Source organism: Patiria miniata, unplaced genomic scaffold (genome assembly GCF_015706575.1).
Source record: "Patiria miniata isolate m_02_andy unplaced genomic scaffold, ASM1570657v1 HiC_scaffold_9, whole genome shotgun sequence".
Lineage (NCBI taxonomy): Eukaryota > Metazoa > Echinodermata > Asteroidea > Valvatida > Asterinidae > Patiria > Patiria miniata.
Genome location: NW_024037076.1, coordinates 16,931,021 through 17,003,109, shown reverse-complemented (window position 1 = coordinate 17,003,109; position 72,089 = coordinate 16,931,021). Strand labels below are relative to the sequence as shown.

The following is a 72,089-nucleotide window of genomic DNA, read 5'->3' as shown; positions in this document are numbered from 1 at the left end:
TCTTAATTTGTGTACGTCAATTTTATTTGTTTTTAAGAAAGAAAAAAACCTGTTAATCCAGGTCCTTTTCTTTATTGACTCACCCTGTACAGTTTCCCCTATAACCTGGAGGAGCGCGCAACTTAAGAAATCTAGACCAACGTACCGCTAGTTGGTTTATACTGTAGGCTTGGTAGGACTAGTTAAAACTGTAAAAGGGAAAAACTTCTGCTCTACTTTGTGCATATAAGGCAACTGACCGAGATCCAACAGTTTCCCCACAAGCCTCATCGAATTGGAGCAACTGTGAACTCGATCCGTCAACTGGAACTCAAATGAAGTTTCAGCGGAATCATTAAATTTACTTGCCAACTTCTGGGAAGTTTGTAATTGACAACACATCCAGGTCACAGTTCTTTCTCTGCGTGTGGTTTGTGGAGTTTTCTGTACACTGACTGTTACGTGTGAGTGATTGAGACAGGTGTGTGTACAGGTCTACCGGTGTGGGTGGGTGGGGCAATTCACGCCCTGAACTGATTTTTTACTCATATCTGCTTCTCCCAGTGATTGTTTTGGGAAGTGTTTTTTATTGAAGGCTTTCCCCAGTGGTGCTGTAGGGACCAGTACATCTACACGTATGTTACCCATCGATCATGCTTGTTGCTGACAGGCAAAACAGCTAGCGTTTTTTTTTCTTTTTCAGCATACATGTACATCGTATTTTAACCAATCACATCACGCACCTAACATGAATATTATAGGGTGCACTTAATATGGGGGTGCACCAATTTTCAAGGGGTGGGGCACTGAGGGCAAGGTATGTATTTTTTGTGTGCAATTAAAGATTTCAAATCCTTCCCCCCCCCCCCTCCCCAGTGAAGGTCTGTTGCCAAGTGAAGGGGCACCGGTGGAGGGGGGGGGGGGATGTGACTCTACAGCGTATTGGGACCTTTTGTGAAATGCGCTTTATAATCATAGTTTATTATTAAGACGACTAAGGAATGCCTATTGTCACATGTCATTTGACTTGAGACTTGAGACCCAAAGCTGGAGACTACAATTTTTGCCTACTCTGTTCCTTGCTCTATCTTATAATGATGAGGGGATATTCTTAGACTAAATTTTGAACATCCCCACCCCCACATCTGAAAACAAATTCTACTAGTACTACAATGTTTAGTACTACTAGTATCATTGAGGCTGACTTTATTATGATGCATTAGGGCTTTAAATCTAGCCTACCACCAGTTTGGCAAGAAGACCAATTCACCACTAAGCCATCTGGTCAGTACAGCCCTCATACTGCATTCCTTCAGAAACCTCCCATGCTAACTGCCTGTGAGTTGACAAATTTAGCTGGTGTGAAATTTCACAGTGTCCAGCTGTAAGTGTCCACCCCTCCATGTCTCATTTCACATTGTCCTTAAACAAATTGATTTGTCATTCCACACTCTAGCTCTGATCCTGCCCTTGAAGTGTTAAAAGGAGTTATGTTTTTAATTTGAGATGTCATTTGAAAAGCTGACAGTGATATTTCTCACTTGTGCTTGCAACAATCTAATTTTTATCCGCTCCGTTCACAAGTACCCCCTCACCGGCAAAGATAGTACAGTTGGGGGTGACCGACTGACGCTATCTTGCCTGACTGCAATTCATTTGCCGCGAAAGCGCGTCCACTGCGTGTACAGTACAAATCCCCTAGTGTACGTGCGTCACACAAAAGGAACGGTGCGCGTCAACCAGAGAAATGTCCCGCCCATGGGACGTCGTTGCTAGGTAAAAGGGCGCCCTCTTTCGTCGGTGCATGGAGCCCATAGCGCCATGCTCTATCTATCTATCCGGTGCCGTCCTCAGCAAGAGGGTGGGTGGCAGCCAACTTTAAGCTGTTCATCTCCAGGATTGGCGATCTTTGGCACGTCGCATAGCTGTGTGGATGCTGAGTCCGGTCCAGTCTTACATATGTATGTACAATTAATCAGGTGTGCAGCTTTTCCTCGGATCCGCTGATTTCCTCGTTTTTCACTGCCATTACAAATTGAAAAACACTGTACAGAGTCTGGTGTGGTTTGGAGTTTCCTTGTTTTTTCCAAATTCCCAGTTGCATGCCTGAATTAATGCATGTGCCTTGTGAGGGCCCTGCAGCTTTTACACAGTAGATATTGACCACCAAATTTCAGATTGCAATTTGATTAAGAAATGTTCGCTTTTTGTAGGTACTTAACTGAGAGTTTGTTACACATTTACGGTTTTGAGCTACAAATATCTACGGTTTACCAAGAGTCAATCGATCACCATGAACTGTCGAGATTCGTGGAGAAATCGATTCTCTAAGAATACACTACGGTTTCAGGATGGATGGCAACGACTGTCCTATGGTTTCTCTACGAATACACCACGGTTTGCCAAGAATATGGACGGATTGGTGAAAAATATCGATGGTATTACTAAGAAAAATGGCGCTAATGCCACGGTTGTCTGCGATTGGGCCACGGATGAGAAAGGTTCTCTAACGAATAGTCAAGAATACAACCTTAGCAGAACCCTAGCACATCTGGGCATATCCGTAGGACATTCGTAGAGAATTCCTAGAGATTTCTACCACAAATGAGCTACGAATCTCCAAGAATATGTGCGAAGAGCCACAAATAACACTACGAATCAGTACAGTTGTCCTACGGATGTCCCACGGTTGCACTACGGAATGATTTTCATAACATTTCACCACGGAAGTTTTGTACAGTTTAAATCTTCCGTAGCCCCTCCATGAATACCCAAGGAAGATGACGGATAACCACGGATGTACTAAGGATGAATACGGCACTCCCACGGTTTATCGCGAATTTCAAACCGTGGAGATCCGTAGCTCCAAACCGTAAATGTGTGACCGGGGCTTTAGAAACAATACGTACATTGTGTATCAAGTGAGCTACATGTAGCTTGCTTGGGTGAGCTCACTGAGCTGTGAACCCATAGCCACCTGCTGCCGGGTGCAGATGTCCCAACTACTCAAGAACGGAACTTGGTCAACTGGCTTGCGAGAACAGAGCAGCCTTGTGAGAACAGTGCAACCTCATGATTTTTCTTTTTCCCACAAGTTCTCGGACAGTACAGACTATACCGGTACATACATGTACATGTACATGTAAGGTGTAAATTATGTCAGTGAAGGGCAGAACTCAATATTAACCCATGATAGTCTAATTAATACATCAATTAATTAATTCAATAAAATATTTTTTAAAATAAACCAGTCAGTTCATTTTGAGGTTTCTTTGAATATATTTTTAATTTTTTTAATTTTTTTTTATTTGATTTGATCTGTTCAATTTCATTTCATTTAATTAATTTTGTGTGTGAACCTTTTTAGTCAGGAGAGCCCCACGACAGAGACTCGGTCTTTTTTGTGCAATTCTTAGGTTCTTTTTGTTTTCTGTTGTTGTCCTTTAATTTGTATGTGTTGGTTTTTGCTGTTTTCCCAAGAAATAAAGTACCGGTAAATGTAAATGTAAGTGATAGTCACTGTGAATGAAACATTGTAGTTTTCAATGTTCTAATGTCTAAAAATGTACATCCCTATTACACAAAATTCCATCAAATTTCAAGAAAATGCATTGTCATGACTAATAAATCAGTTCAGAGGTCTGTTTTGCATTTCCGGGGTTATTGCACTTAAACTGTGACTTCCACCGGCCCCAACCCCCTCCCCATACAGTACCAATATGTACGATCTAACAGTTGAATGCACTTTTCATGAGATGATTATATCTCTATTATTTAATGGAAGTCACAATGGCCTGAGGCAGGTGCATACCCTTAAGCTGTCTGACTTCCTGGTTTACCGTGGCAACTCTTGGTTGCCATGGAGACACTCACAGACTCATCCCCAAAGGAAACTCATCTTAATCCATCCCAATTGGTTACTGTCTAGTTTTATTTTATTTTCATGATGCAACATACCTATGCTAGGCCCACCTTGCCTGCCCACTACAAGTATTTGTTTAAAGGTAGAGTCTATCCACAAAGTACACATAACTGACAAAATTATTGTTAAAAGCATACTTTGTTTAAAGATAGTAATGGCACTAAACTCGCTGTGAAATTGTTCTCTCTGGCATGCTGTCATTGTGAAGAAAACAACAAAAGAAGGTCATTTCCAAAGATGTGTCTAAAGATGTATTTTTGGAAATTTCCATTAACAGTTTGTTTTTAATTTGGCAAAGGGGTGAATGGGTAAGCACAAGTAAGTGTTGACGCGATGCGCACGCGCGCGGTTACTATAATTCGTTGGTTAGTACATGACATCGCGTAGCTGCAATCGCCTGAATGAGAGTGTGTCCTGGACGCTGATTTTAGGCGCAATTCAAAACATAACTCGGCAACTTTTGAATTGAAATGGAGATCATAGAATATTGTTTACTCAGAATATACTTATACAGTATTCACTGAGCTAAAACTTAATCAGGTTAGTAATTAAGTGCCCTGTTCTTTAGATTTTAAGCACTTTTGTTGCTTCAAACGAAAAACAATGCACAAATGATAAATGATATATGTACCGGTACATGTACTCCCTTCATGTAAACATACACAGTATTTTCTGATTTTGTTTTCTTAAAGGAAACTCGTCTTAGTGATTGTTGAAGGTTTGTTACTTAAGGGTCAGATGTTCCTATCCACCTGTTTGCCATGCATTGTGTCCTTGGGCAAAGCACATGTTCTATTTTTATTCAGGATCACAGCCTGCATGTTGTATTTGGTTGCATTGCTGGTTATCAGTGGTTGTGCATACCGGTACGCCTGTTGCTAGTGTACATGTACAGCGGGGAGCCTGGACTGGGAAGTTTTGTTTTTACCTGTATAAAGAGATGGCTTTGGATGACGTTCTCGCATCGCATCATCATCATCATTAGTGTGTAGGTAAAGAGCACATCACAACTCAACCACACGTTAACCAATGGTAACATTGAACTACAAAGGTAGCTTAAAGGTGGTTAATTCCATCCACATAGTTTTCTTGAAGTGGGTGTTTAAGACTCGGCCAAACCTTGGTAACTCAGAAAAACAAGCACAGACCTACATTTTGTCGATAAATTAACCCTTACCGGCACTTCCTAGTCACGTACCAAACTTTAGTTTGTCTCCTCCCCTCCCCCCCTGTACCCCTCTCCTCAACAACAACCGCCACAGTTTCCCTTTCACAAGCCAATTTATTTTTGATGTTCAAACCCCTCTCTGACAGACGGTCCCTTCCTGACCATCCTCGCGACTACAATTCACCCACACACTTCTGCTTCCTTTCCCCAAAGATAGACTAGACCCGCTAACCCAAACCAAATGTGAATTTTCATCTATGTAGCAGGGTGTTCACAACCATCGATTGTGTGGGAAAACTTTACTACTGTCAAGCCAACTTCCCCACCCCAAAAGTTTCTTCCTTCTTTCTCCACCGGCACTTACTAATTCCTTCGGTGTGGAGAATTGGAACAGCGCAGCTATTTTTACCCCCCAGGTGAAGCACCACACAGGTGATCTTGTTATCTGCAATTCCCGTGGCAGGTGAAACTGGCAGTCATCCCTGATTTGATTTTCCCCTTCCCCTGATAAAAAAACCCTTCTTCAAGGAGCACAAACCGATGACACCCCTGGAGACTGCAGGTGTTTACTTTCAACCTGTCAAATCCAAAGATGATCCTTGTTGAGTATGGCCTGACACATGTTTTCTCCACATGTTGTTTGTAACAGTTCTTCACTTGTCTGGGCAGATCATGGTTAGATCAATCATACCGTAGATGGATCAATGTTTCATCAAACACTCTGGTTTGTTGCAACTTTGATTTACGCAGACAAGTCAAGTATGCGGTAGATGAGCTCCCAGGCATCTGACATGTAAACCAATCAGTATGCGGGCCTCAAACTTCAAAACACTGCCTTTTCACACATTGTAGGGCACTATAATGACATGAAATCTATCGGTTCTCCAAGGGATTTGTAAAATATGTGTACCCATAATTCCATGCATCTTCCCATCATCCCCTGGTCTAGCTTTGAAACAACACCCTTTTTAACTGTACACCACGTTCACTTTTATGAACCAAACTCACTTTTGGAGTTGGCTGGCTTTAACTCCCTCCCTCCAATTTTGCGTCAGGGGGCATGTGTGGTTAAAATCAGCTAACACCTCTGCAGGACCTGTAATTTTGCGCCAAGTATTCTCCCTCAAACCATATATTATCAGACAAGCGTGAAGGTATAGGAAATCCTCCACGCCCTTTTGGTGCCTTTGAAAAGTTTCCCAAAATATGGACGGGCACACCCCATTGCCATAATGCCAGTCAACCGCGCTCCTGCCCAGTTCGCTCGGCGTTGAAGCATGGGCCAGACAATCTGTTGTTGATGAGTGTGTGTCTGTGTAGTCAGGTGTTACTATCCATCCACAACAGGTTGGGCCAGCTGTAAATCAATGGCCCGCCAGTTGTCACTTCCTTCCTGAACTTGCTCATCGGCCCTTTCTAGCTGTCCCTCTTCTGTCTACCCCATCTCTCTTCTCCTCCCCTCCCCCCCCCCCCCCTCAGTCCCCAAGTCCCCACATACATGTAGGTGCCCTGTTTCTTAGGACACTTTATAAAGGGGTATTTCTTGAAGAGGGGGTGGGTAGATTTGACTTGCAGTTGGTTACATTTTGTCATTGTCGGCTGTATTGAAGGAGTTAAAGTGGCACACTTGCAAACTTCCTTGTGTGCTAGTGGCCTGACTAGGATCCACTGGGCAGAAGGGGCACTTCATAATAATGGGTGGGGCATACATAGCGCTCGGCTATTACCCCTGTTCAACAGGCCATGAGACTGCTGTTCTGCAGCTGACTTCAGGGCCCAATTTCATGGAGCTGCTAAGCACAAAATTTGCTAAGCACAAAAGAAGTCTGACTTGTAAAAGCAGGTTACCAGCCAAAACTCCATGTGATGTATATTGCTTGTGATTAGTATTCAGCTGTTTGCTTAGCATGAAAATAGCTTGGAGTTTTGGCTGGTAACCTGACTTTTTTTGTGCTAAGCAAATTGTTGTGCTTAGCAGCGCCTTGAAATTGGGCCCATTGCACTTCCCAGTTACCTTACCCACATTGTACTTCTGGGTGGAGAGAGACAATTGTACGATAGTAAAGTGTCTTGCCCAAGGAAACAAATACATGTAACATGTTCTCGTCAGGCTCAAACTACCGGTATTAGGAAAGTTGTTTTTGCGCTATTCAAAGTTTCTGCAAGTAGATGGGTATACATGTAAGGGGGGGGGGGACACATGCATTAAGAGCTTGTGATGCCTCCAATCCATCCCACATGATGCTGATTTGGGCTTTTACATGTACACTGTAGCAATGGTTCATATTAGACAATTAGTTACCTTTTGCTCAACATTTGTAGCCCTTCCCAGTGTTTTTTCCTTCAAATTAGTCTGTGTTTTGAGAGGAAACTTTCAAAGTTCGTAGTTATACTAGTTTGTTTAATTTTTCAACAAATCCCTGATTCTTCAGTTCCTTTTCTGTCTAAATTGCCTTCAAAGTGATTTTGGCAGACGCAGTAAAAGACAAGGATTTGGTGAAATAGACGGTCCTTTGTCAGTCTGTTTTTTAAGACCCTTTTAGCGGAAATGCCTTAGACTAGAACAAAAAAAGGGGAAAAACAGGACAAGATACAGTTCTGTGCTCGTATATTTTAAAAGGATAATCATTGTTTAGGCCTTGAGGTGCTTGTTGCTAGGCAACAGCTTCAATTATGGATTTCCGAAATGTTGATCCTCATCAAAAACATTCCTGCTTATTTATCTTTTCTTTTTCTTTGGCATCAACTGCGCTGATATGGACTTCCTGTAGGGAAAAAATTCTTTAACATCAAACAGATGTTTCTTTAGAATAACTTTATCATCATATTGCATCTTGACTTTGGCTTCATTTAGAAAGTTCTCATGTATGTCGAGTGAAATAATTTTGGTTCTTGGAGGAAGGGGGGGGGGATGAATAAGTCCCACTGGCAGGTTTGCTGTACTATTCATTTCCTCAATAGAGTAAGTATGAATTTAATGATGAGTTAGTGTGAGGAATTTTTAAAAAAAAAAGTCGGTGAAGGGCAAAACCTAATTTGATTTTCATCACCCCGACGCAAAATCCCACCTTATGAATAGATAATGCGGTACCCGCTGCTATGTACATCTGATTTGAACCAGCCAACCGATCCCGTTAGCTCGGTGGTGGAGTGGTAAGACATCTGCACTAGAAAGCAGGAGGTCGTGGGTTCGAGTCCCACCCAAGTGATTTTTTTCCAACTTTCACTCGGGAGGTAACACACTGAGTATACAGTGTTTATGATACATCAGTGAAGGGCAAAACCTAATTTGAAGAAAAGAAAAAAATTTAGACGGACAATTATGCATCCTGAAGTTCATAATTATCCATTAAAAAATTGAAGTTAAGAATATTGAAGAATGCTCATAAGTTCTTACCTTTGGAACAATATGAAACAAATGATTTAGGCAACGATATATAACTTCATGTTCTTTTATTGCTACCCAGAATTGTTACCCAATGAAACTCATTATCCTCAGACATTAGGGGTTCACAAAGCTTAAGGAATCTTTGTACCTATAATGAGCAATCTATTACGTATCCCAGTGGGATTGTAAAGTTTAGAAAGAGCTTGTATAAAATTTTATTACACTGAATAAATAATGTACACACGTCTCTATTTGGATGTTTGGCTTACATTATTTTCGGAAGTTGCAGGTCGCACGGCGCTCAAACTTGGTGGATTGGTGAGGCTTGGTCCAACTTAAATTTGTTCAACCTTTGTTCAACCTTTGTTAAGCGATTGCGACCCATGGGCCCCTCCCAGAGGGTCCTCTCTCTTACGTACAGTGCACGTCTATACATTCACGCACGTACATGAATGCCAATATGACTATAGAGGTCACTATTCATATGGGTCTGTGTGATACTGTGTGACAAAAAGAGCACAGATTTCAGTGCGGTTTCAGGCGCAAAAGGATGGCATTAGGGGGACAACTTCTCATGGTAATCGGTCGCTACATCCGGCAACTCTATGTGTCCTACAAACCACCAAAGCCGGGTTACCGCCCAAGGGCGGATCCAGGGGGGGGGCCAAAGGGGGCCATGGCCCCCCCCCCAAAACGAAATCATTTTTTTTTTTTTTTATGTGACATCGCAATAACGGCAGGCAATGAGTACACCACCATCTTTTCCTCAAAACAAACATTGGTTAAAGTGGTCAGAAATTGCCTCAGATCGCACCACAGAGCATCTAAAATCCAAAAAATTTCCAGGCCCTTAAGCGGGCCCCGAACCCCACGCCGTAATTTTTTTACCCACTTTTTGACATCGCAATAAAGGCAGGCAATGAGTACACCACCATCTTTTCCTCAAAAAAAACATTGGTTAAAGTGGTCAGAAATTGCCTCAGATCGCACCACAGAGCATCTAGAATCCAAAAAAATTTCGGGGCCCTTAAGTGGGCCCCGAACCCCACGCCGTAATTTTTTTGACCCACTTTTTGGGGGGACCAAAAATGTTTTTGGCCCCCCCCAAAATTGTGTTCTGGATCCGCCCTTGTTACCGCCTAGTTGTACATGAATTTACAAAAAATGTACTGGTATACCCTGGTGAATCTTATTATGAAGCAATACAGTGCTGGGGTGGTTTTGGGCAGTATATTCAGGGACGGTAGAGAAACGCAGCTAACCTATAGACGCATATAGGCACATGATCACTATACATGCACGAGGGCCACTTTCAATGGAGAAACCATAGTGTACTAGTACAAAACAACTGCCCTAGCTGTGACGGATTATCTGAGCAATAGCTGGCACAATGCTTTCGCCACTGAAGGGTGCCTCTGTGATAGAATTGATATCGTGCCCGGAATCGTGCATCAAAATGTAGGATATCTGTACTCTACAGAGTCCTACAAAAGCGGACATTTGAATGCACCACGGCAGAGATACTCGGATGCCCAAGCTGATGATAAACACACAGATTTTCCAAATTGGCCAGTCAGTCTTGAAGATCCCTAGAGCTGATAAGAGGACTGGGGAGGCCTTGCTCCAAATTACAGTTCCTGTCTGAGGGATAAAAATACCTCCCCCACATGTGCCCCGTTCACTGATAATAAAAAACGACCAGCGTTGAGGATGATTTATGGGTTTTTGTAACCTGGGCTTTATTAAGTGGCAAAAGTTACTCACAAGGAGGAAAAAAAGGACGACATCTGAGGGAAGGAGAGACAGGGTACCGGATTTGGCCAGGTGTTGAGACAGACAGCTGGACTGGCGAAATTTCCTCACGGTTTTGTGAGAAGTCTTAAGTTATGGCAGAGATTGCGTGAAGTAGTGGCGAGGTGGACTCCCGCTGCTGAAATGAAAGTTTCTTTAAGTTGCATTCTGACTTTAGAAAATAACAAATGACATCCTTTTGGTTGGTGGGTGGGTTGGTTGGTTGGTGGAAAATTTACTCAGCGATATATTGTATTCATGCTACTCAATTAATAAAGCTTTGCTTAAAGGGAATATACATCATTTGCTTTTGCTGTAATTTTCAGAAATGGTTGGAATTGGGGGGTTGGAAATATAAAGCAAATATAGTTACACTGACTTTTTGGAGGTTTTGGGTTCGAAAATGCTATAAAAACCAAGAAAAACGATCATTTTCCTTTAGTCTGGTTCCCTGACTCCATATAAGAAGAAACAGAGCAGTTTACATACATTGGGGAATTGTAAGGTTAGGGAACCAGTCTAGCTGGCTCGTACCCGTTCATAGGTTTGTAATCGATTGTAAACAAGTGCGATGGTCAATTGGGGCCAGTATTTGAAAAAAAAGCCAGTTGTTTCCAACGCTGATCGGCCGATCAGCGTTGGAAATTGATACAAAAATACCACTTTTCTTGAAAATGACAGTATACCAGGTGCCATAATTTTACAGGATGCTTTAGACTGTCATTTACCAACATCCTATTAAGGTATTTCGCAAAAACTTGGTAGTTTTATTTTTCGATGTTTGCAAATGTTGTATATTCCCTTTAACACTGATGCGCATGCGTCTAATTTGCATATTTTTGCGCCCCATCACGCCCCATTCGTTTTCGTTTTCTGTACCCTCGAGGTACGGATACAGTCCGGGTCCACGTGCGGATGGTGCCGTAAGCCGTCTTCACACGTTACCCGGCCGCGGCCGTTGGTTGTACCACTTGGTACTTGTTCAATTTAAAAGTAGCCTACTTTGTATCGTTGTTTCATTTTCTGGGGCTGCTTAACAAATCATGTGCTGAGCCTAGTGTCCAAATGCATTGTACTTATTCCTTGTGTCACAAAATTTACGAGCCAGGAAATGTTTTACAAAGTACGTGTAGGAGGGGGAGGAGAAAATGGGGTGGCAAAAATCAAATGAACATGGTAAACACATTGCATGTCAAGCTATCCCATTGGTAAATTTTATACACATTGCTTGTCAAGCTATCCCATTGGTAAATTTTGTCATATGGGCTCCTTGCACAAGTGCCCCCTCATTAGGGAGACCACTGGGCGAGACATTGGAACGCGCTGCTGAAGACGCCTGATGCTTTCGCGAAGACACTGTTGCTTTGTGCACATGCGTTGCACCGGTATGTGTCCCGTCCAAAGGGGCTTTCAAAAACGGTTAAAAAAGCCCTCTCTTGTTCGCGCAGAGAGCGGATATATAGGGATTATAAGTTTGGGAGGGGGGGGGGGGGGGTTGGGCCTAGAAAATGCTTCCGGTATTGCACGCCGCTGTTTCCAGACCACTTAATTTTTATGCCCCGCGGCGAAGCCGAAGGGGCATACTGTTTCCGCCTTGTCCTTCCGTGGGTGGGTGGGTGTGTGGGTGGGTGGGTGTGTGGGTGGGTGGGTGTGTGGGTGGGTGGGTGTGTGGGTGGGTGGGTGTGTGGGTGGGTGGGTGTGTGGGTGGGTGGGTGTGTGGGTGGGTGGGTGTGTGTGTCCGGATAAATCGTGTCAGCGCGATAACTTGAGAAATACTTAACATATGAACTTCAAATTTGGTTTGTGGATTGTTCTTGGTAATCCTAAGAAGCCTATTGCATTTGGGGCCAAAAGGTCAAGGGTCAAGTTCAGAGTGGCTAAAACAATAGAAATCTTGTCAGCGCGATAACTTGAGAAATACTTAACATATGAACTTCAAATTTGGTTTGTGGATTGTTCTTGGTAATCCTAAGAAGCCTATTGCATTTGGGGCCAAAAGGTCAAGGGTCAAGTTCACAGTGGCTAAAACAATAGAAATCTTGTCAGCGCGATAACTTGAGAAATACTTAACATATGAACTTCAAATTTGGTTTGTGGATTGTTCTTGGCAATCCTAAGAAGCCTATTGCATTTGGGGCCAAAAGGTCAAGGGTCAAGTTCACAGTGGCTAAAACAATGGAAATCTTGTCAGCGCGATTACTTGAGATATACTTTACATATGAACTTCAAATTTGGTTTGTGGATTGTCCTTGGCAATCCTAAGAAGCCTTTTGAATTTGGGGCCAAAAGGTCAAGGGTCAAGGTCACAGTGGCAAAAACAAAAGAAATTTTGTCAGCGTGATAACTTGAGATATACTTTACATATGAACTTCAAATTTGGTTTGTGGATTGTCCTTGGCAATCCTAAGGAGCCTATCGCATTGGGGGTCAAAAGGTCAAGGGTCAAGGTCACAGTGGCTAAAACAATAGAAATCTTGTATTTATTCTGAGATCATAGGGATTAGGGATTTATTCATATAAAACCTACAGAAGACACTAATGCTGTCAATGAACGTTCCATTTGACCAAGGTACATGTAAGTTGATGTTAGAGTGGTGTTATGTCATGGAAACAGTCACGGTTGCGGGGCATTTGTGTTTGTAAACACACCTGACTTGTTTCTAGACATTTTAACTTTTATGAAGGGTTATCGACGCATCATGCTGCTCCCTGCTGCTTTTCACTTTGACACATTTCTTGCTCCTATTAAACTTTGAGAGTTTTAGCTCAATATCGGTCCGTTTCAGCAATCAGGAATATATGCTCGATCAAAAGACACAAGGCCGACGTTTAGATGGACCTGGGTGTCTTGCTTTTGAGTCAAAACCCAGAGGTGTAGCCAAAGTCTGGATTCACCTCAATCTTTGGGCTAAAGATTGAGGTGAATGTATGGTTTCAGCAACCATGGTTTTGGAAACACTTTGACTCCAAAGGCCCATGAACCACTAACCACCTAAGACTGGATTTAAAAAAAAATACGTTGTCTCATACACAATTTGCGGTTTGCCATTTTGACTTTTATCATTTCCTGATGTGGCATACAGAACATCTTGGGTGTTAACCGCAGGCCTTGCCCAAAATACAAGCCTAGACACGGTTTGTGAGTACCGGTACTCCTGCCCACTAACATCAAAGTGATAAATTCCTCTTGACGCACCGCACAACCTGGAAGGAAGAATGCGCTTAGTCGCAAATTAACGCAGGGTAGACCATCTGTCAGAAGCCCTTAGTGCAGAGTTGAGTCTCACGAGCAGGGCCTTATGCAACTTTGTAACCGACGCTACATTAAAGCTATAGTCCATCATTTGCAGCCATCCAAAAAGTAACCGGCGTAATTATTGTTGAAAAACATACTTGGTTGAAAGATAGTAAGTGGACTAAACTCTCTGCGAAATTATTCTTTCTGGCAAGCTGTCATTTTGAAGTAATCAACGAAAGAAGGCATTTCCAACGGTGATTCTTAAGAAGCACCGTAGGAAAATTTAAATTAGTAGTTCGTTTTGTTATTCAGCGCAGCGCGCACAAGTATTGGAACGACGCACACGCGCGCGCGGTTGTTATAATTCGTCGGATCAGTGCGCGACGTCGCGTATAGCTGCAATTCAAAACAATTCAAAACATGATTCAGTAACTTTTGATTTGAAATTGAGATCATAGAATGCTGTTTTTCTCGGAATGTACAGCTGAAGCTTAGCTGAAACTTCATCAGGTTAGTTGCTCAGTATCCTTCATTAGATTTTGAACTCTTTTGTTGCTTCAAACGAACAAAATGCACAAATTACAAATGATGGACTGTAGCTTTAAGCCGAGAGGAGGGGGGGGGGGGGAGAAGGCATTTTGCAGGGGTTTTGGGGCTCGCTGCTGTGAGCGCCTTTTCAGCAGGGGTTAGGAGATTTAGATCTTTGGATGTGGATTTAAACACATTCTTTTTTAGGAAATGCGGTGATACTTTATTTCAGATTGGATAGAGATTGAGCATAATTGATTAGAGCTTTAGGCAGACAGGATTAATTAAAAGATCATCAACAGTTCAAACTTGTCAATAACTCATTATTTCACGTCACTAGTGGAAACAAGCATTAACCCTTAAATCATGGGCTTTCCTGTATCCTCCTAAACCCACTACACATATAATGAAGAAATCCAATGGCACTTTCTATGTACTTCTTCTTTCGGGGGCATAATTATAAAAGCCCTTTATGTGAAAAATAGTAGGCTGGGCTCTTTTTACTTCCCTTACCTTGCAAAATCCGTCTACATTTTGTGAATTTGAAGGAACTGCATGGGAGTGTTAGTCCCATACGTAACGCCATATTTTCTTTAGTTCAGGCATTTAGCTTATCCCCGGATCCGCTGATTTCCTCGTTTTTCGTTTTCTTCTCATGAATGCCATTATAAATATCTTGTGTGGTTTGGGATTTCCTCATTTTTTCTAAATTCCCAGCATGCCTGTTACCGGTAGTTACATAATCATCGCAAAGACTAATAACATAACAACTCTTGTGGGTATTCTCCTTGCAGATGCCCAACAGTAGAATATAAAAAAACACTGAAATCCATGAACTTGTGTCTTGTTAAGCGTTTGTTTTTACACTTGTTGCACTTGCCCAGTTGAATTATATTGCTTTTTTTCTCAATAATAAATATGTTTGTACATATGTTCATGTACATGTATGATTCTACAAGAAAAGTATGCTTCATGCCATGCTGTGTAATGTGTACATGTGTATTGTGCATATGTACCTATATTATATTATCACCCCCATTGTCTGATACTTGGACTCTCCCACTGATAAAACCTTGCCTAAACCTGCAGCCTATTGGTGATAAGTTGCAGTGGCCTGGTCCATTGTTGTATTAGGGGGTGAACATCACAGCTGAGTGATCTGCATGTAATTTTGAAAGCCATGTGTACACCTAAGCATTAACTGGTTATTGTTCTAACCTTTATATTTTAGAAATGTATGCAAGCTGTAGTAAACAATCAATTCTTGAGTTGTTGTGTCTTGGTCTCTGGATAATTCTTATACCATACACTAAGCATTGGTGTGAAATTTGTGCATGAAAATATATCAGTTCTTTTAAAACAATTGAGTGTATTTAAGTTATCAAGGGAGTATATGGCTGTACTTCATTTCTGTTGAATTTGATCTAAACGTGGAAAATGAAACATATATTGTTATAACAAGCATTATCGTGTAATGGTACATTAAGGAGACACATTATCGTAATTTCTTCGCATGATGGGAGACATCGGCCATTAGGAAGACATTTTCATGTCTTCCTTATGTCATGGCCCCCCTTTAGAGGCAAAATTTTGGTGTCGCAATTAGATTATGTATTTGTTGCTCGTGGTCTAATTAGTAAGCATACCGAAATTCGTGGAAAAAGTACAAGGGAATATTGGGTTAGGATTGGACATTTGGGAGACATGCCCATAGACTTGTGCATAACATTTTTCAAACTTAAATGTGCCCTAACCCAATATTGCCTTGTCCTTTTCCCACCAATTTCAGTACGTTTACTTATTAGACCACAAGCAACAAATATAATCTAATTGCGACAGCAACATTTTGCCTCTAAAGGGACGCTGAGACATTAGAAAGACATGAACATGTCTCCCTAAGGGTCGATGTCTCCCATCGTGCGAAGAAATTACAATAACGTGTCTCCTTTAGTGGTACCATTACACGTATATTGTATTAACGAATGACAAAATTCCAACATGTACAGTGGTACTAATTGGAGCAAACGATGCGCTCATTCAGTGTGTTTGATGTTATTTTTTACTTCAACAGGTGTGGTTTTCTAATGATGGGGGGAACGATTTCCATCAAGTTCTTTTTCTTGAAAACAATGAAACCATCAATGGCTGCTATCTGAATCCCCACGGAGGCAGTGTGGTCTTTACTAGCAACCTTCACAAGCTGTACTACGGTAGCACAGGTATGGAGCACTGTTTCAGGCTGGTATTTCAGAGTCCTGCCAAACTAAAATGTGATAAGAGCAAAAGTAGGAATTGATTTCGGGGCACTTTATGTACAAGAGTGTGTAGTAATTTTTCGTTTAATTGACTCAGGTCATTTCAAACAATTGCAATGGACTTGGTGCACGAACAGTAGCAAGTTTGGTACCACTTTCGAAAAGCTCTGGGGGGGGGGGGAGGGGGGAGGGGTTTTAATCGTAATTCCAACCTTTCCAAATTTCAAATTCCGATTTTTCGGACAACCTTTTCTTTGCAAAGTCTGATTGTTTAATTAAGTTTCAACGAAAACAATGTCGCGACATATATTGCAAGCACAATTTTAATGTTTATTCTACCAGCGTACAGTGCCTGTCGTCAGCGCAAAGCTTGTATGGTAGACAGACATTGGGAATAAATTAGTTTAGTGCCACTGTTGAATACCAGTCTGAAATGACTGTTTTATTCTCTACTGTTAGATTCTCTACTCCATTATATTTTCATCATGATGTCCACGCTTGAGTATATTGTACTGTACAGGGTGAGTCAACAGTCACATAGGGATGTGTGTGAATTGTTTTCGTTTTGCCGAAAGAACGCACACCTTTTTTGTGATCCGTGGACAGAACTTTAAAGCGGTGGTTGTGTTTAAAATTCCATAACTTGAAAAGTACATGAGTGATTTGAATAATTCTTGTATTAAAAGAAAGCTTATGGATTGGGCTTTCATATCATAGATTTTCAAAGTGAAGAATTTCTTTGAAACAATAGTCCCGACATTTGGGTTTCGGTTTTTTTTACTCACCCTGTGTGTACCTTCAGTACATACATGTATTGTCTCATGTACAAATGGCAAACTTGGTTGGTTTTGAATAGTCAGTTGAAACTTGAAGTTAGATATTTACTGTTGCAAAGACTACCAAGATAACATTTTAATGCAACATTTCAAGGTGAACACTCACACACTTTTTTTTTTCAAGGAAATGGAACACATCCCTGTCAGGTACTAACATGTACTGCAGCAGCCTTCGTCTGAGGGTGTAAATTTTCATAGTCCTGTTGTTGTTTCGCAGTGAAGTGACCGTTCGCAGCAAAAATATCTGCCCACTTCCGTCTTGAATATCCCTGTGTTTAATTAATATGTCCAGTGTTAAGCCTTGAGGCACAAAAACACAGTCTGGATAATTGGCAAATATAGTTTACTACTGAGGCTCAGCAAAGTACAGTCAGTGTACTCTGTGTGTAATGTCAAGCCACTTTTAAAGCTATAGTCCATCATTTGCAGCCATCCGAAAAGTAACTGGCGTAATTATTGTTGAAAAACAAACTTGGTTGAAAGATAGTGAGGGAACTAAACTCCCTGTGAAATTATTCTTTCTGGGAAGCTGTCATTTTGAAGTAATCAACGAAAGAAGGCATTTCCAACGGTGATTCTTAAGAAGCACCGTAGGAAAATTTAAATTAGTAGTTCGTTTGTTATTCAGCGCAGCGCGCACAAGTATTGGAACGACGCACACCCCCGCGCGGTTGTTATAATTCGTCGGATCAGTGCGCTACGTCGCGTATAGCTGCAATTCAAAACATGATTCAGTAACTTTTGATTTGAAATTGAGATCTTAGAATGCTGTTTTTCTCGGAATGTACAGCTGAAACTTAGCTGAAACTTCATCAGGTTAGTTGTTCAGTATCCTTCATTAGATTTTGAACTCTTTTGTTGCTTCAAACGAACAAAATGCACAAATTACAAATGATGGACTATAGCTTTAATAATATTTTGCATGGTTCTTTGTTTTAAACAATTGAAGTTTTTGTTTTCATATGAAAAAGGGAATAAACATGTGCTTGGTTGCTAGGGGCTTGGTCGCCGATAATGGCCCTTGCCAATACCTTTCAGTCCAAAAGTCAAAACAAGTCAAAAAAGTATAAATTTTTCAACGATTTTGTTAAACAATTTAAATTCACGATTTGTGAAACACCCCTCTAGCTATGCCATATGGTATGTGCCTCTTCAGTCCCCATAGTACCATGGGACAACTCGGTACGTAGTCCCCACATCTACCAAACAAGTACATACATGCATGCACATGTTTATGGTGTAAATCGAGGACAGACACATGCAACATCATCGATGAATTGAGGACAGAAACCGAATTGAGGACACCTCGGTTGGAAAATGTGAACAAAACCAATGAGAGCTGTTGCGAAAAAGTTAAGAGTATAACAGAGATGCCATATTTCCGGTTTTAACCGGAATTTATTATTATTTTTTTTTAATCTCTCAAAATTGCGGTTTTTCCGGCCATCAAAATTAACCGGAAAATGAGAAGAAAAACTGTGGAAATGCGTTGATTTTTAACTTGTTAGCGCTCTCGATTTAGTACATGTAGGCGCACGCACAGCACAACGTTGTTCGTTGAAGTAGTCTTAAAAACAGTCTTTGTTGTTGCCGCGCCTGCATGCGATCCAGGCGGCCAACGTACTTCACGCAGTATACACCGGCGCCTCGCGTGCTGCATACACCGCTTGCGGGCGTGTTGTGTGCCAAGCACACGTAGCATTCAGCCTGGAAATAAAGTCTGTCATTTCAGTTATCGGTGGTTTCCGATCACAGTGAAATTTGTGAATACAAAAAACGCCGGGTACCAACCATGTTTTTGTCGTGCACATCACATAGTGCAAAGGTCATGTACACCGACAGCAGTGGTACAGTGTTGTGGAATCATGCATGTTTCGTTTCAAATATTTACACGTTGGAAATTCGGGTAGGCAGAATTAGGAATACCAGTACGTATGAAAAAAGTCAAAGTGATTGAACGAACCAACAGCTTAAAGGCCATAGAAGCAAAATAAAAAAATTAACGGAATTGGGCTTGGCTACAAGTTAAAGATGACAACGGGGACTTTGTGTCGGACTCGGAGTGGCTTTTTCACACACACAAAAATTCCATTTTTTTCAAGCAGCTGTTCCGGTTTTTTCAAGCAGACCCAGTTCCGGTTTTTTCAAGTAGACCCTGTGGCATCTCTGGTATAAACAAAGGAAAAGGGAAGAGGAACAAAAGAAAATCCTCGATTATACCATAAACAAATGTGCCTGTACTTGTGCATGTTTATGGTGTAAATCAAGGATACACATGTGAAGCATCATTGAGTAATGGAGGACACTCAGGGAGTCAAATGGAGGACGACCTCGATTAGAGGAACATTAGAAAATCCTTCATTTACACCATAAACAAACCTGCTGTTTTGTGTGAAAAGTTGTCACTGTCAAATCTACAACATGTTTTTTTCCCTTTATTTCAATTGCTTTTTGAGCTCCATTGATACAATGTATAACTTTATACACAGCACCATGCACCCCAAAAGTGCACTAGACAGGAACCCGTGGGTTCAATTCCACCAAAAGACATTTTGAAGGAGCATCATCTGCTTCTTGGAAAATCGGATTCCTGAAATTGTGGTTAGTCTCTGTAAAGGAATCAAAGATTACAATCTTGTATATGAAGGGCTTGTCTCATGTCAACAGCTGCATGACATGTTATGGCACATTTACCACCCTGCATTACCACAAGGAAAACCCCCTCAGGGGGAATCCATAGGCTCAAGGCAGGAATTAGGGATTTCTTTAGGCTGGTTCCGGTTGGCCAAAATATTTACCCAGTGTTGGCACAACAGGGTCAGGGCCGTGGGCAAACCCAACCTGCAGCAGTATGGGTTCTAGCTGGAGGAACGTGCCAGGGCGTAATTAGCTGGGATTTAAAGTCAGCTCCCCTGAGTGGGCTGGATGTGTGGGCTTATGATATCAAGCTGCTTGATTGCTGATTTATTTTCAAGTTCAATTGGAGCTTGTCCGTCCAAGGTTGATTGATTCTGAGCTTCTTGGCTTATTGACTCTGCTATGTGCACTTTGGACTCTGTGCACCAACTGTAGAGGACGCTTTTTGTGTCCACTTTTGTGGGCACCAGTAAGGGGGGGGGGCGGGGAAACATGGCCTGCTTGTACTTTCTCACATGTATGGCATGAAGATGTATATGACGGGACTGCTCATTTTATTCTGAATGATGTGCACAAAGCTGTGGTTACTTCATGTGAGCGCCACGCACCGTCAGCCATGGGCGTTGCGAGGGGGGAGGGGGTAGCACTCCCCCCCCCCCCCCCCCGAAAACGGGGGAAAAAAGAAGAAAAAAGAGGAAGAAGAAAGAAAAAAAAAGGAAAAAGAGGTGCGAAGCCATATTGCTGTTAATTTGATGGTGGGGGAGGGGGTAGGGCAAATGCTCACGCTCGGAAAAATGATAAATTGAGAATAAAGTGAAAAAGTTAAGAAACTTTGGGGGAAAATTTGCTTCCCCCCCCCCCCCCTGGAAAAAATTCTGGCGACGCCCATGCCGTCAGCAATATGTTCGCATGTCCCTCCCAGCGGTCTTCCTCAGCTCTCTATTTGTACTCGGCTCTCTATTTGTACTGTTGAGGGGTCCATGTGCACAGAGTCCAATAAACTGAAGAAGGGGAGAGATGCGGGCCGGAGGAATATTGCCATTGCTAGCTACGGTCTTGCACCCTTGTCAGGTGCATTATGCAGCACACTATGGGCCAGTGTTATACATTTTTGTAAATGTAGTTGAGTCAATCACTACCGGTAGTCTATCACAATCCTGCATGGTCAATTAAGTAAATCAAGTCATTTGTGGCTGTAGTGGTAACGTAATGGAAATGAAAAATTCACTTTCACCTTTCTTGTGGAGATCTACTGCCTTTATTTACAGGTGTACGATATTGCAGTAAAAGTACATGAAACAAGTGACAACATCAGACTAATTTAATGTGGTTGAGACCCTACATGACAAACTTGTGTCCTTAAGCAAGACACTTAACCATAATTGCTTCGTCCTTCGGATGGGACGTAAAGTCGTAGGTCCTGTGCGTTGTAAAATGCATGTAAAAGAATCCAGTAACACTTATCGCTAAGAGAAGGGATTCACCCCTGTGTTTCCGGTTGTGTGTTTATCCTCATACATTTGAGGCTTCACTTTCAAGGAAGGAAGGAAGGAAGGAGGAATACATAAGCCTATGTAAAGCCGGTGCCAGATCGGTGTACTTCTGAGTGACTGCCATTCGGTGAAATAAGTAAGCAGTCTTATTCACAAGTGACCGTCGGGGAGTCAGTCAGTCAGTCTGTATCTGTTAGCTTCTGTACAAATGCCTGGTGTGGCTATCGCGTACAGCCTCATGGTGTATGTATGAGGATAATTGCCAGAAACACCGGGGCGAACCCCTTCTCTTAGCGATAAGTGTTTGCTGGGTTCTTTTACGTGCGTTAGGCCGTATACAACACACGGGACCTACGGCTTTGCGTCCCATCCGAAGGACGAAGCAATAAGGGTTTAAGTGCCTTGCTCAAGGGCACAAGTGTCCAGGCCTGGGCTTGAACCCACGCCACTGTTGCCTCTGAAACACCAGAGCATGAGTCCAATGTTCTTAACCGCTAGGCCATCTCACCCCACTCGGGGAGTCAGTCAGTCGGGGAGTCAGTCAGTCAATCAGTCAGTCGGGTACAATGAGGACACTAGGCTAGCCCTCGGGGACCAGCAAACCCAAGCAACCAATTCCTCCATCATCAGTCAATCACACGGCTAGTCAGTCAATCAGCATCCAATTACTCACTCCATCCCTTCACTCACTCTCTCACTCAATCAAATTCTAGTCAAGAACCCACACCACAAATCCCACCGCCCATCTGTTTTTCCTATTCCATCCCCACTCCAGATGGTTCTGTCATCTGACAAAGTTCAAGCTCAGTTCAACGTTTACAACATGTTGCTTCCCCTTCCACACTGAGCAAACCGTGGGAGGCAAAAATATTCTTGTCAGAAAACAAATTACGTTACAACTGACACTTGTCAACTTGTCAGAATGACACCTGCTTGTCAAAATATTCTACATTTGTAGTAAATGTCAATAAACAAGAAAGCAAGCCTGAGGGGTAGTATCTGGGGGCGGGGCTTGAGAAAAGAAAAGGGGGACAGAGTGCACTGCATCAAACCATGATAAATTTTAAGAAGAAAAAAATAACTAACATGTACAAACCAAAAAGGTTTTTTTGTATATTGGTAATGGACAAAAGTTTGCAAGTACATGTAGTGTGTGTATTAAGTTTATTTAATAACAAATTAAAATTCAAGAAACAAGACAAATCATGAATACATGTATATGCATACAAGTTAATTTATTTGGTTACATGTATGTGTAGATTGAGGAGCCAGAAGAGACCATCAATTTATTTATTTCCCCCCCCCCCTCCTCCCCCCCCCCCCATTTTTGCACACACTTCATATGTCTAGGTACAGAATTTTTAATTTTTTTAAAGATTTAAAAATGGAAAAACTGTGTGCAAGCATGTGTACATGCATCATTGAAATATGTGCGTGAATTGTCAGCGGAAAGTGCGTGGAAAAAGTAACATGTACAATGCACCAAAAAGCACAAAGACTACATAACGACGGTGTTTTCACGAAGTGACAAAAACCTCTATAGCCTACAAGTCCTACAAAAAGGTCATCCCGAAATAACCGCATTTCAAATTAATCCTTTTCTCAAAATACATTTTTGACCAGTTTGTAATTGTTCTTTTCCAATTCAAAGCTGTTTGTTAAAAGTCTCTCTTAATTAAACAGTAACTCATTAATAAAACTCTTTTACTCTTCGTGAAAACAGCAATACGCAGAGGCCTTTATTTTTTTTTCCTGTTACTTTTTACGCAGTCTTTGTCACTTCGTGAAAACATTAAAACATTGTGAAAAACTGTTACTTTTACGCATCATACGACAGTGGAGCGCACGCGCCTGTCCATTTTCAACATTGTTCGCGCGCGCGCGTCCTCTTCCATGCTCATGCATGTACATGTAGAGCTGATGCATGTACATGTAGAGCAATGCATATCCCTCTGGCCCTGCTAACGAGGTGACTTTTTGTCACTTCGTGAAAAAAAAATCATGGAGTTCAGGCTTTTTGTCAAATATTTGTATATAATTATAAAGAAGGTAAACAATATTTTGTTTTGAAATTTGTTCAAATTGTTCTTTGTGTCAAATATAATAAAATATAACTCAAAATTGAAAAATTATTGATTTTCCAGGTTTTTGTCACTTCGTGAAAACACAAACGATAACATGGGATACATGTACATGTAAATATAAACAGAACTTCTTTAGCTCAATAAATATGACCATATGATCAGTTTTTGACTTAATGTTTCACATGCTCAGCATTCCCTTCCCTAGCTTCTGTGTTGTAAACAAACAAACAATCTGATGAAATTTGATTTCCAGAAATGTTTACGTACATGTACCTTAAAAAAAACTATCCCCAGTGAGAAATAATTGCTGTCATGTTTTCTGCATACCATCCCCAACACGCAAATTAAATCTCACTATTTATACACGGGTAAACACATATTTTGGATTCTTGTTTTGGCCACTGACAAGCCAAAAAAATAATGAAAATGAAACATCACAAAAATGTGTTTACAGTTTGTTTCAAAAAAAAAGACCAGATTTAATTTGTTAACAATGTCTGTCAGTTTGTTGCTACTGTGTACCGACAGTAGCTGTGGCATGCGGGAAAATTGGTTACCCATTGTGAGGCTGTCTCCCCAAGGGACAAAATCTGCCCAGGACGATCCCCAGGGGATCGTACAAACAGAGCAACACTCCTGGACACATGGGGACATAATACAGATCTCCCAGAGGGAAATATTTGGCCTGACAAATTTTGTGGTGACAGGATTCTTGGGAGAGGGTGGATGTTTTTGATTTGGTAATGGGTGTTGTGTGCATACCACGGCGCAGGGAGTCCAGGTGAAGGGAATACAAACTTGTGTATTGCTGAGTTGATTCAGAGTTCCCCAAGTTAAAGAGGCAGTTTTGTCATGAAACAATGTAACGGTACGGACCTGGCCCGCTATGTGCAGCTGCAATATCATGGTTTTGTGGTTTATATACATACATATGTACAAGTGGTTCATCACTGAGTAATACTCGTTCATTGGCAAAATAAAAAATGCACATTTTCTGATTTCAAAACATTGATTTGAAGAAAAATGTGATGCTAAACCTCTCCTAGACCATTATCATGTTGCGGCCATCTTGATTTGTCCCCATTCAAATCAACGTAACCAAAGCGAGGCTGGAAGGAAAAGTGGGCTGGTTCCTTTTTGCACAAAAATATTATCATTCAGTACTGTTATTGGATACAGGGAACATGACTGAAATGGTGGCAACAATGATAAAGGTCTCTTGCATAGATGAAAAATATTAAGGCATGAAGATAAAACAGTTCACAATGTAGGTCATTTTGTATATATAATTACTCTCTCATTGCATAGATGGAAAATATAAAGGCATGGAGATAAACAATTTCTAGGTCATATAAAGAGGAACATCAAAAAGGATTTCAGATGGTGCAAGTTTGTTATTGTTACATGCAATAATGATTCGATTGTTTTCATCAAAAGTCAGGTTAATCACAAGTCTGACATCAATTCAAATAAAGTTATCCATGTAAATTGTGACTGCAAATAAAAAGCACTCCTTTTTTTGTTGTTCATCCTACTGATTCTTCTGATGGACTTGTGACTGAATATATGATTATCTGACATACATGTACAGATCCTTGTCATTTGATTGGTGGAACTCACATCACGTGACATTCATTATTGCTCCCATTCACGTCGGGGCTCAAAAAGTCCCATTCGCCCATGGGGAGTGGGATTTAACATCATCCTTGTTCCACGGTGCGGTATTTGTGTGCAAATGCATGCTGGTGTGCGCGTTGCACGTAGCGCGTATTGTTCCCAAGAGCCAGCGCTACAGAGTTGGGTTCAAACATTTCGTGAAGGGGTGGTTTGGAAGAGAGCATACATTTCCCACCAATTTTGTATTGAAATATTAGTTCATTTTAACTGTATTTAGATTTAAATAGTTTTAAAGGGAAGATACAACATTTGCAAACATCACAAAACAAAATGATCAAATAATCACGAAAAACCTCACTAGATTGTTAGGGAATGACAGTGTAAAAAGCATCTTGTAAAATTGTGACTCCTGGTGTGCTGTCATTTGGTGGGCCGACCAGCGTTGGAGAAAACTGGCTTTTTTTCAAAAACTGTTCCTAATTTTTCATAATTAGTTATCTCGCGTTTTCTTTGCAATTGTTTACACACCTGTGAAGGGGTACAAGCCTGCTAGACTGATTCTCTGACCTTACAATTTCCCAAAGTCATGATTGCTCCGTTTCATCAAAAGTGGGTCAGGGAACCAGACTACAAGAATACGATTGGTTTTCATGGTTTTCCAAGCATCTACAAGCCCAAAACGTGAAACAAGTCATTTCAACATTATTTGCTATAACATATTAATCCTCCAAATCCATCTTTTTCCAAAAATTGCAGCAAAAGCAAATGTTGTACATTCCCTTTAAAATAAAACCAAGCAGAATCTGCGGGTGAGGTGTTTTAAAACAATTATTAAATGCTTTACCTCGTGGTGTAGTAAATGATTTGAAATCGTTTACAATTTATTTTAAAATCAATCAAATGACAAGGATATACATGTACATGTATATGTCAGTTATATGAAACAAATATTGAGTGGCTTTAAATTGTGAAATGGGAGGAATATTATCGCTCGGTAGAATCTGGCTTTTCCATTTCACGAGGCGAATGAAAAGTCAAGATTTTACCTTGCGATAATATTCCTCCCATTCCACTCTGAGCCACTCAATATTTGTATACTGTACACCACTGGTGGAGTTCAGCTGCAGAAAGCAACAGATCGATGACTTCATCACAGACTCGTTCCAGTGCGTATTTCAAGTCCAGATCGTCAACAGAGGGCAGGCTTTGCAGCAGCCTGCGTTCTGTTTCTCATATATTTGAATGGTCATCATGTGTCCTCCAGTCCTCCCCAAGCCCTTGACCTATACCACGAGGGAGATGCATGGTCTGCTAAATTTCACCCGTAATAACTATTTTCTTTCCCCTGAGAAGTATTACAAATTATGATGAATTTTACAGTTTCCATTAGAAATTTGCTGTTATCTTCTCTGGCCACAAGGCGAGAATGACCGCTCGGGTTGTAAGCAGTAGCAGAGGATGGAAGGTCAAGTTTGCATGTACAGTACAATTCACAAGATAAATAAAAATTCGTGTCATACTGGTACATAAATGTACAAAAAAATGTGAATACTGGCCCTACATGTACATTTAGTTTTAAAACTAGATTAGTACAAAATGTGACACAAAGTACAAGGATGATACACGTGTACATTTATTTTTCTTAACAAAGTCAATTTGGCGGACCAGGAGTGAGGTTTTTCAGGATTGTTCTAATTTCAGGATTTTTTGGTCAGGAATTTTCCTGCTTTCAGGATTTTTTGGTCAGGAATTTTCCTGCTTTCAGCATTTTTTGGTCAGGAATTTTCCTGCTTTCAGCATTTTTGGGTCAGGAATTTGCCCGATTTCGGCATTTTTGGGTCAGGAATTTCCCTGCTTTCAGCATTTTGTGGTCAGGAATTTCCCGAATTCAGGATTATACTACAGAATCCCTGTTGAAAACGATCTTGATCTAATGATCTTTTTCCCATCAACCTACAAATGTTTCCGCCCAGTGCATCTTTAAAGGGAATATACATCATTTGCAAACATCGAAAAATAAAACTACCAAGTTTTTACGAAATACTTTACTAGGATGTTGATAAATGACAGTGGAAAGCATCCTGTAAAATTATGACACCTGGTGTGAAGTCATTTTCAAGAAAATAGTTTTTTTGTATACATTTCCAACAGTGGTCGGCCGACCACCGTTGGAAAAACCTGACTATTTTTCAACTACTGATCCAAATTTACCATATTTTCAGTCCAAATTTTGTTTGCTATTGGTTACATGTTTATGAACGGGTGCAGGTGGGCTAGACTGGTTCCCTTACCATACAATTTTCCGGCATCTATAAATATTGATCTATTTCATCTTGAGTGGAGTCAGGGAACCAGACTGCTTAAACATTTTTGTTTTTCTTGGTTTTTCCAGCATTTTCGAACACGAAACTTCAAACAAGTTAGTGTAACAATATTTGATCTATTATACTAACCCCTCAAATAGATCATTTCTAAAAATTACAGCAAAAGCGAATGATGTACATTCCCTTTAAGCTGTTTTGTCTCAAAAATGAATTAAGACACGACGTCACCCAGAAATAGCTCCAGCATTTACGTGTACGCAGGGCCAGCGTGGGGCACGGTCCTCCCGATTCACCCACGCTTCAGAGCGGGGCGCCCCACGCACTGAAAACAAACAAGCGTGCATTCCCTGCACTCGTCAAACTGAAAATCAGCGCGGGGAAACGGTTTTGGCACGGCTTGCTGGGCGACAGCCTGCAGGCCGTATCAGCTGTCGCATGTCAATGTCTGCTTATGTGCAGTGACAAGCTCCATGCGACATCCAAATGCCCTCTGTTGGTAAAAATTAGAAAGTGTCTCGCAAAAATGTTGAAAATTATACTGTAGATGAATTTCCTAGTAACTAATGCTAAGGCACTGCAGGACATATGAAGACGTTTTCTTTTTTCACTCCTTACCTTAAAAAGTGTAATCGAAAAACGTTGTCAGTTTTATTACTTTATCACAACTAAATTTGTTGCCTTTTAACTCATGTCCAACTCTTCTCCACTCCAAATAGCAGACAGAGAAGTTAACTTTCTCATCCATTTGAATTTACAATATGGAAATGCCCATCGCAGCTACTTCCGTATGGAAGAGACTCCAATATTGTGATAAAAACATGAATAACCGTGCAGAATTTCTTTGAAATATTTTTACATCACAATTTTTTTTCATGATAGTGTGAAATTGAAAGGTAATATACAACATTTGCAAACTTAAAAAAACTACCAAATTATTGTGAATTATCTTACATGACTGTACATGTAAGTGAATAATACTCTCAAGCATCATGTGAAATCATGGCACCTAATAAGGGTGCTCATTTGCAAGCAAAGTGGGAGTTTTGTATCAATTTCCAACAATGTTCGGCCGACCATTGTTGGGAAAAAAACTGACCTTTTTTGCAAATACTGCCCCAATTTAAGTTCACATTTTGTTTGCAATCGGTTACACATTCGTGAACAAGTATATGTAGGTGCAAGCTAGCTAGTCTGATTCCCTCACCTGACGTCTATAAATTCCTCTGTTTCATCTGAAGTAGGGTCAGGTACTCAGAATACAAGAACACCAATTTTGTTTTCTTTGTTTTCCAGCATATAGGAACGCAAAACTTTAAACAGGTCAGTGTGAGAATATTTGCTGTGAAATACTAACCCCCAAACCCATCCATATTTGAAAATTGCATCAAAAGCAAATGTTGTACAAAATATTACCTTTTTTTAGAAGTGAAATGTGTCACTTTGATTTCCTTTCAAAACGACCATGCTTAAAGGGAAGATACAACATTTGCAAACATCAAAACACGAAATGACCAAATTATCAAGAAATATCTTACTTGATTGTTAGGGAATGCAGTCTAAAGCATCCTGTAAAGTTGTGGCTCCCGATGTGCTGACATTTTCAAGAATAACTGTATTTTCCCAACGCTTTAGTTCATCTGCATTTTCTTTGCAATTGATTACACACCTGTGAAGACTACAAGCCTGCTAGACTGATTCTCTGATTGTACAATTTCCCAAAGTCTATAAATTGCTCTGTTTCATCTTAAGTGGGGTCTGGGAACCAGACTACAAAAATATGATTGGTTTTCTTGGTTTTTCCAGCATCTACGAACCCAAAACGTGAAACAAGTCAGTGTAACAATATTTGCTATAACATACTAATCCTCCAAATCCATTTATTTCTGAAAATTGCAGCAAAAGCAAATGTTGTACATTCCCTTTAACAGCATGACAATTAACATACCTTGTTTCACTTTGTTATTGTTACACAGGTGTGCAAAGGTTGGTTGAGTTGGTTGTAGCCCCGCCCCTACCCAATTTACAGTCCCTGGCCATTCATATCACTCAGACTGGCTCTGTGATCGCAGTGGGGATTACGAAGATCAGTAATCAATGGTGGACGCAGGAGATAGAGATGTCAAGTGCTATACAGGTGAGTGAATTGGACTGCCTCACAATAAGCCATTTCGGAGTTACAAAAATGTACTACTGCACGTGCGCTCATCAGATTCAACGATTTAGTGTCGGAAGATAAACAAAGCAGATAAATGCACTCAAGTCTATGGGGGACGTGGTAATCGAATCCACATTTTGCAATTTTGTTCTAGTAAAACAGAAGATAGAAATTTTTGTTCGCACAAAAGTTGGAGCACACGAAACAACGTAAACCATGGTGCCGTTGAAAACAATCAACATTTTGCATCTACTTCAAAATAAGAACTTTTCTTTAATTTCGTTGGTACCCCGCTATGAATTTGCACGCGTGTGGCGAACTGTTTATCCCCCGACCCTAATCGTTGTCATGGGATGTGCGCATGTACAGTAGTACATTTTTGTAACTCCGAAATGGCTTATTACTCTGGCTTCGGCTAGGTAGTGACACAGGTGTCTATGAGAAGTGGATTCAGCCGCTTCCATAGGCGCATGTTATTGCCAGCCGCAGCCATATAATTCAGATTACTTAAGAATCCAGCTTAATTCACCGGAGACATCAGTCAGGCTCAAACATTGGTGTCTGTTCACACAATGGTATTGGTGTAAGATTTCTCAAGCATTAGAACATTTCTCAAGCCTTGTGAGTTCTTGGCATCGCATGAAAGTTCTGTTGGGAGGAAGAAGTTATTTTGATACTGACTCTGTACACAAACAATAGTTGGCACTTTTTGACCGAATTCATACAAATGTGTGTTCACCGTCGATCGTGGACGTCCTATTGTCCCTCTTTTGTTTGTACTTTAACTTTTTAGGAAGACTCCCATAGGTTTTGTTCACGACCCCAATCGCGGACGTATGCTGGAAAACGTGGATGATATTGTTCTCTTTTGTTCTCTGGTATTTTTCGTCCACGGTTTGAAATGTACAACGGGTCTAGTGGGAGGGACATGTGTGCCCGCTCTTAATCATGTTTATATTGGGTGAAGTATGCACAACTTTTTTTATTCTGGAATGTGCACAAGCCAGTAGGATCTGTAGTGTCTTTGTGTGGGTGTTATAGGCATAGTCAGCAGTGCTTTCCCAGCTACAGATAAGGAACTGGATGTTAAAGGGAAACTACAACATTTGCAAACATAGAAAAATAAAACTACCAAGTTTTTATGAGATACACAACAGGATGTTGGTAAATGACAGTCTAAAGCATCCTGTAAAATTATGGTACCTGGTGTGAAGTCACTTTCAAGAAAATGGTAATTTTGTATACATTTCCAACGGTGGTCGGCCGACCACCGTTGGAAAAACCTAACTATTTTTCAACTACTGCTCCAAATGTACCATTTTTTTTTCAGTCCAAATTTTGTTTGCTATTGGTTGCATGTTCTGAATGGGTGCAGGCCAGCTAGACTGGTTCCCTTATCGTACAATTTTCCGGCATCTATAGATTAATCCATTAATCTTCAGTGGAGTCAAGGAACCAGACTACTCGAACATTTTTGTTTTTCTTAGTTTTTCCAGCATTTTCCAACACAAAACTTCACACATGTCAGTGTAACAATAATTTGATATATTATACCGGTACTAACCCCACAAATAGTTCATTTCTGAAAATTAAAGCAAATGCCAATGATGTACATTCCCTTTAATTCATTGTGGTCTCAATTCAAAATTTTGAATGAGAGAGTTTTCCAGTATCCTTTTACACTGAAGAAATGTTCATATGAAGCATGAGACTAGGCTGAAAAAGGTCCCTTTATTTCTTCAATCCTCACTCAAATTGAATTGAATTACATTGTATTTACTTTCAAAAGTGACTGTCACAAAATTCTTGTCTGAAATTGCACAAGCCCATAGCATCTTCAGGGAGCTTCAGACATTGTCGGCAAGGCATTCATATGTCCCTCCCAGCGGTCTCCCCCAACTCTCCCTTTGTACCCATTGAGGGGGTACTTGGGCAAAAAAAAAATTGCACTGGCACCTTGACCGATCTACATGTGTACATGTACCGTACATTAGGCTTGGACGGTATTTCGGTATTACCGGATAGTCAAGGTTTTTTTTAATAACCGACTAACACCGACTAATGATTCATGAATACCGAAACACCGGTGAACTCGGTATGGAATTTCAATACCGCGGTATTCTTCCTTAGTGTTCAGAATCTTCGCAAAAGCCTTTCAAACAGAAAGACAAGCAACCTCTTTGACATGTTTGATTCCATTCTTTGTGGTTTCAGGCATCCAGTTTCATGTCTGCATTGTCAATTACCGTTGACAGATTGAACACAATTGTCAAGCTCCACTAGAAAACCTGATACTTCGGCAGCTGCAATACCACAAAGGCCTTTGAAGTTCTGCTAACGCCGCCGTGTTTGCGGTTTTCTTTGTGTGTAAAGTGTCTTCACTGAAAGTTCAAACAATGTTTTACACATGGGAATGTTTTGACGGTCGTGACAAAAACTGGTCGTCTTAATTGTTTCTCCGTGGTTGTTTCAGAGAAATCTTACATCATCATGCGTAATTTTTGCCACAACATAGTTCCCAAGAATATCAGCAACAAGAAAAAAAACGTGTCAAACTTGGTTATATGACCGCCAAAACTTGCAGGCTTCAGTCTAGTGCTATATGCGTGCGAGATGCACGTGCAAAGGGAAAAAAATTTCAAGGAAAGCGCAATATCAAAGCCATCATGATGTCTCATCATGGGCCTTGGGAATAAATGTACAATCAAGCAGTGTCGGCACCGACGCGCAAAAGGGAAAAAAATCTTGACTCGCCTGAATATATGATGCAGCGAGTGTGAACCGTCCGGAAAAATTAAGAAAAGAAAATATTCCAATGAATGATTTCTCATCGTGGGTAAAAACTCTTGTACGATCTGGAAGCGTACACTTTAGTGTTTACGAAATTACCCGAATACTCCTACGTCATGTGCGTCATGTGCGTGGCCGTACATGCCAGTGCATGATACTCATACACGTGGTCCCACACTGGTTCCGCACAGAGAGAGTCGGAACACGTGCTTTTCCCCACCCACTGCATTTATCGATCTAAAGCCGTGTCCGCACTCGCCTTTTTTTGGAAGGTTTTACCGAGACGCGACGATGGTGAGATGAAAAATGGTCAAACACCCTTTTAAAAGAATCTGATTGGCCATCTAAATCCACGCTCGGAACAATTTTTTCATTCATGTTTTGGTTCGATTGGTCCGTTAGTTATTCATCGGTACCGACGTTCAAAGGGAAGGGACTCGCCTGAATATGCCTAGTCGTCCAGATAAAAATCCAGAAAAGAAAATACTCCAAAAGAAAGCGTAATATACAAGAGCCATGATTTCTCACCGTGGGAAAACCCCCCGTAATGCCCGCACGATCACACGTAAAGCTACACCCGTCATGCTGGGCCGTGCCCCCACAAGCACAATTGCACGTGCTTTTTCCCACGCACTGTGTAGATCAAGCTGATTGGCCATCTAAAACGGCGCTCGAAACGGCGCTCGAAACATTTTCCATTCATGTTTTGGAATGATTGGTCCGTTCGTTATGAAGGTCGCGGCACCGACAACTTCATATTTCAGCGTCCACAATTGCGCATGCGTAACATTGTGATGTTTACTATTATCAATCACGGACCGATCACGTGAGAAGGAGTACGATATTTTTTATAGGAGTCCGTTTTTCACATGACACCGGCAAAGCACGTAAGGAGTCACTGGTGGCCGGCATAAATTGCATGAGCCTTTTGAATCACTCACAGTGGATACCAACTGAAAAGCATACGTTCGCTAGGATTTTGGGATCGTTGCGTGGTCGGCCTCTGGCATCGGTCGACGATCTGCATTATTTTTTAGTGGACCTTGTCAAGTCAATGACCTACAAATTCGAAAATGCAATACCACAAAAAGTAAGCTTCCCGTGTTTAATAATCTGTTAGTTACAATGATATTTTGTTTTTACAAACAAATGGACTGATGATGAAACCAAGACACTTTTAGTGCAGGAGATTTGCGGCGTGAAGCATTTGCGTGATTTATGCTGCGCCGGCGGCTTATCAACTCGGCACGTGGTACCTGGTGGTTAGTTATTTTTTCTTCTGATAATGACGTAACTAATACCCCACTTAACATAATACCGCGGTTTTAGTGAATACCGCGTTTTTTTTGTCACGGTATACCACGGTATAGTACAAGGCAATACCGTACAAGCCTACCGTACATGTGTATGTACAGTATACTACATCTCATCTGTTACATGTACGTGTAGTGGGGTGCTGTGGTCCAATGGTTACGGTGTTCGACTCGTGTGCCGTGGTACATGGGTTTGAATCCTGACTGTGGGAACATGGTGTGCTCTTGGGCAAGACACTTTACCATTATTGCTTCGTCCTTCGGATGGGACGCAAAGCCGTAGGTCCCGTGTGTTGTGTAATGCACGTTAAAGAACCGAGTAACGCTTATCGCTAAGAGAAGGGGTTTGCCCCGGTGTTTCTGGCAGTGGCTGCAATGTGCCGTAGCACCTTGTAAACCCTTATAAGGTGCTACATAATGGGTCTCATATTTCTCATAAACTTCATTTACCTGTCTTTAATAATAGACATAATTTCCAGCGCCTTGAGTACCTAATTGTTGGTAGATACGTGCGCTATATAAGACTCTGGTGTATACTAAGCATACCAAGTTTCAAGAATCAATCCAAAATCTTATTCCTCCATGAGTCAGACTCAAAACACCTCACATTCCACTGAGCTCCATCTCATATCCTGTTTTTAATCCAGTTGTAATTATCCCCAATTAAAATTGTTAATCCTTTTTCCTTTGTATATTCATTGAAAGTTTGACTTCCTCCGTTTTGGCTGTTCAACTAATAAATTAGTGGTAACAACAATAAACACCCCCTTGTACTTTTTTCCCCATTTTGTTTTTTTTATGCCAAGCCTGGCATGTATGAATCGTTGGATGTATCCCAACTTTTGGATTCATATCTCGCTTTGGGTTCATATTTTGGCTCGAAAATCTTTGCAAAGCCTTTTGATGTTCAATCTGAATGGAAAATTAGGTATGCACTTTAAACCTACCAGTATCCATGTTCCGGTACATACCCTACGGTATGTACCGTAGACCCCTTTTTGTAGGATTTGATGTTTTCTTGGTTGCCAAAATTGTGCCAGTGTTAAGCCAGAATCTTCCAAGGTATAGAGGCCAAAACTCGTGGGCCCTGAGTTGAAACATGACATACAAATTTTGAGGTTTGTCAAACTCCCCTTTACCACCTACACGTAATTTCTGCAATGTAAGTGGAAGCATATGGATGTAATAACCCATCAAGTACTTGTGTAAAAATGTACAAGACTGTGATTGATCGGAAAATGAAAAAAAAATCAGCATCACGGGAAAACCTCAAACTTTTTTTTCCCCGCACTGTTGGCACACATGTGGCAAGTGTGGCATTGCAAGGACAAGTCACCAGTCGTGATTTATGCCTCCCCCGTGGGCCAGTCTGCTTGAAAGCTCTAATGATTCGTTTCCTAATTGGCTTTCCTGTTAGCTGTCGGAGACGGTACCCAACAGCGCCCTCGCTGTCCAGTTTGTGACGGAAGCCAAGGCAATCCTGTATGAAGTCATCCCGGCCGATGAGGTCGGTGGTGGCGCCCTCACGCTGAGTCTCATGACGGCAGGCAAGCAGTTGAATCAAAGGTATGTAGGGTAAAAGGGGTGTGTCTCTGCCTGGTGTAAATGACTGGTGAACAGATGGTAAAGGGGCAGAATTTGACCGGATAATAGGAAAACCAGCATTAGTGTAATTGAGAGAGTGAGATCTCAACTGTTATATCTTATAACAAGACCATGCAGTTACTTTGTTGGCATTATATTATCAACCCTAGTCAGACCCAAAGTTTGTGCAGTAATCATGGTCGGATCCTTCAGTGAATAAACACAATGTATTTACAAAGTAATACAAATACTAAGTGGTTAATATACAGAGTGGTCCCAAAATACTACCACTACCACTGAGACTCAAACCACATATACTTGTACCAATGCATGGAAAGTCTTTTTAGAGGAAAATGAAACCAAGATCGCCTGATTTTGTTTTAGAGCCTATTTTGTGGAAGCAAGGTGGGGGTCATTTTTGTCCCGATGAATTACTAAACCATGCCCGGGAATTTGACTTGCACTGTAATTGATAGAGGGATTGTAGATAATACCCACATGAAAGAAGTATCCTTCACAAAATAGGCTCTGCAGCAAAAACTACTGGAACGAATCGGGATATTTTGGTATCATAACTCTTCTAAAAAAGATTTTCCATCAATTGGTACAGGTGGTTTAAGTCTCAAGGTAGCTGAAGTATGAGGTTCCGTTTTTTTTTTACCATCCTGTATAGCTTTCGGTTGCCAAATACTAAAAACACCAATTCAGCACAATTTATTGCGCAGTCATTTATGAATCCAAGCTAAATAAATGGCTACTTAAAGTCAAGGGCGGATCGGGGGGGGGGGGGGGGGGGGGGGGACAACGGGGGCCATTTCCCCCCCCCCCCCCCCCCACGAACCCACTTTTTAAATTTTTGTTAAGTGACGTCGTAATAAAGGAAGGCACTGCGTACACCACCAACTTTTCCTCAAACACAATTGGTTAAAGTGGTCAGAAATTGCCTCAGATCGCACCACAGAGCATCTAGAATCCAAACATTTTTGGGGGACAAAAATTTTGTTTGGCCCCTCCGCCAAAATTGTTTTCTGGATCCGCCCTTGCTTAAAGTAGGAATAAGTGGTTTGGGGGAAACATTTGCCTGCTATTGAATCATTTCTGATCTTGACTCATTTGTCCCCACTCAGAGGTCATTACAGCGGTAGACTTAAAGAGCCATGCAATGTAATTTGTTTTAACGCAATCCTTGAAAATGCTCCTTTGTGTCCCATTTAACCAAGCTTATTTTCATTTGCCATTTTCAAGGGTGTTTTGGTGCCTTTTGATTTTTATGCTAATGTGAATTTCCATATTCTTGCGTAAAAGTGTGATGTCATTGCAGGCATAAACCTCAATAATACATTTATTTCAGCACCAAAAGTTGCCACAATTTTTGATATTTTGCTGTCGTAACTTTCTTTGTTCTTTGGTGTTCGCTGTTGTGTAAGTAGATGGCAGTAAGCCAGTGGGCAAACTTATCTCACAGATGTTTTCAATGAGCAAATTTTTGGGTTCACAGTTTGAACAGAAAACCCCTAAACTGAACAATGTCTTCCTGAAATGACATCGCAGCAAAAGTGCTCAGTTGTCCGGAAAAGCATGGAAAATCTTAAATGTTTAAATAAGTGCACTTTTCAATGCAATTAACCAAAAAGGGATGTCAAATAGTTTCATGCATTTAAGAGGAGTAGGGAGAAGTACAAACATGTTCCTAAGAATTTCGTGGACCCTTTAAACTGATCAGTTATTAGTACATTCTGCTTGTCACTTATCTCTCACAAATCCCAAGAGAAGACAATTAAAAGAGAAACGTTATCAGGTATTCTACCCTAAAAATCCAGCATATCATAAAAAATTAGGGAAATTAAATCATTTCCACAAATAAATAAGACTTCACTTGGGGATTGTCGCATCGGTGATGGGGACCCACTTGCTATCTTTTCGGAAGACCCCGAATTGCCTGGAGGGGATTTCAAAAGTGGTGGCGTCCAAGTCCAAAAATAGAACATGATGTCATACCTAAATATACACCAGTACACTGACCTGAGAAGCAGCGTAGTGGGGGTACTGGTATATTTCTTATTCTTTGGTTTGTCAAAATGTGCTTTGTAATTGTTTGTGATAATGGTCTTGTTTACGTCAAGACTTTTTTTCGCGGCTGGCAAATTACTGAAGTATGTCTTTCTAATTAGTTGTGGCCTTCAAAGAGTCAGTGCATTAGGAAGAAACATATTAGAATTTCCTTACAATGAATACTTGTCGCTTTGCAGTTGTTTGATTCTTTATTTATTTATTTGCTCTATTCTTTTGATACGTCAAACAAGATGGTCGAAAAAACCACAAATCCATGAATGGAATTGTGTAGTTTATCAGAATACAGAACAACACGTATTCTGGAATAGTATTGATCAAGTCATTTACAAGTCAATCCCAAGCCATTTCCCCCCCCCCCCCCCCCCCCCCCCCCCCACGAACCCACTTTTTAATTTTTGTTAAGTGACGTCGTAATAAAGGAAGGCACTGCGTACACCACCAACTTTTCCTCAAACACAATTGGTTAAAGTGGTCAGAAATTGCCTCAGATCGCACCACAGAGCATCTAGAATCCAAACATTTTTGGGGGACAAAAATTTTGTTTGGCCCCTCCGCCAAAATTGTTTTCTGGATCCGCCCTTGCTTAAAGTAGGAATAAGTGGTTTGGGGGAAACATTTGCCTGCTATTGAATCATTTCTGATCTTGACTCATTTGTCCCCACTCAGAGGTCATTACAGCGGTAGACTTAAAGAGCCATGCAATGTAATTTGTTTTAACGCAATCCTTGAAAATGCACCTTTGTGTCCCATTTAACCAAGCTTATTTTCATTTGCCATTTTCAAGGGTGTTTTGGTGCCTTTTGATTTTTATGCTAATGTGAATTTCCATATTCTTGCGTAAAAGTGTGATGTCATTGCAGGCATAAACCTCAATAATACATTTATTTCAGCACCAAAAGTTGCCACAATTTTTGATATTTTGCTGTCGTAACTTTCTTTGTTCTTTGGTGTTCGCTGTTGTGTAAGTAGATGGCAGTAAGCCAGTGGGCAAACTTATCTCACAGATGTTTTCAATGAGCAAATTTTTGGGTTCACAGTTTGAACAGAAAACCCCTAAACTGAACAATGTCTTCCTGAAATGACATCGCAGCAAAAGTGCTCAGTTGTCCGGAAAAGCATGGAAAATCTTAAATGTTTAAATAAGTGCACTTTTCAATGCAATTAACCAAAAAGGGATGTCAAATAGTTTCATGCATTTAAGAGGAGTAGGGAGAAGTACAAACATGTTCCTAAGAATTTCGTGGACCCTTTAAACTGATCAGTTATTAGTACATTCTGCTTGTCACTTATCTCTCACAAATCCCAAGAGAAGACAATTAAAAGAGAAACGTTATCAGGTATTCTACCCTAAAAATCCAGCATATCATAAAAAATTAGGGAAATTAAATCATTTCCACAAATAAATAAGACTTCACTTGGGGATTGTCGCATCGGTGATGGGGACCCACTTGCTATCTTTTCGGAAGACCCCGAATTGCCTGGAGGGGATTTCAAAAGTGGTGGCGTCCAAGTCCAAAAATAGAACATGATGTCATACCTAAATATACACCAGTACACTGACCTGAGAAGCAGCGTAGTGGGGGTACTGGTATATTTCTTATTCTTTGGTTTGTCAAAATGTGCTTTGTAATTGTTTGTGATAATGGTCTTGTTTACGTCAAGACTTTTTTTCGCGGCTGGCAAATTACTGAAGTATGTCTTTCTAATTAGTTGTGGCCTTCAAAGAGTCAGTGCATTAGGAAGAAACATATTAGAATTTCCTTACAATGAATACTTGTCGCTTTGCAGTTGTTTGATTCTTTATTTATTTATTTGCTCTATTCTTTTGATACGTCAAACAAGATGGTCGAAAAACCACAAATCCATGAATGGAATTGTGTAGTTTATCAGAATACAGAACAACACGTATTCTGGAATAGTATTGATCAAGTCATTTACAAGTCAATCCCAAGCCAATCTCAATTCAAATCACAAGTCAAATCACAAAGGAAAGCTTTTGTTACAGTTCATTTGAATATCTTGTAACTTAACTTGAGACTGGCAACGGTGGCAGAACCAGGGGGACCATGGGTGCCCCCCCCCCCCACCCACCGTTTCAACTGGGGGAGGGGGTCATGGCCCCCTTCCACTCTTGGTAGGTCCTAAAATAGTGTACTCTATGCCCAACATGTATACATATTTGGGTAAACATACAAAATCAGTTCTCTAATCTACTGTCTCTGGAAATAATAGGATTGAATGATGGCCCTCGATCATCGCGTGCGGGAAGGCCTATATACACTGCAGTTGCCATGGCATAGGCAGCCGAACCAGAGGGCCATGGTGTAACATTCACCGAAAAGAAAAATATAGAAGAGGGCGCCCCCTATCGATGAATGATGTCCAGCAACCTCCCCCCCCCCAGCCCCAGCGCTTTTCGAATGTGCAACGGCTGGCCAGCATCGGCGGGGCTTTGCCCCCACTTACAAACTGTTCCGGCGCTGCTGAAGGCTGGATGAATTGTGAGGGACTTGCGATGATTTGTGATGACTTACAAAGACTTGGATGATCATTAGATGGTTCTGCTTTTTATATCCCCTTTTATGGGCTCCATGCGCCGACGAAAGAGGGCACCCTTTTACCTAGCAACGACGTCCCATGGGCGGGACATTTCGTTAGTTGACGCGCATGGTTCCTTGTGTTTGACGCACGTACACCAGGGGATTTGTACTATGCATATGCAGTGGCCGCGTATCGCGGCAATGAATTGCAGTCAGGCAAGATGGCGTCGGTCGGTCACCCCACCCCCAACTGTGCTTGCTTTGCCGGTGAGGGGGTACTTGTGAACGGAGCAGATGTTCAGTCACAACAACTGTTATCAGAACTGGGAAGATATGAAAGTCACAACTTATAATGTCTATTCCCTAACGCAATATTAACCCCAAAAATCTGAAAATTAATGTAGGCTTGAGGTACAGATCCGAGCCAAATAATTATACTTTTTGTTTCTTGTTTTGAATTTCAGGAGTGGTGGAAGGGCCATCATCACTGATTCGTTGCCTGAGATCCAGACACCAGACTATTTAGTCATTGTGGGCAGAGCTCGAGTGTACAGTCAGTTTGAGGCCGAGACCTGGCGGAGTAGACCGGCGCTAAACTATGACATTAGTAAGTGCTGGTGAATCAGATCCAGAGTTGTTGATCAACCCAGCAATTGATTTCACTTGTGGAATCACTCTGCTTGTGCAACATTGTGTTGCTACATGTGACGTGTCATACTGCTTCAAATATACCGATATATCATGCATGATGGCGACAGGAATATTTCAACATTGAGTTTTAAAGATATAGTCCATCATTTGTAATTTGTGCATTTTGTTCGTTTGAAGCAACAAAAGTGTTCAAAATCTAATGAAGGATACTGAAATACTAACCTGATGAAGTTTCAGCTTAGCTTCAGCTGTATATTCTGAGAAAAACAGCATTCTAGGATCTCAATTTCAAATCAAAAGTTGCTGAATCATGTTTTGAATTGTTTGAATTGCAGCTACACGCGATGTCGCGCACTGATCCGACAAATTATAGCAACCGCGCGCCTGTGCGTCGTGCCAATGCTTGCGCGCACTGCGCTGAATGACAAAACGAACTACTAATTTAAATTTTCCTACGGTGCGTCTTAAGACGCACCGTTGGAAAGGCCTTCTTTCGTTGATTACTTCAAAATGATAGCTTGCCAGAAAGATTAATTTCACAGGGAGTTCAGTCCCCTTACTATCTTTCAACCAAGCATTTTTTCAACAATAATACGCCAGTTACTTTTTCGGATGGCTGCAAATGATGGACTATAGCTTTAAGCTGTTCGAGAGCTTGTAAAAAAATCTTCACAGAAGCTTACGTAGGTAGGACTTGAACCCAGGACCTCCTGCAAACTAGTGCAGATGTGTTAACCACTGAGCCACAAAGCCCACCAATTAAAATCTGCAATTTGGCGTTGAAGGACAAAACCCAATTTTAAATTTACTTAAATTTAGCATAAAGAATTACAAGCAACTGAATACTTATAAAAAAAATGTTACACAAACTGTGGTCACAAAAGCTGCAATTGACCATATCCAAGATTTTATAATATTTAAATTTGTGAATGTTTCATTACCTTGAGTTTATCTTGGTGAGAGCAACTTTGTTTGTTTGTGTTCTACAAAATGTGCAGCTATACAACCCTACTATGGAAAGACAGTCTTGATGTATCTTAAGCTGAAGGGAGGTAAGTACAATTTTGCGTGGCAAAATAAGGGAGAAACTGCCAAATAGTTTTGCAGATTTCTATGCAAAGCTGCTTGTTGGGGGGCATCTGCAGCCTTTTAAAAATAAATTAAAAGGTATTTTTTGGGGGGCTGGACATTTATGCATCATTGTTTCTTGCATAATTAAAACATTAATTGTTTGTAATAATTGTACATGTAACAGAGATGAAACTTTTCCGATTTTAATCGGAAAACCGACTTTTTGAATTTTCCAACGAAATTTCCGATTTTTTTTTACAGTGTGTTCCACAAAATTTGATATTCTGATGATTTTTTCACAAAATGTCATTTTATTTCAATCATAATTTCGAAGAAAAGTCGATGGAAATGGCGTGGCTAAAATCATCGCGAACGTAGTTTTAATCTCTTTCACCAGTCGTTATTGGAGAGTTTCAACAGTAGAAACACAGGGCATAACACTGATCGGAGCCTTCTCCGGCTGGACAAAAGGTTAAACATTGACAGGCGACATGGAAAAATCACTGTGTCGCACGTGCGTGCGAATATGCAATGGTACCAGCGTGCGTACGTACCGCACCACCGTACCGTCCGCTAGCACATGGCCGGCCGGGACGGGTAGCCTTGTGAAGGATCCTGTGGATAAAATCATTATGTTGTGCGATTTTCGGAGGTTTCAGATTCAGTTGTACAAAATGCAATGCTTTAAAAATCATGATGATTATCTCGAGGATAGCGAAGAGAGCATTAGCGAAACATTTCACTGGCATTTGTTGGAAGAGAAAGACGGTAATGCCTGATTTTTCCCCATGTATGAATGCAAGTGGTTGAATCATGGACATGATTGAAGCACCATGAACGGTGCCCTTGTCTTTCGGACTTAATTCCCTCGACTTTCTCAAGTAAGAAGTGAACTTCTTTATTGATGACTCCATTACTCTAACCGTAATTCAGGCATTTTATGCAATGAAAACACTGACCGTTTTTTTTTTTCATCGTAAAATTTTGTTTGAGTCAAAAATAAAGCAGGAGTCGGTGTCCGGAAATTGGGCATGAAGTGTATTGTACATGCATGTATATGTGTGTAATGGCAGCGCGGCCCAGATTTCGGACACGTATTTTTGTTCGGCCTTTTTTCCGATTTTTTTGCCACATGCCAGTTTCATCTCTGATGTAAGTATTTTAAGTACATGTATATAAAACAAAATTGAATCTACTTAGTATTAATTAGCAAAATACATAATTGGGTTGCTTTTGTGCGCAGTAAGTTCAGCCTTGTGAGTACACTGGAACCCAGTCCCCACACATTTTATTATGATGGTGGAGGGAGGCAAGAACCATGCAGTCTACACTGTAAGAACTGAATTATTATTGGGACCACAAATAAATCTAAATTTTAAAAGCACTTTTTCCATTACTAAAGTGTTGGCTGGCATTTTTCAAAAGGGAATATTTTTTATGCCTAGACATATTGCGATAGTCCTGAGACCTAATGACGTCGCGCTTTGTTTACATGTGTGCTTTCCTGTGACAGCAAGTGAGACGCGTCCCACCTTGCTCTCATATGTAGGAAAGCGCACATATAAACAAAGTGTGACATCATTAGGTCTTTAGGTCCTATCATGGGCGTCGCCAGGATTTTTTCTAGAGGGGGGCAAAAAAATTTTTTGACCAAAAATGCTTGTATTTTTCAACACATTTTCGATTTATCAGTTTTAGAGGGGGCAGGGACATTTTGCCCCCCCCCAACTCATTAAATTTACACCACTTTGTCTTCGCGCCTCTTTTTCTTTTCTTTTTTCTTTTTTTTTTTTGCGTCCTTTTTTTTTTTGTTTTTTTTTGCTTTTCCAGGGGGGGGGCAAGTGCCCCCCCTTGCCCCCCACTCGCGACGCCCATGGGTCCTATTTAGGCTAATTAAGAAATGTATTCTCAGGTTAAAATTCAGTATTAACAAGGAGAGTACATCTTGGAAATGTACATTTCCCTGACACAAAGTCAATCATCTCCTTCATCTTCACTTTTGCTTGGACAGACGTTCCTGGGTGGCATTGCGGTGACGTCGGCAAGACTCTAGAGATGCCTGGGGCCACCAGCATCCTGATACTAGCCTGTCACAATCGTACTCATATCCAGGGCTTACCTCTGCTGTCCCACATGGTCCAGCCGACCTACCCTGCCAAGAGATGGAGGTTGTATGACTTGAGAGCCTACCCGAATCAGGCTGATGTCATTAACCAGGTCAGACAAATCTTAGGAGGTGAATTCGGGCGATTCACAATGCAGTGCGCCACCAAGAGTTTGCCATGAAGAGTCCATTTTTTAAGTTAACGGTCGACAAAACACGGCCCATCTGAATGAGTGTCAGTAGACAACTTGAGCTAATTCTTTGTAGATTGGGGCATACCATTTCTGCCACCTTACAAAAAACACCCTATTGATAAAAGGAAAAGAAAAGGGCAAACACATTCTCGAATCATACGCTTAGGAAACTACTGACCGGAAAAAGTAACATTTTCAAACGTCCCGCGCTGCGAATTTGTCGACCGTCTCCCACAATGCAATGGGAAAAATTAACTCTCCATGGCAAACTCTTGGTGGGGCACTGCATTGTGAATCGCCCGAATTGGCATAGTGGCATTTTTCTTACCGGTACCTTCCACCGCTGTGGCCGGGGTTCGATTCTCATCCAGGGCCAATATGTAGATTGTAGGGTTGTGTAGTCTACTAGTCCATCACAAGTCAAAGGCGCGGTGGAGTGCCAGAATGCCTCATCACTTGTAGTTCCGAAACGTTTGAGTTCATAACGTCATTGCTAACTTAAAACATTTCATTGGCACGTTACTACCCAGTTTCTGTATTAAAGATATAGTCTATCATTTGTAATTTGTGCATTTTGTTCGTTTGAAGCAACAAAAGTGTTCAAAATCTAATGAAGGATACTGAACAACTAACCTGATGAAGTTTCGGCTCAGCTTCAGCTGTATATTCCGAGAAAAACAGCATTCTAGGATCTCAATTTCAAGTCAAAAGTTGCTGAATCATGTTTTGAATTGTTTTGAATTGCAGCTATACGCGATGTCGCGCACTAATCCGATGAATTATAGCAAACGCGCACGCCTGTGCATCGTGCCAATGCTCGTGCGCGCTACGCCGAATAACAAAACGAACTACTAATTTAAATTTTCCTACGGTGCGTCTTAAGACGCACCGTTGGAAAGGCCTTCTTTCGTTGATTACTTCAAAATATAGCTTGCCAGAAAGATTAATTTCACAGGGAGTTTAGTCCCCTTACTATCTTTCAACCAAGTATGTTTTTCAACAATAATACGCCAGTTACTTTTTCGGATGGCTGCAAATGATGGACTATACATGTAGCTTTAAATGTCAAATGTAGACTTTGTGACATGAGTAGGCTTTCGTACGAGGGCTGGGCTTTGCTGCATCATTTTCTGTTTTTGATTGCAATGGCTAGCTGAACTAAGATTAGTTAAAGTGGTCAGAATCTTTTGGTCTGGGAACCAGACTGGTGTAAAGAAGTTGAGAAGAAGCACTTTCAGAGGAGGGATGATGTCACTTTTGTTAATTCCTCAAATTATTTGTTTCTGCATTCGCAGCCTGTTCAGATGTTCACTGCCTTCTCAATCTATTAAAGGAAAGCAGTTGACAGAAACACAAATTGAGAAGTTGATATTACTCATTTATTTATGACAGACGCTGTCCGTCAACACCAGTGCCGGCGTTGCGTGCCTTCTGCAGGAAGGAAGATTTGAGTTTGGCCAGCACCACTTAAATATGGCACTCCAGGTGGCAGGCGGACGTGCCAAACTTGGGCAAATTCTCGACGAAAGGTGAGGCGTCGTGTGAATGAAGTTCGGGGGTGACAAATGCGATGATTCAAATAGATCAGACGCGTAATTGGCCAGGTACTAATATGATCTGATGATGATAGGACTGTCACGAGCAGTTTTTTTTCACACATTGGCAAATGCTGGGGGCAACATTCAAGAAGGTGACTTTTATTTATGGCTGGAAATACATATTCACATGCCCCAAAATGTCTGCCGCGACAGGAGTAAACAACAACTTGTTTTATTTTGCGTCTGTTCTCAGGAACAGTGTGACATTAGGTTAGTTTCCTTTCAACCAGACCTTTGAAATCTTAAACATAAAAATGCCCCTTTAGGCCCAAAAAAAACCCCTCCGGCTTCTGGTATGGAGCTTGCCCAAAAAGTGGTGCGGCGACGCGGCTTTTTTTTTTTTACGTTTTTTTTTTGCTTCAGATGTCGGCCGATGACTCAGAGATGAAACTTTTCCGATTTTAATCGGAAAACCGACTTTTTGAATTTTCCAACGAAATTTCCGATTTTTTTACAGTGTGTCCCACAAAATTTGATTTTGTAAGGATTTTTCTCACAAAATGTTATTTTATTTCAATCATAATTTCGAAGTAAAGTCGATGGAAATGGCACGTTAAAATCATCGCGAACGTAGTTTTAATCTCTTTCACCAGTCGTTATTGGAGTGTTTCAACGGTAGAACCACAGGGCATAACACTGATCGGAGCCTTCTCCGGCTGGACAAAAGGTTAAACATTGACAGGCGACATGGAAAAATCACTGTCGCACGTGCGTGCATGTACTGTACGCAATGATACCAGCGTACGTACCGCGCCGCACCGTACCGTCTGCAAGCACATGGCCGGTCGCGACGGGAACGGGTAGCCTTGTGAACGATCCAGTGGATAATATCATTATGTTGTGCGATTTTCGGAGGTTTCAAATGTAGTTATACAAAATACAATGCTTTAAAAATCGTGATGATTATCTCGAGGATAGCGAAGAGAGCATTAGCGAAACATTTCACTGGCATTTGTTAGAAGAGAAAGACGATAATACCTGATTTTTCCCCACGTATGAATGCAAGTGGAGTAGTGGAGTTGTGTGGTTGAATGGACATGATTGAAGCACCATGAACGGTGCCTTGTCTTTCGGACTTTTCCCTCGACTTTCTCAAGTAAGAAGTGAACTTCTTTATTGATGACTCCATTACTCTAACTGTAATTCGGGCATTTTATGTAATGAAAACGCTGGCCATTTTTTTCATCGTAAAATTTTGTTTGAATCGAAAATAAAGCAGGAGTAGGTGTCCAGAAATTGGGCATGAAGTGTATTGTACATGCATGTACATGTGTGTAATGCAGCGCGGCCCAGATTTCGGACACGTATTTTACGTCGGCATATTTTCCGATTTTTTGGCCATATATGCCAGTTTCATCTCTGATGACTGCAAATGGTGCCCGACTAAACTTAGTGCAAATATATGGGAGTCCAGAGAGGCGATATAAAGCTTGTACTCGATCCTAACCCCATCTAAAAACACGTTAAAATTGTGCAGCAGCAGGATCCCAGTCAAACCTGTGAGTTTGGCGGATTTGAGACATCATCTTTCATTGAAAAAAAAAACTTGTTCATTTTGCCGACGCGCATGGCTACAGCGACGCGCGCGCATACCAGAAACCGGAGACTTATTTTTTTTGGCCTTAGGCCTATACTAGATAGGCTGGTGCCAGAATTCTAGACATTTATTTCTCAGCAGAAGTATGCATGGACATCGATCAGTGACAGTTCTATAGATATGACTGAATTAAGTGCAAGGTTGCAGTCAGTTGATAGGAAATAGAAAATCTTTTAATCTTACCAATGTCAGGGTTTTTCCCCTGTGACTATTGAACTGACCATCGCATTAATCCTGTCTCCAGGTTGTCCCGTCTGAGTTGCGCGACTAGATCCTTATCAATGAACACCTTACACTGACCGACGTTATCGCTCTCGACCCTCTAATGAGGTGACATGTCCAGCTTGGTAAGGACCAGTGGGTATGACTAGTTGACTGATAAGTGGCGATTCCCCAAGGGTCCATAACTGACTTTCTGGGGCTGATAGTGACACTCCCCTTCTTGACAAGTAGTCTGTTGAATTGAGGTAACCCTGTAACTGTAAGTCCCACTTTTCCTCAAAAGGAAATCAAAACCAAAGTACTGTACCCTCCTTACAAGAACTCTGCTTACTGTAAGCAGCAAATGTAAAGTCACTTATCCACTCCGTTCACAAGTACCCCCTCACCGGCAAAGAAAGTGCAGTTGGGGGTGACCGACCGACGCCATCTTGCCTGACTGCAATTTTGCCGTGACACGCTGGCGGCCGTACCACTGCGTGTACACATAGTACAAATCCCCTGGAGTACGTGCGTCACACACAAGGATAGGTGCGCATCAACTAGCTAAATGTCCTGCCCATGGGACGTCATTGCTAGGTAAAATGGCGCCCTCTTTATTGGCGCACGGAGCCCATAGTGGAGCAGATAACATCAATTTTGCAGTGGAATCGTGCAAATGGTGATACAAGCACCAAATTTAGCACAATGATTCTCAAGGGTGTACTTTACAAATCTGCCCGATTGGCCACTTGAAAATCCAAGATGGCGGCCATTTTTCAAGATGGCCGCCAAAATGAGCCCCCTAAGAACTATTTTTCTCATAGAAATGCTTCTATATGGTCGATTTGGATGATCCTGGTATCAATATCTGTGTTTTCAGGCATGCTGAATTCATTTTTGATAGTTTTAGCTGCATTATTAAACTCTTTGTGGTGGAAAATAGCAAAATTATTTGAAAATAACAACAAAAACACTCAAAATACAGTAAAACACTTTTAATTAGAGTTTCAATCGAATAAACACAATTAGGATATAAATGTGCACAGAAACAATTGATTGGTAAATTGATTGGTAAAGAAATTGTAATTTAAATTAACATAGTAGCAAGACCCATGTACAATGTGGACAGAATACCCAGCATAATGTCCTGTACATAGTTAAAGATATAGTCCATCATTTGTAATTTGTGCATTTTGTTCGTTTGAAGCAACAAGAGCATTCAAAATCTAATGAAGGATACTGAACAACTAACCTGATGAAGTTTCAGCTCAGCTTCAGCTGTATATTCCGGGAAAAACAGCATTCTAGGATCTCAATTTCAAATCAAAAGTTGCTGAATCATGTTTTGAATTGTTTTGATTTGCAGCTATACGCGATATCGCGCACTGATCCGACGAATTATAGCAACCGCGCGCGCCTGTGTGTCGTGCCAATGCTTGCGTGCGCTGCGCCGAATAACAAATCTGGCATTTGATTGATTATGTAGGTATTCATTCCAAGAACAAGTTGATGACTGTAATGCAAGTTTTACATGAACACTCTTTAGTAATTAAAGGTATAGTCCATCATTTGTAATTTGTGCATTTTGTTCGTTTGAAGCAACAAAAGTGCTCAAGATCTAAAGAAGGGTGCTGAACAACTAACCTGATGAAGTTTCAGGACAGCTTTAGCTGTATATTTCGAGAAAAACAACATTCTAGGATCTCGATTTCAAATCAAAAGTAGCTGAATCATGTTTTGAATTGGGCCTGAATTCAGTGTCCGAGACACGTTCTCACTGAGCCGATTGCAGCTACGCGATGTCGCGCACTGATCCGACGAATTATAGCAACCGCGGGCGCGTGTTCGTCGTGCCAATGCTTGCGCGCGCTTCACCGAATAACACAACGAACTACTTATTTGAATTTCCTACGGTGCTTCTTAAGAAGCACCGTTGGAAAGGCCTTCTTTTGTTGATTTCTTCAAAATGACAGCTTGCCAGAAAGAATACTTTCACAGGGAGTTTAGTCCCCTTACTATCTTTCACCAAGTATGTTTTTCAACAATAATTACGCCAGTTACTTTTTGGATAGCTGCAAATGATGGACTCTGGCTTTAAGCTGTGTGGCTTTTGCGCTAAGTTTATTTCTTAAGTTTCGATCTATTCACTTCTGTTGAAAGATTTTGTGGATATCACAATTGTGGACAATTGCCATCGCAATTTTAGTTAAGCGATTGAAGAATCATTCAAGAAGTTTGGATGAGAATCCCTTACAAAATGCATGTTGTTTGGACTTTTATGAACATGATCAGTCTGTTACACTGAAGTGACCTGACTTTCCTAAGTAGAAGGGCGCCCCCATGGGTTTCAGTACTGTTGCCTTATTCACCTGCAGCATATTTTTTTAAGGGGTAATTTCCGAGGTTAGCAGAAGGGGCAATAAAATATAGGAAGTATTTTCCAGTTTGAAAAATGCTTGATCTAAATTTGTCGTGAGAAACCACACGTGGCTTAACATTTGGCTTGAAAATTGAGGAAATGTGACAAATGTTTTACAGCTCCATACCTCTCAACAATTTCCGGCGTGGGAATTCAAGATAAACTTACGTCATTTTTTTTTTTTGCAGGGGGTTTCCTGTTTTGCACTTATCCCCCGTACAAGTGATACTTTCCGGCGCGGAAAATGTAGACAAATTTTATCATAGTTTGCAGTTCCTGTTCTAAATGATGTTTTGTGTCAGCGAGCGTGGGTAGCACATGTGCGAGGGAAGTAGTTAAATTTGGATAACCAAGTTGTTGAAGTCCGGCATGAGTACGTAGTGTCAAACTGTCAGTACAAATTACACGTTCAATTCTGAAGCAACCTCCGAAAAAAAATCTGAATTGAAACTTGAGTCTCTTCTGAAAGTATTGTCATATGTGCATGGGTGTTTGTTTTCACTTGATGGGTTTCCAACTGCTGGAAGCAATTATCTTTGCCCGACTGATGTGCAATGAGATCTGTGGTTGTCTGATGATAATCACGTCAGAAGCTGATCAAGTTTGTCGTGCTTGTGGCATTGCGTTACTTCTTGTGAAACTTTGCAAGTTCCCTCCCTCCCTCCAATCAGTCTGGTGAAGCTGTGCTCCTAAAACCAACATTATGAATCGTTTTGTAGCATATTAACTAATTAGCTTTTTTCAAGGGCGGATCCAGAACCAATTTTTTTTGGGGGGAGGGGGGCCAAGAGGACTTAACTATTTGGGTTTTTTTCAAAAAGGGGAAGGACTTAAGTATATATTAAGTGTATTTTTTTGGGGGGGGGGCATGGCCCCCATTTGAAATTCCCACAAATGACATTCAAAGCCTTTCTTTTTCATTGTCTGAGAAGTTACTAAGTAATTTGTAAAGCTAGTTATGGGGTACCCACGATCCCATAATCTGGAACTGGTTCCTGACATCAACGGTCGGGTACAAGGGTTCCCAGTTCCGATACACAGCCCTAGGCATTAGCCTTCTTTGTATCTTACTGTCGATTTTTAAATCAGACGGACAGCTTACACAAGAGAGGAAGATCAACTGACAGTCTTGTCACATTTTGTAAACAGGTAATGAGCACATCTAGTAGCTTCTTACTGACACTGATCAATCTTGACGAGGAGTGTTTAAACTCCAGCATGACAGAGACGTGACAGTGGTGTCTGTGTTGTTTTTGATTTGCTTCAGTCCCCCCCCCCCCTCCACCCCCATCCCCCTCGAACAACACTCTGTGTCGGGGAAACAGAGAACAAGTTGTTGACAGTGATGATCCTCTGACACTGCAAGTCATACGCTTCCACAATCTTTAACACCGGCAAGTAACGTCTTTGAGTAGTTGGCAAGGCTTTTCCTTCCACTAGTCACAAACCCCGCTCATTTCCCGGCCGGCTTAACGGCCAATATCCCTCTCGGAATTGGAAGGGATTAACGCAGCCCGCTTAGGTCAGACTGCGTGTACTCTTTGCCAAGTGCGTTTATCCTCCTATCTTGTGTTGGGTAAAAGACGTGATGTTTGCCTTCATTGGTTTCCTGTTTCGTTTCCGTTTCAGCTGCTGTCAGTTGGTTAACATCTCAGGCTCACTCAGCGGAGAGCTCGACCCCGGGGAGTGGGGTCTCTATCAAACGTACTCAGGTATGCAGATATATTGAGTATGAATGCTTGAGGGCGCTATTTAGCCTTCCCATGGAATATTGAGTAAAGTCAACCCTGGCCTGCAAACAGTGCGTCACAATTAGGGGTGTGCATTTAATGGTATTACATGTATGCGAACCGGGTACCTGATTGAAAAAAATGTGTATCTATTAAAGAAACACACCCCAAAAATTCCAAGCTCCATGGTTCAGATTGTTCGTAAAGGGCTGCACGATACAATTGTGTACAGTAGCTTCATAGCTTTACGGCATAAACTGAAACTTGGGCGAGCGTATAATTGTAAAATATGTTTTGGTTTTCAATTTGAAAATTCCCCCCCCCCCCCACCAAATGACATTCAACACCTTTCTTTTTCATTGTCTAAGAAGTTACTAAGTATTTTGTAAAGTTGGTTATAAATTACAGGTACCCGATCCCATAATCTGGAACTGGTTCCTGACTTCAATGGTTGGTTCCGATGCACAGCCCTACAATGTGACCATTTCGTCAGGTGCCCGGTAGAAGGGCATATGAGCATTCTGATGCAAAATCATTTTCAAGAAAATTGCATTGAAAGGTTCTATTGTTCCCCCACTCGTATTATTAATCCAATGTTCTCCCACGCGTATAAATCGCACAAATTTGAAATTTGTCACATGTATAATTGAGTCATAAGTTTTGGAACAACACTTGTATTGATTTCTGACAAAAGTGTTTACATTTCATTAAAATAGAGGCATTTTTTTGCATATGCTCTTGGGAATATTTTGGTGATTACGCGTTCGCGCATAAGGGCATATGCGCAAATGCTCTTCTGTCGGGCACACAACAATTTGCTCTAATCATACATTGGACTCCATTTTCTTACTCAGTTATCAAACCCTTTTCTATTTGTAAGGAATGTTTCCTGTACTTTTGGCCTTGACAAACTGATACATCAGCTCAGAATGAGATGAGAGCTGACATGCAAGCTCAGTTTGTAAGTCCTTCATTATTAACATCACAAAAATCCTTCAAAAAATGTACTGATGTTGTGACAGTTTGCTAGGATTTTCATGAATAAACAAAGCAAAAAGCAAAAAAAAGTAAGCCATTCGAATAATCAAAACCATTTTTGAAAAGAGATTGATTAATTGATTAAAAAAAACCACGCAATTAAACGGCTGCACACCTATGTTCCGACACCCTTATGTTCCGACACCCCTATGTTCCGACTGCTCACCTATCTTCCGACACCCCTAGGTTCCGACACCCCTAGGTTCAGACACCCCGACATGTTCCAACATCTGGCCCCAACGCACCAGTCTAAAAGGGGTTAACAATCTTATGTGAGGGTTGTCGGAACATAGGGGTGTCGGAAGATAGGTTGAGCAGACAGAACATTGGGGTGTTGGAACATTGATTGATTAAAAAAAAAACCATGCAATTAAACAGTTGCACACCTATGTTTCGACACCCTTATGTTCCGACACCCCTATGTTCCGACTGCTCACCTATCTTCCAACACCCCTATGTTCCGACACCCCTAGGTTCCGACAGCCCTAGGCTCCGACACCCCTAGGTTCAGACACCCCTAGGTTCAGACACCCCTAGGTTCAGACACCCCTACATGTTCCAACATCTGGCCCCAACGAACCAGTCTAAACGGGCTAACAATCTTATGCGCCGGTTGTCGGAACATAGGGGTGTTGGAAGATAGGTTGAGCAGACAGAACATTGGGGTGTTGGAACATTGGGGTGTCGGCAGATATAGGTGTGTCAGAACATAGGGGTGTCGAAACATAGGTGTGTCGGAACATAGGTGTGTCGCAAGATAGGTTAGTCGAAACATAGGTTGAGCAGTCGGAGCATAGGGGTGTCGGAACATAAGGGTGTCGAAAAAATAATGAACAGTGAGCTGTCATACGGTATCAACTCAAAATACCACCCACTATAACTACGAACTGATACATGGTGTTAAATGTAAAGCCAAGTCATACTGAACCAAAAATAGTCCAGTGTTAAAGTTTTTATTATCTAGTGATGGTGGAGAGTGCAATTCATTTTGTATTCCACTTAATTTTTTCTCATTAGACGGTAGGGAGGGTAATGTTCCCCATCTGACCCTGACTGAGGCACCATGTCGACACTTCTTGACCCCTGACCCCAACGCCAGCAGGTACCCAGTCAGGCAGCTGGATCTTAGTGATAACTTCACCTTCTCTGTGACTGCAAGCCTGAAAGGCAAGAAAGGTACGGTGAGAGTTTTTAATTGGAGTGTTAGGGTCCACTTACATAGCAGGCAGCAACGTGATTCAGCGCAGTTGTAAAAATTACAATGTGCTACCACAAGGTAGCTAGAGTTGCATTCTGCTCGCTCAACGCACGCTGGGTGATGGCGTTATGGAGCTTGGCCATACTCATTTGTCAAGTTTGGCCTGAAAATTCCATGGCAACTTTCAGAATGTGCACACTTTTTTCAGAATGTGCGCATTACCAAATTATGTCGGGTCGAGTGTGAGGCCCTGTCAGCACCGGTTCAAAGTCAATTATTGCCCTTGACTGGATAAGTCTTGTCAGGACACTAAATAAATGCAAACAGTAGGATTGTAATAGGTCTCGTTCAAATGACGTCATTTCCTACAGACCATCCACGTGCATCGGCATTTTGAGCGTCAAATTGCATAACGCACATCGGCTGTGTTGTATTTCGAACACATTTCGAGCAACAAGCGCGCGTGTTTGGAACATTTTTCAACACTGCGCAATGCGTGCTTGATTGCGTAAAATATGCAGTTTCAGTTCTCCTACAGAAATATGGCCGTCATTGAGCGAGCCCTATTGTGTGACGCCGGGGTTCAAAAAGTCCCATACGCCCATGGGAAATGGGAAATACTATTAAACAGTTAGGATTGTTCTTGTTCCATGACGCGGTATTTGTGTGCAAATAGCATGCTGGTGTGTGCGTTCAGCCTTGTGCGTAGCACGTATTCTTCCAGAGAGCCAGCACTAAAGAGTTGGGTTCAAACATTTTCGTGAAGGGATGGTCTGGAAGAGAGAAATACATTTTCCACCAATTTTGTATCGAAATAAAAGTTCAAATATATCAAATGACAAGGATCTATATGTCAGTGATATAAAACAAATATTGAGCGGTTTTAAATTGTGAAATGGGAGGAATATTATCGCTCGGTAAAATCTGGACTTTTCCAGTTCACTCGGCTTCGCCTTGTGAATTGGAAAAGTCCGGATTTTACCTTGCGATAATACTCCTCCCATTTCATTCTAAGCCACTCAATATTTGTATAAAATGTTTAGTTTCATTTTTGAATGTTTGCAAATGATGTTCGTTACCTTTAAAGTACACATGTACATAACACAAGGTAGAGTAATAACGTGGGTGATTTTTTTTTATCTCCAAAATACCGCATGATAAATCTGCATTCTGACCATTCGTTGCACGCTTGGTGACTGTGGATGTTGAGCTTGGCCATACTCATTTGTGATGCGATCAAGCTAAATGAGTTGTTTGTCGACCCCGGTCAAAAGTTTGTTTATTACAGATTTGAAAAGAGCACAATCTCAGCATTACTACTGTGAAAACCGCATCCTGATACCATCTTTAGTTAAAAAAAAATATGGAAGCCGGAACACCAAGGAATGTGATAAGGTGATGTGGTCCTATTTTGGCCTGTATCTCCAAATAAAAATTCCCGACAAACGACTCATGTAGCTTGATCGCATCACATTTGTTCAGTTTGGCCTGAAAATTGCATGACAATTTTTTTTTCTCAGAATGTGGACATTACTGCATTATGTTGGGTCGAGTGTGAGGCCCCGTCAGCAACAGGTCAGAGTCTCTTCCAGTAGTCCCTGAATTTGAGGAGATACCCGTGCACGGAGTCCACTGTTTTATCCTCCCAATTTTTCTTTATCAATTCTTTATTTTTGGTGTGTTTTCTCAGCCAAGAAATTGCCGTTGATGTACTTGCGCGTGGCAAACCCCAAGGTGTTCTACATACGGACCAGTGAAGCCACTGATCAGTACGGCAGTGAAACGCTGACTCTCAATGTCAAGAACATGTTACATGGCAAGGTGAGTGTTGGCAAGACTCGAGAGATTTCAACCATCTTCTAAAAAACGTCTCAGAGGAAGACTTAGATTAAAGCCAGAGTCCAGCATTTGCAGCTATCCCAAAAGTAACTGGCGTAATTATTGTTGAAAAACATACTTGGTTGAAAGAAAGATAAACTCCCTGTGAATTTATTCTTTCTGGCAAGCTGTCATTTTGAAGAAATCAACGAAAGAAGGCCTTTCCAACGGTGCGTCTTAAGTACCTTTGGAAATTTCCGTTAGTTGTTCGTATTTTTTTTCAGCGAAGCGCGCGCAAGCGTTGACACGATGCACGCGCGCGCGCAGTTGCTACAATTCGTCGGATCGGTGCGCGACATCGCGTAGCTGCAATCGGCTCAGTGAGAGCGTGTCTCGGACGCTGAATTCAGGCCCAGTTCAAAACATGATTCATTAAAGATGTCATTAAAGATGTCATTCATGATATAAGATGAAAATTACATTTTGACAAAATGTTCACCCTCTCAATGTTAAGCGGGCCATAACACAATAATGCTCAGCATGGCTTAATGCCCCTTTTTGTTTTGCAAGGCTCTAGCGTCGGCGCGGAAACACGTACCGCCATTGTTTTTATACCATTATAAAGCTTGGAATCTGAACTTTATCCCTGGTTAGTATTGGTTTGATATTTAAAAGACTTTTAAATTGATTCATGTTCAAATAAAGGCATGTCGAAAAAAATCAAAAAGGAAAATCGATGATGCGGTGCATCAGATGCAAACTCGAGTCACACTTTGTGCGTACTTTTTGAATAGTACATACTTGCACGTGAATTTCAAAATTGAACTTGAAACAAACAACAATATTGTCTATTCATTTAAGGTGTAGCCTACATGTACGTGGATCAAAAAGAATAGGAAACACAGAAAGTAAAAGGCAACGAGATTGTGGGCTTTTGAAATCTTGGCTTCTTCCTATTAGCGGTGGCTTTAAGAGATTTGTATACTTGACTCAGGGGAGTCTGGCTCAAAAATGTGTAATGCTTCAGCAACTCTGAATCCTGTAGGACCTGGCAATCTTTTTTTTTTGGTTTGTATTTCCATTTTCATAATTTGGCATATTCAAGGCTGAAATAATATTAAAGGTATAGTCCATCATTTGTAATTTGTGCATTTTGTTCGTTTGAAGCAACAAAAGTGCTCAAAATCTAAAGCAGGGTGCCGAACAATTAACCTGATGAAGTTTCAGCTCAGCTTCAGCTGTATATTTCGAGAAAAACAACATTCTAGGATCTCGATTTCAAATCAAAAGTTGCTGAATCATGTTTTGAATTGGGCCTGAATTCAGCGTCCGAGACATGTTCTAACTAGCCGATTGCAGCTACGCGATGTCGCGCACCGATCCGAAGATTTATAGCAACTGCGCGTGCGTGTGCATCGTGCCAGCGCTTGCGCGCGCTTCGCCGAATAAAAAAACGAACTACTAACAGAAATTTCCAACGGTGCTTCTTAAGACGCACCGTTGGAAAGGCCTTCTTTCGTTGATTTCTTCAAAAAGACAGCTTGCTAGAAAGAATAATTTCACAGGGAGTTTAGTCCTCTTACTATCTTTCAACTAAATATGTTTTTCAACAATAATTACGCCAGTTACTTTTTGGATAGCTGCAAATGATGGACTCGGGCTTTAATTAAGCCAAAAATGAAGCCGAACCGGAAAAAACTCAATGTTTCAAAATCCTTTTGTTTTGAAAAAAACACACCAGGGATCCTCCTCTGTGACCTTTAACCTCCCGGATGCGTCTCTGCTGTGCCCTCGGACGTCGTTCACGCTGACGTTTCAAGCCACCTGCCCATCCACCAAGCATCTCCACTATGTGTACCAACCCCAGCTCAGCCAGCAAGAGTTGTTGCACGGTAATCCCCTGGACGCAAAGGGCAAACCTATACTCATTGATATTCCCGTAAGTTGGCCGTGGTGTTTTTAAGCCATTAGTACGGTACCTTTACTACATTGTATGACATTGTATATTCGGTCTTGCCCTTCGCGGACGTGCTTCATTTACATCTCCCCAATTGCAAATTCCATCTTATATTAGTTTGTTTGTGGTATCCACTGCTACATGTACATCAGATTTGAACCAGCCACCCAACCCCAGCAAGCTCGGTGGTCGAGTGGTAAGACATCTGCACTAATAGGGCCCAATTTCACGGCCCTGCTTAACAGTTAGCAGAAAAGTTGTGCTTAACATAGCAGGAACATTGGCTATTCCTTAAGCACTATTTCGCAGCGTGGATGTGCTAATGGTCGCGCGTACATGGAGATTTCTATTGTTACGCCACTAAGTCATCTGTAAATTAAGCAATTCTGTCCTCTAGTAAGTGTGCCTTTTGCTGTGCTTATGCTTGCAGTCTCCATGAAATAGACGGGGATTCTGTTAGCAGAAAATCCTGTGCTTAGCAGCGCCATGAAATTGGGCCCAGGAGGTCATGGGTTTGAGTCTCAACAGAGTAAGCTTGTGAGGTTGTTCTTGCAAGCTCTCGGACAACACTAAATTATACAGTGTTTATAAAATACTTGGGCGAAGAGCAAAACCCAAATACCGGTACAAAATTTACTTCCTGACACAAATTCCATCTTATATAAAGTGTGTTTACATGTACATGTACATTGTATATAGGGAGTAACAGGGTGGTTTGGGATTGCACAGGGACTAGTGGTTTAAGCTGCTAATTTGTAAATGCATTTGTGATATGTGTTCTGTAAAAAAAACCCAGACACTTCTCTAGGGTTCCAGAGAATTACGCACACTTCCCAAAATTATTTTAAAATACTCACAACTCCCCAAGGTGTTAATTGAGACACACATTAAATTAAAGCTATTTCATCATCATCTTTCAAAGCAGACAATCAGTTAAGTACATGTACCAAACAAAAATTATTTGTAACAGTTCAGAAAGATGTTTATGTACAGTTGTAAAGGGAGGCAAAATATGTGCAGTAATGTTATAGTCATGTGGTATTCATTACAAATCGCTATTATCTGAAGTATGGTGTTCCATATGTGCCATCAGCGTCACATTTTTCAGCTCTGGCAGGGATCATGTTGATGGATTTCATGCAAGACTTTCATGCATGAAGGTCAGAGCTTATCCCCTTGCACTTGTTTTTAGTTTTCTGTCAACCCATGTGGACTCTTGTGTACAACTACACCCTCCGATATTCATTGTACAGAGTCCACTCAAAGACAGTGTTCCACATGACTGAACAATTATAAACGGCTGCCATTTGTGCCTTTTCACAGGTCAACTACCGACCCCCATCCCCGCTTGGCATCTCCATTCCCACCAGTAGAAACATCTACAACGCTGATCCTAGCAAACCAAGACCTAGGGACATCTATCAGATATCAAAGGTGAGCAAAAAAGCAAACTGCAGCTAAATGAGGTGTTAACCTTGTGCATTACTGTTTCCCCTCCCCCTCAGAGGTGAAAATGTAACAGAGTGCACATCTGAAGGAATAGTGAATGCTGTCTTGGTATGCACCATGCTGGTACATGTGGGGTGCTGTGGTCCAATGGTTACGGTGTTCGACTCGTGTGCCGTGGTACATGGGGTTGAATCCTGACCGTGGGAACATGGTGCTTGTGCTCTTGAACAAGGCACTTTACCATTATTGCTTCGTCCTTCAGATGGGACGTAAAGCTGTGCGTCCCGTGTGATGTGTTTTGCACGTTAAAGAACCAAGTAACACTTATAGCTAAAAGAAGAGGTTTGTCCCAGTGTTTCTGGCAGTGGCTGCAATATGCGCCGCAGCACCTTGTAAACACTTATACGGTGCTACATATAATGGGTCTCATATTTCTCATAAACTTCATTTACCTGTCTTTAATAACACAATTTCCAGCGTCTTAAGTACCTAATTGTTGGTAGATGTATGTACGCTATATAAGACTCCAGTATTACCATTACATGTGTATGCATGTACCTGAAATTTTAGATTTCTTTTCCTGTCTTTGATTGTCGCTTTCGAAATACGCAATTTCTTGTTTAAATGTTTCAATGTCATAATTATTTCAATATTTTTGTTTTATCTCCTACATCACGCTTTTGCTAATTTTTGATTTGTTTCTTTTTTGGCAACATCCATTTTAATATTTGATTCCATTTCATAATTCTCCTTATATCCTTGTCTATTCTTCATCCGTTTGTTACCGTTTCATGATCCCCTTGATGTTGTTCCTTTCAGGACACTGGCGTCTACAAGCAGTGTCTAGACAAAGCCAATCGTTCAGAGTGTGGCTGCACTGATGCTATGAAGATGTCGTCGCTGCAGAGAAATACTGACTGCAGAGAAAGGGTAAACTCACAAGAGACTGGAGTTGTAGTTGTAGTTGTAGGCCATCATAAGTCAAACCACAAATTCAGTCACAAGTCAGTCACAATTAAGCAAGGTCGAACGTAACAGGGAATGGAACAAGGGCAAAAGAACAACCGGATAACGGACAGAAAAGCATACGCAGCATGTTACTGTGCGCACAATGTGTGCGTACACAGCGCGACGTGTGCCACATATACCAAGGGTCAATGATCTGATACACCTTACCCTCTGGAGACGTGTGTACAATAGGGAACAAAAGATTGTAAACGTCTCCACAGGGCAATTTCTATAGATGAATACGTCTCCACAAGGTTTTCACGAAATAGATATATGGATTTTACTCAAAAACTAGGAATTTCCAAGGTGGGTTGATCTGTCGCAAATGGAAGAGTTTTAGAAAAGGATATTAAGTCCGAATTTCAGCCAAGGAAATTAATTCTGGTTAAAATAAGAGCATTTTGAAACTTCACTTTCAAACTCGAAAACTTTACTACACAAGAACAAAGAAATGTCTCCACAAGGATACAAATTTCAGTATGGGTGGACGCGTATATGTGGCACACGTTGCGTACATGTGGCACACATATCTGATGATTTTTATCAATTATTTGAATTACCAAAAAGCAATTTAAGTCAAATGCGTCAGGTTTTAGTGTCATAAAGAAATTGCAACGTTCAATTTTCATTTGAGATGTGTCTGACGGAGTCTGTTCTCGCTGCAAAGATCTCCTGAAGACCTTTTCAAGATCCAGCTTCCCATGAGATATTTGAACTTACTCAAAACTCTTACTTTGACGTAAAAAACAACCCCACTTTTGTTAGCAGTCAGGGCACAGACAACCCATTATATAAGCATTTGTTTATCTTGGGAAAAGTTCCTGACGATACACAATAAAAGTTTGCTTAAATACACAATGTGGGTTCCACAAAAGATGATTTGGGATAATGTTTTTTTATTTAACGATTTATGGCTGACAGTGCTCTGAGTAATTGAACAACAAACGTGGGGTGTATATATTAGTTATAACAAAATGTCAGGTACATGTAAAGAAGCCAGTATATACTCATAAAAATTTGCTCAAATACACAATGTGGGCTCCACAAAAGAGTATTAGGGATAGTGTTTTTTTATTTAACGATTTATGGCTGACAGTGCTCTGAATAATTGAACAACAAACTTGGGGTGTAGTTCTAACAAAATGTCAGGTAAAGAAGAGATCGTAATAGTAGCATTCTACTGCACTGAGGGACAAACGTTGGCTTAAATTCAAAATGTGTTCCTTTCCATTGGCATTTTGTGTTTTGCATTTAGGCCTACAGATTGGTTCATCCTGGCAAGCTGTCCATGAGGTTCCAGATCTTAGAAGCAGAGAAAGAACCAATTGAGCTAGTGGAACCTTACGTCATTACAGTGAAAGAGATCAACGGACGGCAGGACTATAGTGTGGAAGGTAGGCGTGGTTTGTTTGGGAGGGGCTTGGTAATGGGTGGGTCTTGGTAAGGGGAGGGGCTTAGTATTGAGCAGGACTTGGCAATAGTGGGTGGGACTTGGTGAGGGAGGTGAAGGGGAGGGGCTTAGTATTGGGCAGGACTTGGCAATAGTGGGTGGGACTTGGTGAAGGAGGTGAAGGGGAGGGGCTTAGTATTGGGCAGGACTTGGCAATAGTGGGTGGGACTTGGTGAGGGAGGTGCTAGTCCTGCAGGAGATTAATAAAGGACTGTATTAAAATGTAAGTATGTCTGGGGAGGGGCTTTGTAGGGGCAGGCTATGTAGAGGGAGGGGCTTGTCCTGATTAATGGCACGTCGGGACATTTTTCATACCTGGAAACTTACCGTCAGTTTAATGGAAAAAAGTCTTGCACAAAACATAGGACCGGATACCCTTTGAAATTATTGTGCCTGAAATGGTATCATTTGTAAGTGATCAATCACTGAAGGTGTTTTAACCATTCCGCGCCGGAGGCCATGTATGCGCAAAAATTTTGCGGTATTCGAAACGGTGGACAGATAAATACGCAGGGAGTGAGGCCGGAAATATCTGTCAGTGACCCGCTCGCAGTGAGTGAGGCTGGAAATATGAGTGTGCTGCCCGAGGGTGATGGCTTCAACCCGCCTGGCATGAGGTCGTGTGAAAAGTAATCCCGCACCTTGTTCCATTCTTGTCAAAATAATCCTGGTGTGAACTGGTTAAGAAAATGTGCCCGTTGGCACAGTTTTTGACGTGCGTTAACAGAATCCAGCCACAAGACCAAAAAAAATTGTGCATACGTTTTCTCTGTTTTCTAAAAGTTTTATTGTATCCACGGAGCTGAAACAACAACAAGTTAGTTGTTAATTAATGTATGCACCCTTCTTAAGATATTGAGATATTTTGTTGCTTCAAACGAAACAAATGCACAAAAAGCAAATGTTCCCATGCACTTTTAATGGATGCCAGGATGTCAGGTCTGTGTTTGTGAGTGGAGGGGCCTGGTAGGGGGAGGGCTTGTCCAGCAGGAGACGTGGTGTTGAATGGAGTTAAGTTCTGTGTTAAAGATATAGTCCATCATTTTTAATTTGTGCATTTTGTTCGTTTGAAGCAACAAAAGTGTTCAAAATCTAATGAAGGATACTGAACAACTAACCTGATGAAGTTTCAGCTCAGCTTCAGCTGTATATTCCGAGAAAAACAGCATTCTAGGATCTCAATTTCAAATCAAAAGTTGCTGAATCATGTTTTAAATTGGGCCTGAATTCAGCATCCGAGACACGTTCTCACTGAGCCGATTGCAACTATACGCGATGTCGCGCACTGATCCGACGAATTATAGCAACCGCACGCGCGTGTGCGTCGAGCCAATGCTTGCGCGCGCTTCGCCGAATAACAAAACGAACTACTAATTTAAATTTTCCTACGGTGCGTTTTAAGACGCACCGTTGGAAAGGCCTTCTTTCGTTGATTACTTCAAAATGACAGCTTGCCAGAAAGAATAATTTCACAGGGAGTTTAGTCCACTTACTATCTTTCAACCAAGTATGTTTTTCAACAATAATTACGCCAGTTACTTTTCGGATGGCTGCAAATGATGGGCTATAGCTTTAACATGTTTAAGTGAAGGGAAATTCATCTGTTGAACATTTTTCTCAAAATCACTCGAGACAACACCGAGTATAAATACAGTGTTTATGAAATACATGTACATCGGTGAAGGGCAAAATCCCCAATATTAAATTTGCATCACCCTGACGCAAAACTCCTTCGTATGAGTAGTTTGGTTGCAGTACCCTCTGCTATATCAGATTCCAACTCACTAGCTGACCCCGGCAAGCTAGGTGGTTGAGTTGTGAGACGTCTGCACTGGTAAGCAGGAGGTCGTGGATTTGAGTCCCACCTAAAAACAACTGATTTTTTTCTCACAATCACTCGGGACAACGCTGAGTAAACAGTGTTCTTAAGATACGTCGGTGAAGGCAAAACCCAATATTGAATATATCATTAAAAGAAATTAAATTAGGATTTAATTTTGCCCTTCACCGACGTTTAAACACTGTAGTATACTCAGTGTGTTACCTCCCGAGTGAAAGTTGGGAAAAATCACTCGGGTGGGACTCAAACCCACGACCTCCTGCTTTCTAGTGCAGATGTCTTACCACTCGACCACCGAGCAAACGGGATCGGTTGGCCGGTTCAAATCTGATGTACATAGCAGCGGGTACCGCATAAGATGGAATTTTGATTTATATCACCCCGGCGCAAACAAATTCCATCTTATAATAATTAGAAGAAATTGTTGTGTTGATCTCAGTGATACTGTTTACTTTCAGACGAATCTACCCCCAGTTTGGACAAGATGAAGGAGTTATTAACTGAACAAATCGGCAACACAAGCAGGTTGATCAACCCAGCCACTGTTCGGCTCATACTCACGGTGAGTGTATCTTCTTATATCCTCCTCCTATTTCTGTCAGTGGTGTTAATGCTTATCAGGTAATTGATATACGTACACTACATGTACCGGTAATCAATGTCTGATGAATTGATTTTAACAGATTTCATTATACCGGTAGGTGTGTAGATTTGTTCATCTTTGGCAATCATATGAATCTTTGAAAGAAAACATATTCTTATAATTAACATGATGCTTTTTTTCTTTATTTTGCAGGGTTCAGGATTGTATCACTTCAGAGCGTCTGTTATCCGAGGTTTTAGCTACTGCAATCTTGAAGATGAAGTGCAGGTAATTAAGACAATACCTTAGATATTGTAGTCACCGGTTCAAATTGTGTGTATTGTTCATCAGATGCGCACCGTTATGGTGTTCTGGAGGTTCAATTTCTGTCCAAATTGATTGTTGCTGCATTGGTCAAGCACCAGACTGGAATTGTCAAGGTCACAAGTTTGAATCCTGTCCATCTCAATTGTTCTCCATTGGTGGAGCACTGATAGGGCTATTGCATTGCATACATATAGGTTAGAGGTTCAAATCCTGTCCAAATTAATTGTTGCTGGAATTCTCTTGAATGAACAATTTTTGGAAGATGAAATAATACTTAATCAGAAAATATGCTGGATTCGGTTGGTTCTGGCTGGAAAAAAATATTTTCTCGCGTGATTTTTTTTTTTCGCACGATGCAGTTTTGATCGATTCATTACTGATTGAACCGATCCGGAACTAGGAAAAGTGGCATCGGTACTTTTGACGTCGTCAAGTCAAAATAGAAAGAGCTTAAATTTTGAAAATTAGTTTGTGGTATCTCCATCACTCAAGGTAAACTTTTTAACCAATGTCACTTGAATTTGTGGAGTATAGTTGAGCCGAAAGCAACCTGAATGATGTTGGCTATCCGGAACTAGGAAAACGACTGTAGTATACATACCGGTACTTAAAATATTGCAAATTGACGACTATAACAAAATGAAAAAATGTTGACCTCATACAACTTCCTTTTAATCGATCACACACGTGACTAGACTAGTCAGTGTTTGGTACCAAGAAGTTCACATGTAAAGCCAACGTGAACAGGCGAAACTTGCATGCGCTATCGCTGCTCAATTTGTAGAGAGCTGGCACTCTGAATGCCACTTCAAATCTTGATCCTATTTTGTCCTTCCATCACAGCTCCGGTATGATACTGAAGGTTACAAGTTGTTCCTTTCCAATTTCCTTTTTATTCCATCTTTTGCAGGTATATGTTGACAAGGCCCCCTTACCCAACCCGACCCAGATGATTGTCATCACTGTCATCAGTGTGGTGATTGGTGGAGTACTGTTCTCGGTTTATCTCTATTATCTTCACTCGCATCATCAGCCACGCATCAGGAAGACTGGCTCACAGTGCATGGATCCACAAAAACAACGGGAACAAAGGAAGTAGTGGTAGATGACACGGAATCATCAGGAAAACTGGCTCACAGTGCATGGATCCACAGGAACAAAGGGAACAAAGGAAGTAGTGGTAGATGACACGGAATCATCAGGAAAACTGGCTCACAGTGCATGGATCCACAGGAACAACGGGAAAAAGGAAGTAGTGGTAGATGACGGGCACGGAATCATCAGGAAAACTGGCTCACAGTGCATGGATCCACAGGAACAACGGGAAAAAGGAAGTAGTGGTAGATGACGGGCATGGAATCATCAGGAAGACTGGCTCACAGTGCATGGATCCACAGGAACAACGGGAACAAAGGACGTAGTGGTACATATGATTTGCAAGAATCACAGAATCATCAGGAAGACTAGCTCATAGTGCTCGTATCCACAAGAACAATGGAAACCAATGAAGTAGTGGTAGTGGACCAAGCTTTGTTCAGATCAGGGTCATATTAGCCTTTTTGAGATATGGGAGACAAAAGTAATGGTCGACAAATTAATGGGCGCTATTTTGTTTGGGTAATTTTGGGATCGCAGGATTGTAATATTGATTTGGTCCAGCTGAATATGTAGGCATATTCACAAAGTTTCGAGTTCTAAAAATATGTGGAGGTCAAATAGGGAGAGGGCGTGAATTTTCAATATTTGCATTTAGCAGACGGAGTTCCACCTGGTATTAAGACCTGTGGCTGTGTATTGATCAGCTGCATTATTTTGAGCTGGAGATGTTGCGAAAGCAAGTGATAAAGCAGAGTAGTTTTGGAAATATTCAAAATGTGCTTGGTATCCGCTCCGTTCACAAGTACCCCCTCACTGGCAAAGGAAGTACAGTTGGGGGTGACCGACCGACGCCATCTTGCCTGACTGCAATTCATTTGCCGCGAAGCGCGGCCACTGCGTGTAAATCCCCTGGTGTACGTGCGCCACATACAAGGAACGGTGCACGTCAACCAGCGAAATGTCCCGCCCATGGGACGTCATTGCTAGGTAAAAGGGCGCCCTCTTCGTCGGCGCACAGAGCCCATAGTAAATTTAACATCTCTAGAATTGGGAGTTACATTTAGCATTTCCAGTCAAGTTTTGAAATTGGTTGTTGAAAATGTTGTTTAAAACTGCCACAAATTTTATGATTTTTTTTTAGTTATTTCATTTTTATGTTTCAATTTTAGTCTGAGCTATACAATCAGGTCCTGAAAAGCTCTTAAAAACACCAAAATGGTTTTTAGCCCCCAATTTTATTGTTTCGGCCAAGTGGATTCTCTCTACAAACTTAATGAGTGTATGTCTACAGTCACCAACCATGTTACATGTGCATGTAGGGGGTACTGCACGCATGCCATCACGTATTCGAAAATAGGGAACATTTGTATTTTTAATTGGTGCAATCAGCACAGTACTGTTACTCAGTTCTAAACCTTTACAGGTACTTTACTATCTAAAGTATTTCTTGCCCGAATCTTGCAATTTCATATTTTATTGTTATGAAGTTAAAAGTTAACTTTCCAGTTGTGCAATTTTCAGTAAATATTTGATTAAACCAAAGTGTTAGTTCTATTAAAAGATATTTATGTACACGTGTATTAAGTATTTCCTGTGGCTATGCAATACTGAACTATAATGTGTAGCTCTTTGTTTTGATGATTTACAACAGACTCTAGTGCTTAGGGAACGTCTCAAAAGTCGGAATGCTTGGAACGTTCCATCGGGGAACATCATCTGTTCCAGTGCGAGACTTTTGAGACGTTGGTGGCAGCAAATGCACCGGTCCTTTTCAGTTGTTTACGTCATGTTAAAGCTAAAGCGCGCAAGCTCAATATGACACAAACAATGGAGAAAGGACTGGTGTGTTTGCTGCCACCAATAACGGTCTCAAAAGTCTCCCATTGGAAACAGACCGGGAACGCTACATGCAGGCATTTCCGTGTGGGAATGTTGGTCTACTGGTATATGGGGGTAGTACATGTATTCCAGAACACAAACGTTTGGACTTCTGAGATGCTCCTTACAAACTCCTATGATAAAGTCTCAATTGTGTGTTTCCTCACCAGGATTGTGCCAAAATTCACGTTATAAAAAAGCTGTTTACATTGTTAATTGACAAAGTTAATTGAAATGTTTTATTGTTCCATCTTGTTAAAACCGGTGCTTTCATTTTTTTAATCTTGTTAGATTTCTATTTTGTATATGAAGAATGTATTTTGAAAAAGAATAAATCAGGAAATTCACATTTGTGTTTTTTTTTTTTTTTACCAACCACACTAGTATTGACTTTGTTACATGTTACCTACATGTACACTAAAAGTGCCATTTACATTGTTAGTTGACAAAGTTAATTGAAATAATTTATTGTTCCATTTTGTTAAAACCGGTGCTTTCATTGTTTGAATCTTGTTAGATTTCTATTTTGTATATGAAGAATGTTATTTTGAAAAAGAATAAATCAGGAAATTCACATTTGTTTTGCTTTTTTTCCTTTTTACCAACCACGCTATATTGACTTTGTTGTTATATGTTACCTACACTTTTTAAAGACCTTCCAAGGTTAAATTTGTCTGTTTTTCTTATTATTCGCATTCAATTTTGAGAACATCAGGCTTCCACAAATTTCCAATATTTATTAAACACAATTATGGATTTCATACTTCACCATTCACACTTTCATTGGAAGACAAGCGAAGACAAGCACATTACATGTATATATTCATATTCAAAATGCAAAACTTTTAACACTCCTCACTGCGTTCTTAGTTTCAAAATCTGCCATTTTATTTCAAATTGAAAGCAATATATATACAAGCTCAGCAATTTTTCCAACGTGTAAAAGGAAAACAATTGTACATACTTGTAAAAACAGCTCTTGCAAGGTCATTAACATGCAGACCAGAAAAAAAGAAGAAATTTTCTTAAGAAATTTCAATTCACTCTGAAACAAAACCAATGATTTGTTTAACAATGAAACAAACTTGTTGCTAAGTATGAAGAGTCTGTCATTTGAAACTATACATGTTAGTGGTTCTTGTAATCTTAAAGAGGCATTCCCCTTGCGATTTTCTTGTCTAAAAAAAAATCAGGTTCGTGTTTTCAACTGCTTTATTTCCTAGCAATATAAAAGTTATCCATGTTTAGATGAGCCATTGAACAAAAAAAAATCCCCTGATGTTTACTTGTTCAATTATTGTTGTATTTCTTCACAAAATTTGAATTATTGGCTACCAGAAAATAAGTTGGCTCTCACAGGGCCGGTTATTTGTGCAGAAAATTAAAAAGCCCTCGTTACCTCCTTCCCAAAATTCCTTCAATACCCAATTGCAAATGTACATATACATATGTAAACAGGCATTGAAAGTTATTTGGGAGGGAGGTACCGTTAGGGTATACATACAAACATGTACATGTAAATAGAGTCTAGATGACAATTGATGATGAGGATACCAGTACCAAACACATCACAGGGGGCATACTTGATTGTTTGTCGCGAACACTCATAGATTTTCAATACACACCATCCCACTACAATTTAGAACGTTAAAGCTATAGTCCATCATTTGCAGCCATCCGAAAAGTAACTGGCGTAATTATTGTTAAAAAACAAACTTGGTTGAAAGATAGTAAGGGAACTAAACTCCCTGTGAAATTATTCTTTCTGGGAAGCTGTCATTTTGAAGTCTTAAGACGCACCGTAGGAACATTTAAATTAGTAGTTCGTTTTGTTATTCGGCGAAGTGCGCGCAAGCATTGGCACGACGCACACGCGTGCGTGGCTGCTATAATTTGTCGGATCAGGGCGAGACGTCCCGTATAGCTGCAATTCAAAACAATTCAAAACATGATTCAGTAACTTTTGATTTGAAATTTAGATCCTAGAATGCTGTTTTTCTCGGAATATACAGCTGAAGCTTAGCTGAGACTTCATCAGGTTAGTTGTTCGGTATCCTTCATTAGATTTTGAACACTTTTGTTGCTTCAAACATGTCAAACGAACAAAATGCACAAATTACAAATGATGGACTATATCTTTAAAGCACCCCAAACCTTCTGACGGTTAAATACATGAACACCACCGTACACGACATGCATACATGTACTTTGTAGCAACGGTACATTGAAAAAGGCTGCAGCCTAGGCAGTCACACAATTACAATTCAAACATGCAGTACGCAGCTGTGAATAGTACGTACATGTAACAGGGCAGGAATTAATGGATTGGTCTATTCTGGGTAAAGGTAAATTAATTTCTGTTCCTGTGCAATGAAAAAAAAAAAAATTCTGTGCGAATATTCACGGTGCAGTAATCGCGGATCTTTTCAGACTAAGACTTCCGCGATTACTACACGGACAACTGGAGGAAAGCCACAATTTCAGATGCTTTGAATTTATTACCGTGGTATTACAAAAAAAATTGTTGCCTGCTGTGATTGGGGTCCATGGGTTTTGTACACCCTCTGGTGCAAATGGCACCCGAGCGCACCCTCGGGTGTACAAAACACCATGGACCCCATTGCAACAGGCAACAATTGTATTTATAATGTATTATGTGTTGCATTTTCTGCGGGTTCATGCACAACATGCAATTTACAACATACATGCAATTTACAACATTACGGAATCCATGCATGATTAGCCTTTCACCAAGGCCATCGTGGCTTAACTTTCCTGCATTAGACAAAGCAGCCAAAAAACTATGAATAATTCAACAAAATCAAGTTGCGAAAGGCCTCGTGGCTTTGCCACTCGTGCATGCTGACTTAATCTTTGCTCCAGTCGCTTCGGGTCTTCGCAACTCTGCCGCTCTACATGTAAGTCACGATGGCCTAGGCGAAAGGCTAATGCATGATTTGTAAATATGCCACTGTGTGGCTACGTACTCAAGAACCCTCTATCTAGTGTGCAGGACATCCCATTCAAAATGCATTTGAATGTGCCACAATCCCATAGTGCATCAATAATCAAATGATGCACCACCCTAGAAAACTATACAGGGCGAGTCAAAAAAGGAAACCCAAATGCCAGGACCATTTTTGCAATGAAGTTCTGCATGTAGCACTTTCAAAATCTGGGATATGAAAGCCCAATTTATAAGCTTTCTTTTATAACATGAATATTATTCAAATCACTCATTGTACTTCTTAAGTTAGGCCACACACAAAAAATAGTTGATGCGGCGACGCAGGTTTTTTTTTTTTTTTTTTTTTTTTCCAAGCTTGTACCGGTATTGTACAGACAAGGTGGGTACTATTTTGCTTTTTTTGTGTCCTCATTATACATTGGTGTCCTCCATAATTTGCCTTGGTGCCCTTTATCATTTGCCTTGGTGCAATTTCCCCATTCCTTGGTGCTCCTTGGTACAAAAATTTGAGGAGGCGCGGCAATAGAGGTTGTAGCTTTCGTGCTTATTTGAAAAAAAAGGTTGACACGCATGATTAAAATCGACGCGCGCGCTGACCAGAGACCGAGTATTTTTTTGGGGGGGGGCCTTACAGAATTTTAAACACAAACACCATTTTGAAGTTCTGTCCATGGATCACAAAAAAAAGGTACAGTATGAAGTGTCATTCAGCAAAAAGAATTCACATACATTCCTATGTGAATTGTTTACATTTTGCTTCTGCTTCTGCTCCTATATTGTACACAATGCCCTGTTGGACTATCTCGGTACGCTGGTGAAAGAACACTTTCCTTGTTTTGTGGTCCGTGGATAGAACTTTAAAACGGTGGTTGCGTTTAAAATTCCGTAACTTGAAAATACAGGAGTGATTTGAATGATTCATGTACTAAAGGAAAGCCTATACATTATGCTTTCGTATCTTAGATTTTCATTGTGCTACATGCAGAACTTCATTTAAAACAATGGTCCTGCTGTTTAAGTTTCCTTTTTGTTTTTACTTACCCTGTATACATGTAACTCTTGGAAAAATAATCATTTCATAGGCTCCTCCACCCACACTGAAAAGATCCCAGATCGTAAGTTTGTCAAAACCTTTGATTTTTAGTTTCCCCATGCTGAATGAAGTCTCGTGCATGAAGTCAAGCGATTTTTTTGTTTTTTGGGGGTGGGGTTTTTTGGTGGAGGGGGGGGGGGGGGGGTGTGTCATTTTGGAAAGCAGGTTAGGGAAGCGTAAATACATGAACAGTCCTGTTTGCTTTGTTTTTTTCACTGAACCATGTCAGTGGAATCCTGATGTGGCTGTTCATCACCTCCTACCGGTAGCATGACTACCTGCATGGCAACATTCTCGCTGGTGTTGCACGTACCGGTATCTTGGACTTGCTGAACAGTGATCTGCACTTTGGATTCAAAGGCTTCGTTATCTTTAGAATAATCGTGTTCCTTTGGAGCGTTTTTGTCATCTTTCTCCTCTGCTACCTCTGTGTGATTCCTTACTTGCCTCCTCCGGATGGTAGACTGTGGCTTCCATGTTGCATCTTTTTCCTCCAAGTCTTCTTCCTCCTCAATTTCTTCTTCCTCATCTTCCTCTTGGTCACCACTCTCTTCGTCTTCCTCGCCTTTAGCTTCGTCACCCTCTTCCTCCGCTTCTTCATCTTCCTCACTGGTAGATCCGGGAAGTTCCTCGACTGGTACCTTCCGAGGTCGTCCCCTTTTTCTTGGCATTCCTTTCCTCCGACTCTGTCTTCCTGATGCCAGTTTTGCGGCAGACGGTGGTCTACCTCTACCTCTCGCGTGTTGAGCCTTTGCCTTGTGTTGCCACAGGAGATTCACAGTCGTGGCCCGGGCATCCTCAGCTTCTGTCAATGCTTCCCGCAACATGTAGAACAACACATCAATCTTGTCCTCTCTTTCTTGCTTGCAGGTCTTGTCAAGAAACTCCACCATGTCCTTAACCCGTGAAGTCGCTAATTTACAGGTGACATAGCGCAGTGACCTCCTCTTGCGAGGTGCTGATGGCTTCCGCTGAACCTCTTGATGTTCCTCCTTCTCCTCCTTCTCCTCCTCTTCTTCCTCCTCACTGGAATTGGAACTGTCATTTCTGTCATTGTAAGGGCAGTCCTTCTCATGCCCATTGATCTCAAAGGGGTTGAGCTTC

General features: G+C 41.1%; 2 protein-coding genes across 2 annotated transcripts in view; one reads left to right on the top strand and one right to left on the bottom strand.

The window, feature by feature from the left end:
• The first annotated feature begins 14,732 nt into the window (after positions 1-14,732).
• On the top strand, positions 14,733-65,953 carry LOC119720928. Its single transcript, XM_038190794.1, has 18 exons — positions 14,733-14,789; positions 16,086-16,233; positions 29,234-29,394; positions 34,936-35,084; positions 40,180-40,322; positions 41,365-41,418; positions 43,449-43,654; positions 45,128-45,264; positions 51,180-51,262; positions 53,336-53,494; positions 55,207-55,337; positions 57,076-57,273; positions 58,615-58,725; positions 59,560-59,670; positions 61,004-61,142; positions 63,497-63,600; positions 63,835-63,909; positions 64,859-65,953. Exons 1-18 carry the CDS (start codon positions 14,733-14,735, stop codon positions 65,045-65,047), a joined length of 2,355 nt encoding a protein of 784 aa, XP_038046722.1. The 3' UTR covers positions 65,048-65,953.
• A 5,238-nt stretch (positions 65,954-71,191) lies between these two features.
• The window catches only part of LOC119720727 (E3 ubiquitin-protein ligase RNF146-like), a 6,848-nt gene continuing 5,950 nt past the window's right edge, over positions 71,192-72,089 (bottom strand). Inside the window, exon 2 of the mRNA XM_038190544.1 lies at positions 71,192-72,089. This exon is cut by the window's right edge and continues 961 nt beyond it. Within this exon, the coding sequence (XP_038046472.1) occupies positions 71,198-72,089 (892 nt within the window). The 3' untranslated portion in view covers positions 71,192-71,197.

Bases quoted from the DNA above. Each gene is read 5' to 3' on its own strand.
- LOC119720928 (XM_038190794.1), top strand. From the start codon at position 14,733: ATGCCTGTTACCGGTAGTTACATAATCATCGCAAAGACTAATAACATA. The intron at 57,274-58,614 runs GTAAGTTGGCCG...GCCTTTTCACAG, and splicing joins CTATACTCATTGATATTCCC to GTCAACTACCGACCCCCATC. The intron at 59,671-61,003 runs GTAAACTCACAA...TTTTGCATTTAG, and splicing joins ATACTGACTGCAGAGAAAGG to GCCTACAGATTGGTTCATCC.